Raw genomic sequence first — 72,089 nt, 5'->3', positions numbered from 1 at the left:
AAATTTTCTTTCGAGCGAATGCTTTGGAATATTCCATTCTTTGTAGTACCACCGCTTCTGATCAGCAAAGCTCCTCTGCAATTTCGGCCCCATAATTGCGGGTGTGCCATGGGGAATATTTCGCGATAATGGAATGCACGCATTAATAATCTATGATGATCTTAGTAAGCGAGGCGGTGGCATATCGACAAATGTCATTATTATTACGCCGATCACGGCCCGTGAGGCTTTCGAGCGATATTTTCTATTTACATTCCGTCTCTTAGAAAGAGCCGCTAAGCGATCGGACTAGCAGTGCGGGTAAGCTTGACCGCCTTACCGTCATTGAAACAAGCAATTTCGAGACGTATCGGCCTATATTCCAACCAATGTGATCTCCATTCGATGGACAAATCTGCTCGAAAGAGCTCTTTTATCGCGAATTAGACCGCGCTATTAAGCGCCGGCTTATACATCGATACCGCGTCGGAGTCTGCTACGCCGCTCTTGAAAATTATGAAACAAGTCGCGGTAGTTCAAAATGGAATTGGCACAATATCGCGAAGTAGCGCCCTTGCTCAATTTGGGTCGGACTTGATCGCGACTAGGGCATTACTCAATAGGTGCAAGGCTTACGTAGTACGAACAACCCAATATGCACCACTTCCAATTGAAAAACAAATTCTAGTCATTTATTTATGCTGCAATGGATTCTGTGATCGAATGCCACTAGACGAGAATCTTCAATATGAGAAGAGCCATTCCAAATAGTGTAAAACCAGAATTACTACAATCCCTTTTAGAAAAGGGTGGGTTAACTAACGAAAGAAAGATGGAACCAGATGCATTTTTAAAAGAAAGCGCTTTAATGAAAAAGCAGATCCTCGCTTTTATTTACAGCTTATTTTAAATCGTTTTCTAGGATCAGGAAAGAAACATATGATGACCACGGGGAAATATTGTTCTTTTGCAATATTTTTTTAGGTATCTTTCTGTTTGTCTTTATAGTTTCCGCTTGAAAAAGGGTTTAGACTTGTCCTTATTGTGTATATACTTCTTTTTTCATCTCCTATTTTACTATTTTCCTACGCGATCTATGCGCTTGACCTGCTTTAGTCTTTATTTTACTTCTATCTTTTCTGGTTTGGTTTTGTGCGTGGGGGGTAAGCGCTTCCTCTTCCGGCCGTCTCTCCGGCCCATCGAGCCCGCCCTCGTGGGACGGGGTTTCTGCAGTCTTATTGGAGCCTTTTTCCAAAGCGGAAATGGAGAACGCACGTCGTAGGTAATTCTTGATCGCTAGAGCGACGCGCGATGTAGCTTCTCACCAAGCGTACCCAGAACCTTAGTCTCGAATCCTCTATCAAAGGCGGGATAAAAATCCTGCGAAATCATTCGAGCCCCTACTCGAACTACAAGAGGCGACTATTGGGCGAAATTGAGCGGCCGGCAAGCTCCCTCTCAGGAGTATAACCCGATTACAGTTCGAGAATAGGGATCTCGGATCAGAAGCTGAAGCATTCGTGTTTTCTTTTTTTCAAACTCTGCTTCGAGAATCCCCTTGATGAAGAGGCCTCCTCCAATCCTCGGGAAGCCCTTATCGACTTCTTTGGCGAGAAGCGGGACGATTGGACACCCACCTAGAGTGGAGCACGTCGGAAAGGGCGAGGAACTCCTTGAGCATGTTGAGCAAGATCTCGAGAAGGAGGGCCCCCTCTCTATATATAAAATTCTTGGGATATAAAAGTGGCGGGCTTGAAATTGCAATCTAAAAAGCGATTCCGCAGGAGGCGGACAATTTCCCTCTTGAGTAATGAGAAATGGAAGCGGGCTAGTCCTCGAAAATGCGTCACAAGTTGGGTCACCGTGACTATGATGCGTCGCGGACGCGTCGATCAATCTATCACACGCCGCCCGCAATGTGTTTTTTTGACGTTTTCTAGGATGTAAGGCAGCTATAATGACCCCTCGGTATTTCATTCTCTTGATCTTATCTCTGATTGCTTTTTATGAAGTCATAACCGAGCTAGTGCTTGCTATCTAAGAATTGCTCCATGGATCTCATCGGAAATGTTTGATGCTTCTTGGGGCTTCTTTGGCGGCCAGTAGAATCACCGAAGAATGGGTCGATGGGTCAGATCCACGGACCTGGCTGCTTTCATCACGGCGTCTCACGGACTTCGACTCGCCTACCCACCGGGGCACTATAGCATGTCGGGAATAAGGGGACATACTGGGACGTAACCACTCCCTTGGTTGGGGGCTGGCATGCCGCTTTCGATCGATACAGTTGAGTAGGCGATCCGGCGCTACGGGTGTGGGAGCGATCCGGTCGGAAGGCTAAACGGCGCGCCCCATATGGGTAGCAAAGAGCGCTTATGTGCCCGACGTGAGGCCTTGCGGGAAGGGCCCAGATAGGGACAAGACACGCCACTTGCTGCGCATCTGTACACTGAATCACTCTAAGAGTCTAGTCGGTGGAACCGTGAACCACGCGAGCTGGTTGAATCCGTGGGGCAGAGAGGGCTCGTAGTACCCCCTTTTCTTGATCCAGCTTTTCTTCCTTCGGTAGTGAATCACCTACTAAAAAAGAGCAGGCCCTGTGCGCCTATGTTGAGACTACTAAAGGCGGACTCTTCATTAGGGAAGGGAAGAAGGGGCCAAGAGAATGCCGCACATGAGTGGCAAGGAAAGCGAGATCGTACCAGTTTTCCAGGCGGACATATGGTTCCCGCGGAAGATCAAGTTGGTGAGCCGGTGTGATGGGAAACCTCCCGCAGTTCGGAGGCGAATTAGAATGAGAGGTTCACCACCACATCATTGCATGCAGGAGGCTCGCTCGATTCGCAAATTAATTGGTCCGACTTCGTAATTCCTTGACCCCGTGTTCGATGCAGCCCGCCGTAGTGATGTTAATTGTGGTTACATTCATAAGTGTATTGGTACCTTTATTCCATATCATATATGTCCGAGGATCCGCATAGCCCTCGATTTATGTATTATTTATCCATTCTTACTTTTTTTATGCCAATGTTGGTATTTGGAGATAACTCTCTTCAATTATTCCAGGATGGGAGGGAGTAGGTCTTGCTTCATATTTGTTAATTCATTTACTGGTTTACGACTTGAGGGATAAAGCAGCTACAAAAGCTATGCTGTCAATCGAGTAGGTGATTTTGGATTAGCTCACAGGATTTCGGGCCGTTTTACTCTCTTTTCAAACAGTAGCTTTTCAACCATTTTTGCTCGTGCTAGTGCCCCAGAAATTCTTGGATTTCTTGCAATATGATTTAATGCCATAACTCTTATTTGTATTTTACTTTTTATTAGTGCTGTTGGGAAATAAGCACAGATAGGATATACTTGGTCACCCGATGATGGAGGTCCCACTCGATATCCCCGATTCATGCATACTATGGTAAACATTTTCATGATAGTGAGTGCTCCCCTTTATTTGAATACCCACCTACGGCTTTTTGATTACTTCTGCCGGGAGCTACGCGTCATTCCTAGCGGCAACCAGCTTTGGAATATTACGAGAGCGATCTAAAGAGGTCATAGCTTATTCAACTTGCAGTCAATTGGCTATATGATCTTTACTTGCGGCATCTCTAACTATTCTTATTAGCGTCTTTCACTTAATGAATCACGCGTTTTCAAAGCATTACTATTCTGAGTGCAGGTTCGGTGATTCATGCCATATCGGATGAGCAAGATATGCGGAAGATGGGGGCTTGCCTCCTCGTTCCTTTACCTATGCCATGATGCTCATGGGGCAGCTTATCCTCTACTTTTCCTTTTCTAACTGGATTTTATTCAAAGATGTGATCTTAGAGCTAAACACACTAAGTATACCATCGGTGGGAACTTTGCTTTCGGTTGGGAAGTGTCTACTGTCCTTTTCACTTCTTATTACTCTTTTCGTTTACTTTTTAACATTTCTAGTACCAACTAATTCATTCGGGCGAGACATCTTACGATGTCATGATCGCCCATTCTATGGCCATTCCTTCAATACTTCCTAGGCTCCGGAAGTCTCTTTGTAGGATACTTGGCCAAAGCGTGACCCGATTAGCCCATAAGTAAGTCTTGTGTGAAAGCGGCTTTGCTCACCAAACCACGATCGTCGAGGTCACAATTCACCCAACACGATCATCCGGGGTGAACAAGTGGGGATCGGATGCGGCAGAATTCCCGCCAATGGTGAGATGTTCACGACTCCTTCCTTTGTGAAATCCGACTTTCACGAGTGAGCAGAAAGGGGAGGAAGAAGAGGCCCTGGCGAACCGTCATAATTAGTGAACAAGTGTAGCTTAGCTTCGCTGCCCGCGTAGATCTGACCAAACCGAGGGACAGGCCAGGACGGGAACGAACGCAGCGGAATCAATGTGTTCCACCTGGCCTTGCACCGACCATCCAATGGACCATGGACTAAGCGGCCTGCCTGAAAACTATGTCCGAGGACGCCGCCTCACAAGGTACATCTCGCGCCTATGGGCGCTATAACTATCGAAGACACTCGAAACTGGAAGGATAAACAAACCCACCCGGTGGACTGCCGCTACAAGTCCCACGACACAGGAGCGGATTCTCTAAAAAGCCAAGGTCGCGGGTGGCCAAGGGCCCGCAGGACTTGGGATCTCATCACGAAGGTTGCTTAAAGCCGACCGCGATAGGCGAAGAAATCAACTAGTTTTGTTACGTCTGGTACTTATAATAGGAATACTCTAACCCTAGGAACCGGGGCCTGGCCATCCCGCTTTGCGATCGCGTTTTGGTTTGTCCGTCGAAGCTCGAAGTCAGTTTCGAATGTTTCTGGTTCGATTCATGGTCGCATCTGCAAATGGTTTCCCGTGGGGTGGCGCCCCAAGTCCGAACATTGCTCTATCACTCGGAAACGATATAAAGTACTTACCTTCTCCTTGGTGAGTCGAAGTGGGGTTCCGTCCTCCCTTGCCTGCGACCTAGGTATTCCGTTTCCGTTTCCCATACTTTTTGTAAAAGGCGGCCCAGTCTTAGCTTTGATCTTTTAAGAAACTCTGCTCGAGCTCCTCGGCTAACTCTGGTTCTTTGAAGAAGACCTTGATTGAAAAGAAATCAACACCTTGCTTGATCATTGAATGATCAAACAATTTTTCTTTGAATACTCAAGGAGTTTGGAGGAACTGCGAGGATCGCATAAATCTCACGAATTAATTCAAGAGTAAGCGTGTGCGGTGGCTCCTCTCTCTCCTACATCGATAGCACGCAGGTGCGTCTGGTCATTTTCTTAATAGCAAGGCGGAGGGTACCATTTCTTTTCTCTGCTCGCTTCTCAGGGCTTGATGTACAGCTCTTTTCTTGCATTTATGTTGATTTGCCTATTGTCACAGTGTGCTGTGCTTTGTGACACGTGTAAGCCCTCCTTCACTTCAGATGAAGCGGCTAAAGCGCGAGTCTCTTGCTCCGCTTCAGGATTGAGAGGTAGCGGAAATGGGGTCTCCGCGAGTCCTCTAGTTCCGGCCCTCCTACTTAGTTCCTACTCGCGTTAGAAGTGATCTTTTTTTCTTTTGTGGATATGACTACTATTTAGCTGTGCTTGATTAGTCTCGATGACTTCTTCACACCGATTTCAACTGATTCACGACCTTATTCTATTGGCCGGATATCAATACCGTCTACTGATCATGGAAGCTAGTGTGGCCAATGCGTCAGCAAACTTATTCTTCGTCCTCGACATATAATTGAAGGTAATCCGTCTGAACTTTAGGCTGATATCTTCCAGATACTGATGGTAGGGAATGAGCTTCTGATCTTTGGTTTTCCAATCACCAGTTGTCTGAAAGATGATAAGTGACGAATCTCCATATACATCAATCTCCTTGATTCAACTCCGAGGGCTCGAAGCGCCTGTGATACACGCAGAATATTCTGCGATATTGTTTGTTTGTGCAAAAGAATCTCAACTTGACAGCTATGGGAATATGGGCTGGGCTCCTTTTGGCGAGCTTTAAGATAGCAAGCATGTAGAAAGGGGCTGCTTCCAACTCCATTTCCGTTCGATTGCATCAGACCACAAAGAACATTTGCCAATCATGAGGAGTTTTCGCTTTCTTCTTCTCTACCGCAGAATAGGAATAGCCTCGCCTGAAATTAGTCCCCTTACTAAAAATCGCTTATAGTCGTGCACGGATGGGATGATCCGCAGTGGTCCGCTATTGCTCGCTTCTTGCCTTTCTATTTAGGGCTTCCGGTGACGTATACAATATAGAACTCGAGAGTAACATCCGCCACCTTGTCAGACGTCTGCGGAGGGTCTGGCTTTTCAAAGAGATATTTCAATGCGGTCCACCCTGCAATCAGCATGGTCAGATAGTTCAACATGTAGTGGCGAGGCGCTATGGAGGTGTGTAAGAGCACAACAAGTTTTTTTCTAGAATCAGATACCTTGTCTCATAATCGCGAACTTTGCCGAGATAGTATACGCTCTTCCTTCCTACCTCGTACGACTCAAGGACACAACTCATGGATGCTTCCATTATCGGCGTATACATCGTGAGAGGTCGACAGGCTACAGCCTCGATGGGAGGATTGAGTAGATATTTCTTAACTTTGTCAAACGCCTGGCAATCCTCGCCTTGTGTCTATCTTTCCAAAGGCGGTATTCTTTTTCCGAGCAATTTAAAGATCTGCCTCACAATGGGTGTGAGTCGGCAATGAACTCACGATGTATTGTAGCTCGCCCCAAAAAAGCCCCGATTTCTTTCTCTCATTTTGGTACCGTGCATGTCGATAATTGCTTTGGTTTTGCAAATGACTGATTTCTTTCACTACAATGAACCCGGTAGCTTATCTACAAAGCACCAAACCTCCCGCTGAATGAAGACGTAAGACCAGATTTCAAATCAGTCAAACACTTTCTTCAAATTCACCGTCTTCTTAAGCCCAAGACTTGGCGATCATGTCATCGACATAGACCTCCATTTCCTTGTGAATCATATCATGAAACAGCGCAGTAGCCATGGCTCGCCGCCGCCTCGATTCTTTTAGACCAAACGGCATCACCTTGTAACAGAACGTGCCCTCCTATCCGATATTGTGATAAACGCTCTGTCTTCCTCGGCCATCTTGATCTGGTTATATCAAGAGAAAGCATCCATAAAGGACAGCATCCTATGTCCACGGGCGCGGTCCACCGTAACATCGATGTGAGGAAGAGGAAAAAGATTTTCGCTTGCTTGCTTTGACTCACTAACCAGCTTCGAGGGAAAACCGCTTTTAAAAGCTGACCATCCAGCTTGAATCTGCATTCTCCCGGGCGCTACCACTTTCCATTATTATGGAGCGGCCGCAAGCAAGTGAATGTGACCGCCCATCACTGCAGTGAGAGTCGCCCTTATAGCTCTACACCGCCGCCCCGGCCACTTTCGCTCCTCTACCATATGATTCATTCTTTGGAAGTTAGGCACGTGACTCGATAGCGCAGGCACAAGACCTTTGAATGCAAACAAAGAATAGCGAGACCGCATATAGTTTGGAACCCAAGCTTACCTTATTATTATGAAAAGGGGAAGGTTTGATAAAGGAGCTTTTTAGCCCTTTTGCTGAGGTCCGCGGCCCCGCCCTGAATAAGGAGAGGCCTATTGATGACCGAGCCACTCTTATACTACTCCTTACCTCACCCCCCCCCTTGTCACTTAAAGGGCGAAGTCGCTGAAGTGAGTCTAAAGGCCAAAGAGTGATCTTTGAACGCTACTACGCATCCTTACTAATAGTATAGTGTAAGGTAGGTTTGCGTATAGCAGGACTTGAACCTGCGACCATTAGGTTAAAAGCCCAATGCTCTACCAACTGAGCTATACACCCAAAAAAGATATAGTAGTAAATAAGGATTGGTGCGGAAAAAAAAGAGGGCGGTCCCTCTTATTCTCATCATATTAAAGGGGCGCGCTCAGATGAGGCTCAGACTCCGCAGCAGAGTAAGCGAAGAAAACGGCGGGCGCTACAGCTAGGCCGTTTTCTTGCGTGAGTGCTAACGCGCCTTATTGAAAACTCAAGGAAAGCCTTGATCGATATGAGAAACATGCGCTCAAGCACCCAACCTATACAAGGGGCTTGGGCGCCGGTCTTACTCAACAAGCACCTTTATTAGTAAGGTTGCTTGTTTCCACTCATTGAAGATTCTATCTGCAAAAGAAGGTCAACGGGGGATACTAAAGTTGCTCTCACTAACACCATCTACGAGAAGGTGAGGTCGTCTTTCTTTCCAGCCGCCATACAGTTCGCCTTAAAGCCTTAAAGACGGAGAAGGGGAGGAGCGGTTATCTATGTAATTACGGTCTTTGTTGGCCGCGGTCGAGCACTCTCTTTTCTTTGTCCAATTCCGTCTTACCAAACAAGACTGACTTCTGACCAACCCCAAAGGGGGCAGCCTGCGGTCGAACTCTAATTCTGGAAAAAAGTCGGGGCCCTTTTACCAAGTCTACCGGATAGAAGATGATAGAGGGCCATATCGTTGCGTTGGACAAGACAGTGCCGTCTCACTTCGAGTTCCTTCCTTCGTAGTAAAATCAGATGATACGCTTCGGCGATGTTACCTACCAAAAAAAGGCCTGCTAGGTGATCGAAATCGCTCAGGTCAGTGAGGACTCACTCACTCACCCGCCTACTCCTTATCTATCTAATAGTTTCTTCTATCTACTGAATTCAAAAGGCGACCGGCCGCGCCGGGCTATAAGATACAGTTGTTGTACTACTTTACTGGTAATAAAAAGCTTACGTAAAAACGGAAGACTCTTGTATGTACGGTAACCCTCTCTTCCGCTACTGGTGGACTGTTGCACAGAAAGGCCGACAGAAGCAACGTTTCTTAGCGCGCTTTTCAAGCGCTTAGCTTCGGGCGGGCGGCAAGGCCATAAAGTAAGTTCAGTTGGAAGCCTAAGCCAAGAAAAGCTACGGGCCCCTTTAGAGATAGGGGAGCGGCTTTCCTGTGGTAGTAATTGCGAACATCTCTCCGCGTGCACAGTTTGCTTGCATGCCGCTTTAGGCACATCTCTCTTTCTTAGTTTCACGCTGGCCTAATGAATGAAAGTCAGTCTTTTAGTAAGCGTATATAAACAGCTGTTTAGTGTATAAGCAATTCTTTAGTGGCCGCACCGAAAGTTACGTACGGTGGAGGTTGGTTGAAGATGATGTTACGCGGCGTTCAGAACCAGCCTTGAAGTGAATGAATTAGAAAGAACGAAGAAGTAAGGAAATGAGACGACTCTTTCTTGAACTATATCATAAACAGATCTTCCCCTCCACACCAATCACGAGTTTTTCTCCATTCCTCTCGTATATCGTCGTAACGCCCTTAATGCTAGGTTTTGAAAAAGACTTTTCATGTCATTCCCATTTAGGTCCGATTCGGATCCCTCCGTTGTTTCCTTTTCCTCCCGCACCTTTTTCTCGAAATGAGAAAGAAGATGGTACACTCGAATTGTATTATTTAAGTGCTTATTGCTTGCCAAAGATCCTACTTCTACAATTGGTAGGTCACCGGGTTATTCAAATAAGTTGTGTTTTCTGTGGTTTTCCCATGTTACAACTTCCGTACCAATTCAGTCGATCCGAATGGATCGGTTAAACATTCTATTAGGGAGCCCGGTCTTGACTCTTCTGTGTGGTATTCATTCTCGTTCGGCTCTTGGAATCACATCCAGCAGTGGTTGGAACAGCTCGCAAAATCCAACCACTTTACCTACTTCATTGCCCCCAACCGCTTTCTCATTGAAACAGAATGGTTTCATGTTCCTTCATCGATTGGTTATTCCTCTCCGTTCGTATCTCTTTTTCCAATTTCTTGGTCTCGATTAGTTTACAAGATTGAATGGCCAATTCTCCTCCGGACCGCTCGATTGTTTTCCAAGAATGCTGCCGAGGCCTGGTATGTAAGCCTATGTATCTGGGAGGAACTAAAAAGAAGAGCTTTCGGTTTTTTGCACCCGTCTTGCAGCTATTTAAAAAAGAAATTTTTTATTATTTTTTTATAAGAAAGATTATATATATGTCCAATCTCTAGTGGTTGGTCTCCATATATGTTCTCTGCCCTATGGAGTAATAAGGGGGGCAAGACTCTCTTTCTCTATTTTTCTCTCTCTCTTTTAGTGCTTTCGTGGTTGTTTGATTATCTTCTTATTGATATCATCATTGAGGTAGATTCACGAATCCCAAGGCAGATCTAAGCCCAGATTCTTGCGTCTACATTCTGGCGCCGCCCTTGTTTAGTGTTAAACGGGGATTTCGATTTGCCATGTACTTTCGTCACCTTCTCGTCGTCTTCTTCGATCTCTCTGTTTCAACGTGGATATTTCTGGCTGAAACTTGCCACGATGGGTTTTCAATGGTCGAAAAGCTTTTCCCTTGTCATGACCAACCTCCTTCGTCACTTTCGCTCACAGTAATGGTGCACCACCGGCATGGCTGCTGCTACAAACGGGATCGCTAGAAGAGCGTCAGCGGAACCCCTTTTGCTCGCCCAGATCTGATAATTCGGCTCTCATCCGAGCAACCTGCACTTCAAACCTCTAATGTCAGTAAGAGGAAGGATTTAATTCCCTTATTCGACCGTGGCTTTTGTTCACGCGGTTCACGATTCTCTTAAGAGTTGAGTTGAGTAATAGCAGATGAGGCGGAAAAGAAGAACGCCGGGGCCGCCAGCAGCCTTTCTTGACTAAGCCCTTGTTTGGGATTAATTACTATTTATAAATGGACCAATCGTGACACTTAATGAATTTCTCTTCCCGACTAAACCACAGCAACAAATGCGAAGACTCGGGTTGAGAGGCCAGGCCAATTGGACTTAGACCAATGGCATCTCTTCATGTGGATTCAGGGGTTGACCCAATCTTCGGGAAGCGGATACTAAAATAAGGCTGTATTGTATGCGACACCGCCCTAGCATAAAGGGGTGTAGAAAGAGAGGTTGTTTGCTGGGTCAATCAATGGGGGTTCCGCTTTCTTTCTTGTTCTAAATATGCTTTTTCTCCTCTCCCTTTGGTCGAGCTAGTTTAATCTTCCTCTAAGATTTTAGTTTGATTTTAGAATCTAGATTGGGTTGGTTTGAAGTGTGACACCTCGTACTTTATGGGTGGGTTGGCCAAGGACTTTCCTGTAGTGTAGTAAGCCAAGGCAAGGCTTCCTCTGTTGTTTGCTCAGATCCGTACCGTAGCGATGGCTTTTGAACTTCAATAGGCATTGTTGAAGCGATATGACTGGCTCTTTGCTAGTGTTTAGTAGTCAGAGATAGGGCGCGAATCCTCCGTTTGCTTCAAAATGACTATTGTTGTTAAAGCGGTGAGTGACCTGCCCCGGCATTCAGCTGCAAATCCGTCGAGGTAAAAACATGATGCATCTCATCGTCAAAACCAGCTGCAGCTACCAGTCCGGTTTGGAGACAGCGTGGTAACTTCTGCCACGGAGGAAGTACTCTTAGCCCTTCGTCTGGTCAATTGGTTGAATCGCTTTGATCGATAAGCATTGGTCCGAGTTCCTAGCTTACTTCTTCTAACAACCGATGTTACAACATCTGTTTGATATAAGATCCGCCGTCTCATGCAGCTATTCGGTAGAGTGGAACGAATTGGACAGAACAACCTGAGTACTTTACAAAGGCCGGTCCCGGTTGCCGCGCCCCTGAAAGCTCTGTAAGAAAGCACGGCTTAGTGTCAAATGTTGCGGGGAAGCAAATAGCAGGGGATATCAAGTTTTTTTATGTTGGCACTCTCAAAGTAGAATATGCATTTCATGAACCACTCCAGTTCGAGCACTTTGAAGCTACATCAAGTACAGTCCTACTTTCTTAACTTAAAGGGCAGTCTCATATACTATAGTATACTATAGTGGATGCGAAGCTAGATAGATGGATGTTTTATGGTTCTTTGGTGGCTGTTTGATGATGGGGCTTGTCTTGTCGGTAGTAGGTCAGGTCCGCCCTTTACTTGGATCTGGATCTCATCCCTAGCTCGTAAAGCTTGATTCCATTCCGGTGTAGTCAGGGTGGTGCTTTTGGCCTTTACGCTCTGGTTGGTAATCGCGGTTGCTGCCCCTAGCCACTGACTATTCTTATTTAAGTAAGCCTACAGTTTAATCCCCCTCTCCCTCTCCCTCTCCTATGGTCGAGTGAGTCCCTACCTATGGTCGAGCAAGTTTCACTCCTCTGCAGTTAGTTTCTCACAAATACAATCTACAATTCGATTCTTTTGCCATCACCTTCTATTACTTCCTTGGTCGAGCATCTATCAACACCGACGATGAGGAGGAATATTACGCCTCAAAAGGCAAGCCACAGTGAAGTCTCCTACTAAATGCTTATTACTGATCCAACGATTCTCTGTGAAAGGGTTTTTGATCGATTTCCACTCCTAGCCCAGAAGAGAAGGGGCTGCAGATAATTCTATGCTAATTAAGTAGTTTGTTATATCCAATTCTTAAAGAAAAGTATGTATTTGGGTAAGATCTTCCCTCTTGTGAAAGAGAGGAAGGCACTAAGACCCGCTAGAAGGACTCTAAGGGAAGAAAGAAAGCCGTCCTAGTGAGGTGCAATGCTGAAACGTGATCGGTAAACAAACCCTACAGAAGTCGGAATGGGATACTTCACTAAGGAAGTACCGGCGCGTTAACTATACTAATCATAGGCATTCTGAGTTGCGTTTGGGTATGGAATGGATAGGCCCCAAGTGGCTGCCTCTCCTACTACCAATGTGTGTGGGCGGATCATCGCCCCTTCATTCTGGTTCTACTTCATTCGCTATTAACAAGGCGGCACACGCAAGACAAAAGATGTCAAATCAGGCCCTTGAAAGGTGTAGATGAAGCCTTTTCCTTTTCTGCCGGAAAACACTTGAAGGATACGAGGCATAAGACTATGGATCGAACTTCTTAAGAGGGAACCGCTACTGCAGCCAATCCATTGAAAGGTGAAGGCAATGCTAAATGCAGGTGCTGAGCCGATTGGGTTCTCCCTTTTGCTAGTGATGTTACCAGGTTTTTCGCGAATGTGAGGTTCAAGTACTGCCATCCTTTGTTGGTCGAGTTCGCTGTGTAATTTCAACAATGCCATTCGAAACCGAAAAGGCCGTAGCTGCATCTTTCGAGAAAAATAAATAATAGGTGTCACGCCGAGTGATTAGGAGAAGTTATGGCTTAGGGAAGGGCGCCGGATCTATGATTGATCTAGAATTCCCAGGGCGAGACGAGACGAATGTCGATTCTCCGATAAATGTCAATGACTTAAACATGTTTCCGAGACTTCAACATACATGTTTGGCAGCGGCAAGGAGTTTTTTTTTACTTCCTAACACGGATACCAAGGACAAATTGTGGCAAAGGAGGAATATTACATATTGCCTTTCAGGGCAAGTGTGGTACAATCCCTACTTCGCTCCGGCTCGTTCCGTTCCGTGTACTATACTTTCTATTCCTATCCCGCAGGTTCGCTGATGGGTTAAGGACCTATAGTATAGAGGATCTGGGATTCGGTATAATAACTCCTCGTAATTCAAAGCAGTGGAGGAAAGTGAAGTTGACTGTTGGAGGAAAATAGGCGAGCCCTACTAGTACAATAGTCTACGGAACTAAAGGAACTACTCGGCTATTAAGAGACAAAATAGATTCGGCTCGTTGGCTCTATAGACTCACTCTCTTCACAACGAGAGGAGTTTACTACACGTATGGCCTCGTTTAGCCTTGTCTTAAACGGTGGCTCCGTGGTCCCAAGTGCTCGTCTTTAACTAACTTCTCCTGGAACTTGATCCCTTCCGCTCCGTCTCGCTAGAACTTGCGAGCGAGTTTTGGCATGTCAAGTCTCTTTTCTTTCAACTCCGCTCGGTGATCGCTCATGGCTAATATAGGTAGGTCCAGAGCTAGCTAGTGTTCAGAAGTCACTTAAGAGATTGAATTGAATATGGGTCCTATTAGAATAGGCTATAAAAGAGATAGAGATTCGCATTCGGGAAGGGAACCATAGCAGTGATAAAGGCTCTTGGTGGAGCCGGAGAAGAACGGGGATAAGGGTGGTAAGCCTAAAGGCTCTGGAGGCTGCCTTCGCCGAAGGAATCGGAATCTCGCTACTTCCCCTAAGCGTCCTAGAGCAGGAGAGAGTGAATCTACAAGCGGGGAATAAAAAGAATAGGCGCCTCTATAGTCTTCCTTTTTTGCGGCTCGCTTCGGACATAGGATATATTAGATTAGAGGAATGAATGAGGTATTGCGACGGTAAGAGAGATCTTCCTAATTACACCAAAGAAATGAGTAAGTGGATTGGCGCTACGTTATCAGATCCAGACGAGCTCAGAGCCATAGCCTATGCGAGCCTTACCGGATCTCTTGTACATTTTTTCAGTTTACTTTACCTATGAGAGAGGCGGCATATTCTTACTAACTAAACAAAGGAGGGCTTAGTGATTTACAACCTCCGGAAAGGAAGTCGTCTTTCAAGTCAAAAAGTAATAAAGGTGCCGAAGGCGAAAGGAGAATCCGCGTCTTTTTCTCTTTGTTTGGAAGGATTAGTAGAGTAGTGTGCTTAGGTCGTGGTCTAGAGTACTTCCTTCCGCGCCTTGGTTAGCCGAAGAGAAGTGTGCATGAAATGGTGGAGCTCCTATGGGTCAACACAAGTTGCGTAGAACTTCAGACCCACTTTGCTTTCACGATTTTACCTTGGCATTCCATCAATGAATTCATCTTCCGCTTTGCACTGGCCCCATTCCTAAAGTTCGTATTCTTCGATCATAAAGGTGAATCAAAGTCTAACTAAAGCAGAAAGAGGATAAAAGGGAGCTGTCAATCCTAAGAATGTGGTCTCAATCCTTGTTCGGGCAGAAGTGGGATTTGTAACAAGCCCCCTGATCGCATGTGTTAAGCATATAGTCTCAGTTTAGACTTCTTTCTCGATAGAGCGGAACTAGGACTCTAAAAGAGAACAGATTGTACTACAGGCTGAGACCTCGTGAGGTGGAATGAGAACCTACCCCACATTTCCATTTTATATAAGATAGATTGCGGGATAGAGCAATGGAGAGAGATGTGATATCAAGGACTTCGGCAAGGAGACATATAGCTTAGCTTACAGGAGGAAAGAATGACAAAATTCGGAAGGGTGGATGCAATAGAATCCGCTCTCATTAGCAGGAATTCTCTTAAAAAAAATAAGAAGACTCGCTCTGTACTAAAAAGACTCTTTGATTCGTTTTATATTGACTATCTAACGGAAAAGAGTTAATAGGATTATTGTCTGAACTAAATATGGAACTGAATTCCGCTTAAAAGACTGTTTGACTTCTCTTCTTTGTTAGTTTAGATCCCCTCGGACTCGTTCCGGTGAGTAGAAGCGAGAATAGAAAACGTAGGAAAGTTTGTTTATTAGCGTGGCGGTTCTACTTACTTGTGAACATGAAGCCTTCCTTTCGAAATGAAGAGAATGCCTCGGGATGTAATGTAGCCTGATCAACACTGACATACTTTGAAAAAGTACAAGTAAGCTCCAACCCGTTACATATTCATAAATTTATAACAAAAATCTTTCTTCGATCGGAAAAAAAAGACAAAAGAATGGTTTAGCCAATGATAGACTGAGCACTAACCCAATCTTGAAAACCTCCCCGATTTCCACAGTCTGATGACTCACTTAAGGCGGCGTTAGGCGAAGATATTTCCTATGACTTAACGGAAAGAGGTCTTCCTTCTCATCATAGTGAGCCTCATCTTCAAGAAAGATCGACAGAATGAAGAGAGGATTCACTCACTTCATCTTAGATATTATGCCTTTATTTTTGAAGTCTTCTCTTGGTTGTCTTGCTAAATAACAGAGCAGACCTTCATCTCCTAAAGGGAATTGTAGTGTAGTCGAGTATCAAATCTTGAATTCATAAAATAGAATAAGTCCCTACTCGCCTGAACACGGGAAAGGTTAGGCATCTATCTTTAGTGCGTTAAGTGAAATAAGGGTCGTATTCTAAGTTTCTTCCGCTTTACATTGTAGGATTCGAGAAAGTCTTTTTGGTTCCATAACCTCCATGGTTATGTAGCTCCTATGGGATGATTCAACCCATGATACGTATGTTGATTTAGCAAGCCAATGCCTTAAGCCTTATCCCAGGCTCGGTAGTAGAGCGGTCAGCTATTCACCACTGATTCGTCGTAGTTCAAATCCTACCTGGGATCTTATTCTCTATCTATCCATTCAAAGTGGACAAGAAAGAAAGCATAGTACCCAGCGGATTTAGAAATACCAGTGTATTAAAGTCAGTGGTGATACATTAAAGAAAGCTGAAGTGCTAGTGCCTTTGTACAAAAGAGAGAGGTTGTACACAAGTCTTTAGTTTTTCTTTAAGGGGTTAAGGCCCCTTTCGAGCTTTACTAATAGATAGGGGTGGCAAGCTTTAGAGAGTAGGGGCTAGGTCACCATACTCTCTCCATGCTTCTATTTGCATAGTCAATGCGGCTCTGCATTTTGACCGGGCCTACTTTGGCCGTGGGTCGGGCTTCCATGACCTGCTGAGACAGGAAGTTGAGTTATGAGTTAAGGGGGGGGGAAAGGTAATTTGAATTAAACTACGATTTTGTTACTAGTCTGAAATCTGCTACTTCACGCTCTATGCTGCTTTCATTAGTGAACTTTGAATCCGCTTACCGGTCCTCGGTCTATTTTTCCCTTACACGCAGCCTAAGCTAAACAGTCTAAACTCGGTAGCCTCACGGCTATTTCTCTGCCCTAACTAGGGTTTCTTTCAAGCGAGCCCATTCTTTCTTTCTTTCAGCTTTGTTTCATTCTCCCATTCAAAAAGTTCAATAAGAGATAGAACGGTTCGATTCTTACTCTTTTCTTTGACCTCCCCTAACTCGAGACCTTGACTCTTCGGGGCTTACCAATCATGATTGTTTGACGAAAAATGCTCTGATCCCAGTTTGGGACTTCCTCCTCATGTCATGTCACGAAACGCATTCGAGACTTTTCACTTGAATATATATGTATAAGAGAGAGAAAGAAAAATTGTGATCTTCACAACTGGGGAAGAGGAGTCGCCTACACGGAAGGATCATAGATCTCAATAAGTGGATCATGAGTCAAGATCACGTCAACAATCAGAAAAATCTCCATATAGCACATTTACCAATCCAATCTAAGGATTGTTTGTCAGGTCTTTCCAATGCCGGGTAAAGGATCAGCAGCAAACCACCTTTTTTTACAAATGATTGTGATTGTATTGTGGAATTGAGGCAGGGGACGGTGCTAGACGACTCAGCGATTCTACCCTTCTTTTTTTCCGGATTGTAGCCTTACTTGCTTGACGAGAACAACCTACCACTGACTTTTTTTGAAAGTACCCTCTCATTACACCAAACGAGTCTGTCTTTTACGATAGGGCTTGAGATCGGTCCACCACTAAGGATCTATGGTAGATCAAAGAGCGCAGAGAAGATTGCCCACCACTAGTTCTTGTACGCGCTATAATATAAGATATAGGCTTTCTATGAAAGCTCGTAGGATCCGCCGACAAGAGAAAGGGATTCGGACTCGCCTGGTTCATGTCTATCGAAGAGGGATCTCAAATTGCGCTTGACCGCCGACTCGTAGCATGGGTGATAATTCTTCCTTCTGTTTTTCCGCCTCTTCTTTCTGCCGAAAAGGAAAGACAAAGGCGAGGGAGTCCTCGGATGGGGAAACCCGCGATTGAGAGGTCAGATCACACCATCCTCATTGATCCAACTCGGGTTGGTATGCTCACAAAGAGAGACCAATCCACATGTGTTTAAGTTTGAGACCACCTTGTTCTCTATGGGTCGAATCCCCCGACCAAGACCTTGTCGTGGATGGAGTTGCCCGATGATAATATGACTTCACATGTTTATGTTATGGCTCCGTTCTGTCGACAATACGGGAATTCCGGGCTGTCCTTGACAAGTGATCAATCCAAGAACTCCGATCGATGGAAGAAAGCGAGCACTCAACCTCACCTAGATCTTCCTTTGTTGCACCTAATGGAGAAAGAAGACTGGTAATAGGTTTCTTTTGGAAAAATAGATCTAAGTTTAGCCTGTTTTCTTTTGATTCATCCAATTGTGGAGAGTGAGTCTAGTATCATACTTCCAATTCCTCTAAAGGAGTTGACCCGAATCAGTAAGAGGGATGATATATTGAGACTTATCCTCTGGACCATTTCTCGCCTACTTTCTTATCTGGCCCTACCCCTACTTGTGAATGAAAGCACTACATGCCAAGTCTTTTTTTATTATTCCGGCTCGCGGGACTACTTGACCAAGTGGAACCACTCCATTTGATTACTAATTATTCATTAAGCCCGTCTTTAATTCATACTAATTTATTTAGTTTAGCAGGCTCGACTCAAATTGGAAAAAAAGAACCAAAGGCCTCACTCCTCATGACAAAGTGGTCACACTAAATCAACCTGGGATTCCCAGACTTTTCAAGGCAAGGGTTTTTTCAATCTGTAAGAGGAAGAAGCTAAGAGTCACCAATACAAATGATCGCCCGCTGCACCTTTCTTCTCTTATCTTATGGGTGGGCAAGTTTTCTCTGCCGAAGTTCAAGCAAACCTAGGTTGATGTTGACAATGTGTGGGAAGGATCCGTTGAGCTTAGTAGCTCAGGTTGCATCTTCTCCAACAAGGTGCTCATGCGATAAATGACTATGTTCACTGTATTCCGGTTTGAGGCATGGTCAAAAATTAGAATTTGATTTGGCTTCTCAGACGCCCAATGGGAGACAGGGCTTTACGCAATCCCGAGGACAAAAGTAAATCAGAATAGGCTTAGAGGGAGAAGGAATCCCCAGCTATTGATTCAGCTACTATTGAATCCAATCCTAGGGCATTAGCGGAATAAAATAAGAGCAGTGGGACTTGAGCTAGTGGGATTAAAGTATGAAAAGAGAAGTACAACAACTACATCAAAAACCTCTATTCCTGGACGTGAACTCTAGTCGCTCTCTATGTTCATTTTTCTTTAGCAAGAAGCCGCTATCTCATTCATATAAGATAATAGGGGATAGTATACCGGAATAAGTTTTGAGATGCAAGAAAGCAAAAGAGGTAATAGGCGCAATCGAAGCAGCTGATTAAGCGACTTCTGTCTTCAAGATATGCCTTTTATATATAATACTATTATTATTATACAGGTGAGTAAGGTTCCTTCTGGGAACTCCCGCCTTTGTTTGGATGGACCATAGGCCTGATGCTAGGAAGCAAGAAGCTAGAATAGTGTAGTGTAGTTCGAGCATTAAAAGGCAGCTAAGGCAAGAAATCATGTACACGAATCCCCGGCATTTAGAAAGATATGCCCGCCCCCTCTCTTAACTTTAATACACTGTGACTAAGAGACTCTCTTCAAGTGGAGTGAAGCCAGCGCTTTAGGGGCTGAGGGGGGAGAACAAATGAAGCCCCTATACTTTTCTTTTCCTTAAGGCTTTCCCCCTTCAAAAGCTAGTCTAATCACGGAATAACCTGTCGTATTGGACTTATGATGTACTTTCCTTTATTGAGTAGCTAATTCATACCTATCATAACAGAAAAAAGTTATATTACCTTTTCCTTTAACACTAGACTTGTGTAATAGGATCTTTCCGAAGGTGGAGTTAAGGCAACAAGCATAGGTGCTTGATTTCGTATCGTAATCCGGTATGTGTAAATAAAATCCGTCCTGGTAGGCGCGATAGATCAAGCAAAGCATGACGGTCTTCAGTCTAGCATTCCTGTAGTTCAAGAGTGAATAAGGAAGTGCAAGGCTAGGACAGTATCAGATGAGTTCATCGCTCTCTATGGTCATATTTTTCTTTCATTTAAGCTTCGGCCAGTTAAAAAGGAGCCTCGAGCATTAGGCACGAATCGTATCAGTTAATTGCCTCTCTATTGGAATCAGGCCTCTTCAATCGATCTTCTATTTCTATATAGGCTAATGATTCCATTTTTTGATAAACATGTGATTCGCATCTTGCTTTCAAAACATTTGCATACTGGTAGTAAATTTTGATAGCGATTTGTGATAAGATGGAATATGCAGAAAATGTAAATTTTAATGTATTGAAAGAAAAAAAAAGAAACAAAAAAGTTTAGCCACAGTGGGATGACTAGGCAGGAAGCTAGAGATGCAGCTCGCCGCATTGGCGATACGTGTTTGCTGGATTATGAAATCAATGAACAACGTAATTGTTGGAGGTTACATTGTCCGTCGTGGTGTGAACCCATTAACTAGTGTTTTAGAATACTCAATCAAGGAGCTTGGGAATGGTGTTCAGGTTGATGAGGCGGAACCTGAAATGGTTTCCTACACGAAAGATTGCCTTGCCTGCTTACTGATGTGGCCTACTTGTATACTAGTGTTCTATGGGGCTACCCGGAATCTATAGTGGCATGTGATATATGTGAAATATGGCATCACAGTCGCTGAAGTGGCATTGAGGATGCGGAAGCTCCGCCACCTGTTTGTTCACACAGGCGATTTGGGCCTTTGCTTCGAAAGGGGCGTAGCGGAAAGAAAGCGGAATCGGGCGATTTGCCACACACCGAAGAATTCCTTCTTAGGCGGATCTAACTCTTTTGACAAATGCCCAGAAGCCGTCTGTATACTAGTTCAGTTGAGAACAAGGTGTCGAACTAGCGATAGCGATCGCTCTATCGATCGCCTCTTTAAAGGCGGATGCCGAGAATCTCTCTCTATCTACGAAGAGAGCAGGCATGTGTGGGACTTTAGGACAAGACTCTGCAAGACCTTTCGTTTAATATGCCTTATACAGTATAACCGCAAGAACGCCTTCTTATAGAAGAAGGCTGCGATGAAGCGAATCTCTCATCTGGAACCCTCTCATTGCGGCACGGCTTGATCTGCATTACCTTCCTCACCTTCCCTTTCTTTGTCCCTTAACTGCGACAAGCATTCCCTGGAGCTAGTAATCTGCCAAAGAATATAAAAGAGAAGTTGCATCCTAATCCGCTCCTGGTGGAAGGGTTGAAGGAGGAATTGCACAATGTGCTATCAAATCCCTGCATCGAATGCCCTGTTTGGCTCTTTGATCGAAGGAGCTGTTAGGGGAATGGGATTGATGGAAGAATTGGACAAATAAATACTGCTTTGCGACATTTAATACGCGCTAGTCTTTTGGATGCGGGATTTCCGCTCTTAGGGGAAGATCCGCTCTTTTAGCCCACTTTTTTAGACATCTATTAGACCGTAGGGCACGAACGGAGTGGTTTAACACTTTTGTCCAATTCCTCATCTGCAGAGGGCATTCTTCCAAACAGGGTTTATCCCGCAGCCCAACTTGCTCCTATGTTATGTACTTGGCTTAAATCGGGCTAAGCCCATTTCCTCCAACAGTACCGCGATTCGATTCCTTGTATTCTCTAACAGCTCCCTTCTACCCATGAATCCGATTTCTATCTTAAGTATGTCAATTGTTTGTCTTCTTTCCTAGGATCCCATATCTGATTCACGTCGAAAAGAAGCCCGGCCCTTCGGATTCACTTTCTAAGAGGTCATTCTTTGTCCCTCTCTTGGATTAACTGGGATGAGATAAATGCTCTTTCTACTAATTTAATATCTGTCTACTGCCGAATCCTTAGCTTAGCCTGCCTTGTCAAGGTAAAGGATTACTACTAACAGGGCATTTGATGCATCAACTATGTCAGTTCCGTTCCTTGCTGGAGAAAAGTGTTCTCTTGCTCTGAGAATGGAATGCTAGCACTCCTAAAAAAGCGGCTGTTCTACTATATAAGATATAAGAAAATCCTATCTTTGCCATCTTCTTGCTGTGAACAAATCGTCTGTTATCAAATGCCACATCTGACCTAGAAGGCGTCGACATGGTCAACAACTAGACAAAGTCAAGCAGGAAAGGCAGCAGTCCCATCGGCCCGTAATATAGCATACCCTCCGATCAAGAAGTTCCTTGCCTTACAGCGTCGAAGAAAAGTTCGAACTGAGCTCATCGCCTTCATTAAGGAAAGGTAATCCGGTTGCTTGAAGCTCTCTTCCCGTGTCGATGAAGGGCTATTCCCACTACGCGCTAACTAGAAAAGGAGGAAATGAAAGAGAGTGGGGGCTGATTCTCTAGCACTCCCCTGGCGCTATTTAGCCCTTCTTTCCCAAGCGATTCTCTTGTGTGCCTTTAACTATTGAAAGGACAGGATCACTATGACCTCTGGCTCAAGGACTGGCCTTCTCTTCTTTTAATGCCTACAGAGAGGCCTGCAAGAGCCCTTTTAAGGCATGGATTCCTAAAGGTTCTAAGGCCTATTACTTGGACTGAAAGAGTACTCATATTATGGGGGCCTCCCGGACCCTATCTCGCTTTTTCATTTCCGTTGTCCTCAACAAATAACATAAGTGAAGTGAAGTAGCGCCATCCTGCGACACCTCCGCCGCCTATGACAGAGAGGCCCTTCCCCTTTGAAATGCGGAAGCTCGCTTATCGACAACGACTTTAGAAAAGGATGAACGGGTCATTCGTCGCGGGCCTTTCCTGTTCTGTTGTTGGAAGGCGGGTGAGTTGATTGGCAAGCCAGCTAACGGGGCCACGAAGGGCCCAACGGATTGAGGGCTCGAAATTCTATACTTAACACAGTGAGTTCAAGTCCTCATTCACCACCAACATGCTTCAATCCGGGCAGAACCCGATCATCGAGAGAGCATGAAGCTTGCTGGCGACATCGGTGTCGGAGTGTTTCGCAAACCTCCCAGCCTCACCCTAGCCCTAGGGTTGGCTCCGAGATAGGGAAAGTGGAACCCTAATTCTATATAGATCTCTCCTTGTAGATCCTTTATAAACAGGGCAGCTATCCAGATCTCCGCTTTCACTTTCATACTCTCCTTTATGTTATGTCGCGTGTTTCGCTCGCTAAGGCGAGCTCCACTCCCATGCTTTCCGTTGGTCAACAACCAACAAAAGTTATCTATAGTTCTTCACTACTCCTACAGCTTGACGGAGTTAAGGTCTGGAGGGAATTTTTTTATCAAAGAACGCATGCCCTTTTTTCATTTTAAAAAATGGTTCATTTGCTTGCGAGGGCAACCAGCGTTGAGCAATTCGAACCCAATCTTCAACTTTATTGGGAGGAGGTAGGCTTCCAAATGCCCGGTCCGGATCCTACCGACTCGCCACAACAGTGACTCTCTAAGTGTTCGGCGATTCTTGAGCACTATTATACCTTTTATAAAGTTCTGTTCCAGAGCCACACACCTGGCTGGAACTAGCGAACAACCTTGCTGGAGCGACTCCCGGTGCTCAACAACTACTTTTGGAATTACACAATCCATCAAGTGAGATCTACCTAGAGGGAGTGAGAATCTTACTTGCATGGAGCAGTGGCGTTCATGATTCCTTTTTCTTTTTTTCCATGCTTTCCGTTGGTCAACAACCAACCACACTCTCTATAGTTCTTCACTACTCGTGCAGGAAGGTAAGAACCACTTTTTTTTCTGGAAGGAAGCGCACCCTTCCCGACAGCACCTTTTACAAGTACATCGAATCGTTAGCGCTGGATAAGGCGAGGTTGGATTTTGTAAAGCTCGCTAGGAGAGTGGAGTCGCCAATGAGCACTACAATAATGGCGAGCATATTCCTTTTCATTCACAAGTTCCAGGGAGAAAAATCGATTGTACTCCCTTATGTGGGAATATGCTCGCGAGGAATAGAAAGGGGGGGGACAGGTTGGTTCGAGGACTCGTTGGTCAAAGGAAAGATGGAAACAGGGGAGTTGGTGATAAAGATGGACGTAACGATCGCGTAATATCAATTTATCGGCCTCGTCATTGAAAGCGGCTTCCAATTGCTCGGAAATTCTAAGCTATATGGGGGGCTTGGATGGTGAGCAAAAACAATTGATCAAGAAGTTGGTCAACTTTCGCATGAAAGAAGGTAAAAGAACGAGAGTTCGTGCTATTGTTTATCAAACTTTTCATCGCCTAGCTCAAACCGAACGCGATGTAATCAAACTTATGGTTGACGCCGTAGAGAATATAAAGCCCATATGCGAAGTGGAAAAGGTAGGAGTAGCAGGTACTATTTATGATGTCCCTGGGATTGTAGCCAGGGATCGTCAACAAACCTTAGCTATTCGTTGGATCCTTGAAGCAGCTTTCAAACGACGTATAAGCTACAGGATAAGCTTAGAGAAATGTTCATTTGCTGAGATCTGGATGCTTACCGAAAGAGGGGAATTGCACGTAAGAAAAGAGAGAATCTTCATAGACTGGCTTCCACCAATCGAAGTTTCGCGCATTTCAGATGGTGGTAAAGTGAGACCACATAAAGAGCTCTTCCTCATTCAGTCTGATTATTCAGTAAGATATGGTTTGACCCTTTTTCTTTTTGTTTGAATCTTCATATAGAAAGCCGGCCTTCCTCATACTCCTCCCTTCATTCATTGAGTTGGAGGAATCCATAGGGGCCCGCCCGTTATGCATTCCATGAAATAACCCTTCTTTGTATGACTTCTCTTTTGCCTCAGGTCGAATGAATACGAAAGGGAGATCAATCAAAAAAGAGGCCATGAATGAAGAAGTAGTGGGCCTTTCACCCTCTTTCTAGTGACTCGGGGAGCTGATCTGATAAATGCACTTCAAAGGGAGGGAAGCTAGGTTTCCCATGTTGGTATGGCCGGGCATAAAAGATTTTGAAGTTAGGTCAAAAAGAAGAGGTAGAGAGAGAGAACAGAACGGAACCGATAGCCCCGAATTATGTCAGGGCAAGAGAAAGAAAAGAAAAGTAAGGACTCTCGTTTTCCGCATACGCATATAGGCTGTGAAAAAGAAGTCCACTTTTCCAATAGAGAAAGAGAGTGATTCGTCTACTTTGTTAATAAGGTAACGGAACGAACTTCAAGTACTTCGTAGGACGCCGCCGTTTGCTAAGATGTGCTTCCACATCGTGAGCTTTAGTGCACAAGTCGTCGAATCCCTTAAAGGTTTGGGGGGGGCGACAAGTCGTGCCTGTTGTTCATGCACATCTTGAGGAGCTCTTGCGGAGTAAACTGGGACAGGCAAAAGTAGGGGCTCGCCACCTGCAATGAACTCCGTGACAGGTTCATGCTTGGTCTTGAGTTGTTCGGGCACTCCAACCCTTCTTTGTGTGTTGCTGAATCGCTTCACGAACTCCGAGACCCTTGCTTCCCAAGTCGGGATCGACTCTTGAGAGAGGTGGGCGTACCGTGTAAAGCGGGCCTCCAATGATTGTATGAAAAGCCTAAGGCACATTGCCCCATTCTGCGCTACCGCCCACATCTTACCGGAAATGCGCTAGATCTTTGGTGCGGTCTCCCGTTCCGTCGAACTTTAGTCTGGCGAGAGAACCCTGGCGTATACGGCACGGAATCTATCCAAGCCGGATAAGGTTTGGTGATCATGTGGTTATCCTCCTCCTTTTCCTTGGCCTCTTTTACTCTTTTCTTGACCAACTGATTCATTGTTGCGAGGAGGGTTGTCAAGCTTGTATAAAAAAAGACGTATAATAAATCGTTGATTGCTATTCTTGAACCTCTTCACCATGCTAATAAGATTCAGGAATTCTCCAACAGAATGGGTTTCCACTTTTCATTGGCAAATCAAGAGGCAGATGATAAAATATGGCTCTGTTGGAATCATGAAGTGAATGTAGTGCTTGTCGACGCGTTTGAACAGTGTATCACAATCGACCTTAATTCTGATCTGGTAAGGCTTACCATTGTTTATGCAAAGTGCTCCATTCAGGAGAGACGGCTTCTTTGGGAAAAACTTCAATTACTGTCCTAAGACATACAAGGTCCATGGATGGTTGCGGGTGATTTTAACGCAATTTCATATGTGTCAAAACCTTGGTGGCGAACCTCCAAATCTTTATCTTTAGAGGAATTCAAATGAAAAATTCACGGACTCGCCATTTCTGTGAGAGATCCGATCCCAGTTGGTTTCAACTTTTTCTTCCCTCTCAATTCCATCCCCTTCAATCTGAATGATCTGGAATTCATTTCCAATTCCTTATATCAACTAATGGGGATACCGGGAGGGAGGAGAGAAAGCACCCCGCTAACTTTTTCTTTCTTCTACCAATGATCAGTAGATTGAGCACTAACGGAATATCGAGAAAGAAAGAGCGGAGCAACTACATCAAAAAAGTGGGAAGTAGTGCTTTCTACGGCTACTTTCTCTCTTATATTATGATATTTCGAGTTAGAGGCGTGATCTATTATATCAACTAAGTGAACGAGGTACAGAGAAAGCGAATGTTACGAGCCTGTTGACGTTTTCTATATTTTTCATTCCGGTGGGACAAAGGTATTCCTATTTTATTTAATTTAAAGATAAGTTACACGATCTAATCTACTAAAAAGCCTGGGTGAAATAGAGGTCATAGGTTAAGTACAAGACAGAGAGGAATTTGGTGTTGCAGGATTGATGACCGGAAAAGGGTTAATAATTTGTTGATTAGTTTTAGCAGGTATATTGGTATGAATGAACATATTATAAATATAGAATATAGAAGAATCTCGCCATACGGCACGAGCAGTTGAGTACTATCATGCCTTTGTTCTGTGAAAGAAACTAAAAACTTGCGCACGCACCTCAATTACCCTGCCTGTGTGAATTGAACGCGACAAGTACAACCAGCTTGCTTAAGCTGGGTTTCCACCTATTTGTGAGTTTCGCCATTTGAAGCAAAGTCTAAAGGACGTATTCGTTGCCGATTTGGGGTTCTGATGGAAGATACTGCTGAGGTTATACACAAAGTACACACGTGATTCTCGCTCTGGAAAAACTCCCTGTGGTCCAGAGAGAGATGAAGTTTATAGTCAACCTCTGCCTCTCAGATAGCTTTCTTTTCCAACACTTCTATGTAGAGATGGGTGTAATATTAATATGATTAATAGTTTAAGTTTACTTGCAGTTTTTCAAAGTCTCAAATTTAGGGCTTGGTTCTGGCCTTGTTTCGTAGTGAATTTATGGATTTGAATAATTATAACACTGAATTCTAATTTGAAAATTCAACTTGACTTGTACCCGGAACAGGGAATAAGGATATCCAATTTAAATCCGGGTTCTTTTTTCTATTTTGCGCTTAGATGTGCTCGGCAGATGCTAAAGAAAAAGAGCGTGATGGCAAAGAGTTGATCGAGCGAATAATCACAGTTCTCAACTATCACGACTACTGGCGGAATTTCACTCAATTAAATAAACTATACCCTCATAAAACGAAGTAGTACTCCCCTTAACACAATTTTAATGTCATTCTCGACTCTATCCCTGACTGGGTGTTTGATTTGTGCCCTTTAGGAGGTATCGATTGGTTAATGTCAGCCCGGCTTGCATGGACTTCCGGTGGTTCTTAGTTGACAACTGCATTGCAATTTTAAATAAAAAGTAAAAAGATGCTTGTACGCACATTAGATTTGCTAACTCAATTGATCCTACTGTGTCTAGATCAGGGTTCCCGTTTAAGAAAGTGTTAGCTTTGTATTGGCTCCCATCTTACTTAACGGGGGCCCTAGTTGAATACCGATCAAAATTGTGTGAAATTTTTTAACTTTTCTAATAGAGAATTATTAGTTATGTAAAATACCCCGAAAAGTCCTCATTTACCCGGCAGGTAAGCTCCGCTTGTGAAAGGAATGAAATCCTCTGCTGCGGTCGTGAAAGGTGATCAAATCAGTTTACCTTCTAAGAAGCTATTGGCTATATGCTTAACACATGCAAGAAAAAATAGAATAGATAAACTTTCTTTGTTAGGTCAGGAAGCAGTAAGATCAGTAATGGTCCAAAAAGAGGAATAGCGGCCTTATAACTGTTCTTCTCTTTCTTTCTAAAAGGTGATAGATAGAAGGACTACTAGTACTTTACTAAGAAAGCTATCCGTAGATGCCTTATTCAGTCTTAGAGCTAAGAGTTAAGCGCTTAAATCAATTCAAGCCGTTTGGTTGCTAAATGCAAAAAAAAATTTATCAAAAAGATTTTTTCATTACTACTACATAAAGCACTACATTACATAAACAACCACATATGCCTTTAATAGAGCTTTAAAAGCATTATGCTAACTACATTAATTATTTAAAAAACATAAAGAAGTCAAAGGATAGGCCTTAACAAGTAGACAGAAGATAAAGTCACGACTTTTTTGAATTTCTTCTAGTGGTTTTCCCGGTCACCGAGGGTGACAGCCCGCACAATGAGTGCTTGCTGCAAGTTTTGCAAATTAGGGTCTTATCATTGCTTTTTAAAGTAAAAACTTCCAAACAAGATCAATTATTTTAATGCTTTGAGTTTATAGTAAAGAACAAGAGACTTTTTCATAGATTTACGTTCAATAATCCCAGGGGCTTTCACTTCGACACGTCTTCGCTCGTGATCGCTTAGAAGGATTGAGCTGCGCGAAAGCCATTGCGTGTTAGCGCATCCGTTTTCTTGCGACCTGGTTGGTCCGTCCAAGCTTATACTCTAGCACCATATCAATCAAACTTGGCAAGTTTGTCTTGTCGCTCGTCGCTTACCGACAACATGAGCTCCAGAACACATAGTATCAAAGTAAGAATGGACCTTGGAGGAGTTAAGTTGTGTCATTATCCTTGTAAACACAACTAAAAATCTTGTAATCTAAGAGAAAACTTGTAAACTTTCTACTTTTATACTTGTTTTTCTTGACTTTTAATCCTAACAATGTACTACAAAATTCATGGCCATGTTAGGAAAAGAATACAAATTTATAATACTTCTAGGATGTCTACGAACGTATAACCATATAACATAGAGTTCAACAATTAATATAGTTCTTATTTTATAAATTGATTTTACACATGCAATTGGATATGCAGTAAGGTATACAATTGAATTGTTCTTTTCAACCAATTACATAAACAAAACTCGAGGTGAAAAAATTTGATGGATAAAGACTTTGAAGCTCTCAAATAAATGTTGATGTGTATTCACCAATTCTATGAAACAAAAGAAACAAAAATTAAAACTACCAACCTTAATTGATTTTTAAAAACTAAGCATAAGATACAGAGGAATTAACCACAACTAGCCATCATAATTCATATAAATAAAACCAACAACTCATAATGAAATTGAGTAAACCTACAATGAGGTGACATATCGGAAAAAAAAAAGGTGTCTCTAAAACAGTTCTCATAAAAAAAGAGTCTAAAATGGTAACTTTAAATTTATAAAAGTAAACAAATGTCATTGTGAAATTCATAAGCATGTCATTGTGAGTCAAATAGAATAAACTCAATTGAAAAATAACACGTCAAATCATATGCCAATTGCCAAACAAGAAGGCCTTAATCGCACGACCATTATGCAATTGCATTTACATTAAATATTAATAAAAAGTAAAAACTGGACAACTTGTGTAACCGGTAACCAATTATTGAAAAAAAAAAAAAAAAAAAGACCCATCAGTGCACCTAGTGCACTATAGACGTTGCCGTCCCCACCGGTCAAGTTTAGACTAGTGCTTGTACACCAGAAAAAATAAGATTCCCACTCAAACGGTCTTACATCAGAAAGAAAGAAATTTACACAGCACGAGACTGAGAAAGAAAGAAGCCCACACAAACAGTCGAACACATTACAGAAACAAAGAGTTGTTGAGGCATCTTCTCCACCATGACTGAAGTGGATTCGGTTCCAAGCCAGAGGTAACAAACTCCTCCCTCTCTTTCTTTTATACAGTCCAGCCGTCTACTGTTGTGGATCTCAAGTGTTTATATTTGTTTATTTTTGGTGTTCAATCTGGAACTGTTGCTTTTATTGTTAAACTGATTTGGTTTTCCTCAGAGAATCTGTTATCCGGATTTTCGGGTACTGAATCTAACTGTGCAAATCACTTGGTTGGGTTTACCTCTGTGATTCTACCCGTTTGATTTAGTCTTTGGTGTGCCTAAGATTGAGTATGTTTCTGGAAGTTGAACTGAGATTGAATGGGGTTTTACTTGCCCTGCTCTTGCTTGGGCTGGCTGTTTTTATAGTAGTAAGCATCTGGTGAGCATGTTTCTCATTTCAGTTAATGGATTATCTTTTCTGGGTTTGTAAGTTGTATTCATGTGTCGGCTTATCTGGGTTGCTAAATTTTCTATCACAGTTTTGTCAAAATTTTAAAATTTTATGTTAGTTGTGTGAGAAGAAAAATGAAATATATGGATAACGCTTACCCTACAAATTGAGTCCGCAATATATTTCTCCAAAAGAGAACAAACAAATACTGCAAATGGTCTTGGGCTTTGAAATGACGACAAAAAAAGGAAAGGAAGTTACATATGGCAATCAATTTGAACTGTTTGCTTAAACTTCAGAGGCTTTATACCATTTGCATTATCTGTTTGCTTCCTGAAAAGTACAATTTTGCCCGATCGACTCAATTGAAACTTCCCATTATATAATAGATGTGACTTTTTTCATGGATGTCTTGTAAATGACTAACCTATTCAGATAATCTGTTTCCTCAGGACAGCCAAATTGGTGTTAGAGATCAAATAGTAGATTGTCATCTCTCAAAATAATTGTGTTTTTATGTGCAAGGGCGAGCACGTGTAGCACAGAATTCTGGAATTTTTTAAAGCCACCATTCCCAATCTCATATCAGAGAAGTAAATGCATTCCATTTTCTTATAGATATTCAATTGCTTTTTCTTCTGCTCAGGTTAGCAGGGAAAGTGGCATTGGTGACTGGTGGAGCCACCGGTATTGGAGAAAGCATTGTGCGCCTATTCCACAAACATGGTGCAAAAGTTTGTTTAGTTGATGTGCAGGACAACCTATCCTTGCAAGTCTGCGAATCCCTCGGTGGTGACCCAAATGTTAGTTATTTCCATTGTGATGTCACAATAGAGGATGATGTCAGCCGTGCAGTTGATTTCACAGTCAATAAATATGGCTCACTTGATATCATCATCAACAATGCTGGGGTGTCAGGCTCACCTTGTCCCGACATCCGCAATGCAGACATATCTGAGTTTGAGAAGGTATTTGATATTAATGTGAAGGGAGTCTTCCTTGGAATGAAACACGCAGCTAGGATAATGATCCCACTAAAAAAGGGCAGTATAATTTCTCTTTCCAGTGTTTCAAGTGCTTTAGGAGGCTTAGGACCACATGCATACACAGGGTCCAAGCATGCTGTATTGGGGCTCACCAAGAACGTTGCTGCCGAGCTTGGAATTCATGGGATTCGTGTTAACTGTGTTTCTCCTTATTCAGTTGCGACAAATTTGGCTTTGGCTCACTTGCCCGAGGAGGAAAGAACTGAAGATGCTTGGGCAGGTTTCCGTTCGTTTGTAGGGGGAAATGCCAACTTGCAAGGAGTAGAATTGACAGTTGATGATGTAGCTAATGCTGTGCTCTTCTTAGCAAGTGATGAGTCCAAGTATATAAGTGGGGATAATCTCATGATTGATGGGGGCATCACTTGTGTGAATCACTCACTAGGAGTATTTAGATGATGGGGTAAAGTTAATCGGATCGGTGCCTTGTTTCTGGTGGCAGCTTGGAGCATGTTCTGTTAGGCTCACATAAATTTAGTTATTGGCTAAGTAGTGTCCTTGGATAAGAATGGACATGGATCGAGATTGCCGGACGTCGGAAAGTTTAGAAGTCAATTAATTATTGCTCTTGGTATTTATAAATGTAAACTAGATTGCTTTTTAACTGTATTGTGAACAGGATTTGAATCATCACAGAGCATGAGTCTGCTTATGAAGAAAGTGTTCATGCAGTGATTCAACAATCATCCAAATAAACAATCATTCATTGTCCCACGGGCACCATATTTCTCCAAATTCGTTACCACAAAAGCTCAAATCAGGAAGAATGAGAAATGATTACCGGTCTTTTCATGAGAATACAAAGAGATGAAAGGACAGGACTCTTATGACAATAAACAAACGGTAACAACCATGACTCTGGTGACAACCATCGGTAACAGCGATCCCCCAAGACCAAATTTTGAGAGGAATTTAGAGAGGTTCCTCAAGTTCACGAAGAATGCGATAATGTAAGAGTTTTTAATAACAAAACGTTCCTCATGTTCACGAAACTATCAACTATAGTTTCTTATTATTATTTTCTCTATGTGGGGGGTTAACAAGGACGATCTTAATTAGAAAAATAGAAGATAAAGGACTATGCAAAATGGGACAAAAGCGCACACTCAAAATTAATGTTACAGAACTATAGTCAAAACACTTCTGAATAATCCATAGTCCTAGAATTTAGCTCAAGTGTCGAGGAGTATTGTCAATGAGAGGAATTTGAGGGGTCTTTTAACTCAGTATTTACCTCCGCATCCGAGGTCGTAAGTTTCATTCCCCCTCTTAAACTACGCTTTTATAAGAAAATAAAAAAAAGAAACTTGAATTTGGGAACATTTCAACACTAGAATACCATTAAATCCGAGCCCAAACTTTGAGTTGACTGTGGACCGTAAAGATATCAGGATATGACCTCTACTCCACCTCCATAGTAGGAAAGGTTCTTCGGTTCAAATAGAACCAATATAGATATAACTGAAAAACCAGAACCCCGTTTGAGTTCCTCCATGGCCACAAACCCTTTTCCAACCTCAGAAACACCCTCTTGCAAAGCACACTGACTTACTGACTTACACTCTGCAAACCCTAATGGCTTCTCTTCAACCTTCATGGCTCTCTTCCCTCAACACCATCTCTTCCACAACAAAACCCACACTTTTCCCCTCCACAAACCTTAACAAGCCCCACCCTTTAAAACCATTCAAACTCTCCTTCTCTCTCAACCCACCTAATGCTGAATCTTCACAACCCAACTCACCGAATTCACCCGAAACAACGCCGGAAGCCGAGCCTGGGCCAACGGACCCTGTCAAGCTCGCACTGGAGAACGCCAAGGCGTATAAGAAGTCAGTGCAAATGAACAAGAAATTGAAAATTGAGAAAAACCCAGTGAAGGATGGTGATGGGATTGCTGGAAATGGTGAGTCGGGCCCCGATGGAGCTGGCGGTGGGAAGAAGGAAGTGCCTGCTGCGGTTAAGATTGCAATGGAGAAAGCTAAAGAGTATGAGAAGAGTAAGGGCATTGTGGGTGGTGACATTAATGCTGGGGAGAGTGACCAAATTTCAGGTAATTTTGAAAAGAAAAAAATATATTTGAAATTAGAGTTGAAGAGTGACAGTTTCCATGTTCTATTGAAGTGAAACAGGTACTTGTGTTAGACTTGCATAAATTTAGGTGTTTGTTTATTTGCTTCTTCATCAATGGTAGAAGGTTTAATAATCTATAAGTTCTGTTTTGATTTTTGTTTTTCTAAGTTTGCTTTTCCATTATTTTTCGAAGCAATGCACTGGAGTTTTCTAAGGTGATAGCAAACACAAAATACCTTTGGAGGTTCTGCTCAAGAATGAATTATGTAATTTAAAATGTGGGATAAAATTTGTATTTGAATTGTCTTATAGGTTTGGAGGAAAGTACTGGGGGAAACTTGGGGAATGAGATAGTAGACAAGAAGGGAAAATTGTCAGTTTCAAGTATTGATTTTGTGGGACTTGGCTTTGCTGATAAGAAGGAGGGTAGAGGACTGCCAGCTGGGTTGGTTCCAATAGCAGACTATTTTCCAGAAGGGAACTCACCTGACGTTGAGATTATAGTCGGGGACGCTAGAAATTTTGATGCAGTGGCACGGAAGCCAGAGCAGACTGAAGGAGACAACTCAGATGTTTACAAGCCAAAAGTTTCTTCATGGGGTGTATTTCCTAGACCGAACGACATTTCAAAAACGGTATGACAGTTAATGTCACAGTTAGTGTTACATTAGCGTGTTTGATACATCCATATAACATTATGCATTAATAGGGGCATTCATTTTTAAACGGATATTTGAAGACATGCCCAGGAATCATATGCAATCAATCCTAAGAACGAAATAGATGGGTTGCATTTCACAGCTATAGGTTATTTTTAAATGCCTTCAGATATTGTAAATCTTCATTGAAGAGTTTGGCTCCCTCACAGACTGCTCTATCAAATTAAAGATGGAAACAAGAGCTTAATTTCATCTTATGTGAATTCCTCAGTTGACTCTGGAAGTAGCTGATGGGTTGTTCTTAGTACATATCATGTAGGGAAGATGTTCACTTATATTTTGTTTGATCATGTTTCAAGTTTCCACTGGTAGTATGTATTCTAGTTACTCTTTGGTGTTTAAAACTATCGAAGAAATAGGTGCAAAAATCTTTTATGAACTAATTTGACCATAGATTGATGTTGTTTATCTGACTTGATGGCAACAAGACAATTGGTTTATATCCTTAAACTTTGCACTGGTAAATGTTATCACTGTAAATGGATTCACAACTTTGTACTGTGAGATGACCATTTATAGAGTGAAGTTTTTGAATTGGGAATATTACTGTGATATTGATACAGCTGCTGTATTTCTGTATTTAGGGGAAGGGATTGAAAACGTGATTGATCTAACTGAGTTTCTTTATTTGTTCAGTTTGGTGGTGGAAGAGTTATACACCCTGGGGAAGTGCTGGAAACAGCTGAAGAAAAAGCTGCTAAAGAAGCACGCACAAGACAATTAGTTGCTGCTTACAAGAGTAAAATGGGCATGAACATTGATCCAAAGCTAAGATCTGAATGTGAGAAGGTTTGCTTCAATTGAAATTTTTCGTTGTCTGCTTGTATGCCAAAAATTTTTCTTCCCCTGAAAACCCTTTTCCCTTGCTTCCTATTGTCATTTCTTAATTTACTCTATTCATTTGTTTGTTTCATAGAAGTCGAATTTCAGATAATGTCATTGCAGAATATGTTTCCTTCTCTATTTGCAATTAACAGGAATAGTCTACTTGGTTTATTCATATCTGAACTAGTTGTTATTTTTATTTTTATATAATGCTCAGAGAGCATTCCCATATAGGAGTTTGAAATGTTTCTAAAATTCTTTTGTTATTTGCAGGTTTTGAGATGTTTTACCGAGTAGGGATCATGGTGAATAATAATATTGTGATAGGTCAATCAAATTCTTCTGGGTACTGGAAATGGATTTAAAATTAGGTTAAATGTATAAAGTCAAATTCTAGTGGCATCAGGTTGGTGTTTTGGGTGTTGCCACTGGTCTAGATCTTAACTAAACTAGATGTTTTTGGAGTTATCCATGAACGCAGTAAATTTGTTATAAGAAAAAACAAAAACCAAATTATATGATCCCTTATAAATCCTAAACTAAAATTTGCTAGTTCTCTATAAAAGGAAAATAGATATTGGGTTTCCGTTTTAAATACTTCCAGATTTTGACTATGGTTGACTGATGTAATAAGACCGGAAGAAAAATATATAGCAATGTTACTGATTGTGCTATTGATGTTTTCTGTAGAGAAGTGAAGAACATAGCATTACACTAGTAGGATTCTTGGAATCCCCTAGAGACCTTGGGCATCACACTTAGGCTGCATTGCATCATAGAATCCTAAAGAGAAGCATATGCTACTGAGACAATTCTGTGAATTATTTCATAAGCCAAAATAAGTGAATACAGTAGAGTCTTGTAATGACCTTACGCTTCTGTGATTTTCAGACACAGTATTAGACAAAATTGGAAACTGAAACTCTTGAACATGTAAATCTTATAACAAAATCTTGAGTATTATGGTTTTGTATTGACATCTTGCCCTTCACCATCATCTCATCTTAAAGAATCCAATAAAATTATACAACATTATCATTTCTAAAATTTGTAATTTTATATGCAGGCACTAAAGGATGGTGACACATTGATGGATGTTGGAGAGCTTAAGGAAGCATTAATCTACTATGAGCAGGTTATGGATAAGTTACCATTTAAGGTAATGTTGCTGTAAATTATCTGAACTGCTTGCACATATAAAACAATAAATAAATTTTGCTACAAACATATTTGGACAATGGGTATTTTTTACTATGACGAAATGATACCTCTCTGATTTGCCACAAGTTCAATAATTTACATACCAATTAGTGTTCCTTGTAGGAGTATTGTTGTAAATTGTAAGACTCGATAAGATTGTAAGTTGACTGATATCGTTTATGTTGTCAGCTTATACCATCGCAAACAAGTATTTTATTGGGAGAAGTATTGAGGACTTGTCATGCGTTGGTCCTTGCTAACCCTGGTTAAGCAAAATGATTGACCACATCTTCATAATCTTTCGCAGGCACAATCTTTGGTTCAAAATATCTGAATCCAAAATTTTCATTTCCTGGTATCTAATATTAGTGACAGTGACTTAGCAATTACTGTCGATCATACCCTGTTAATACGTGACTGGATTTAGAAATTCAGTGCAACTGATATACATTGATTGAATCTATTAGTTGAATCCAGATCTGTTAATTGATGGGGTGCTCTCTTGTAAATTGTAATTGGCTGTGATAGCATTACAATTTACAGAGAACTAGTGGAAGCTCAAAATAGGTTTGTGGGAGGGAAGCACTTGTGACCTGTGAAAGTACTCTGACTTAATCAGGTGATTGGTTGTCCTATAAGGTCCATTTAACAACAGATTCTGGAGAGGGGGAAAATCATCTGAGAAGCAAAAATGCATCTTATTGGAGAAGCTCATTATGAGAGTTTCTCCAGAAAGACTCTTCAAGAGAACCTCTCTGTGAATTTTATTTTTTTATTTTAGTTTTTGGACAAGTTCTGCCAAATGGGCCCTAAGCTAATACAGGTAATCAAGCATTATGATTTTTCTGCAGTTGTGTGCTTTATTTAAATCTGTTACTTTTGTTCGCTCTCTCTATTATATCACTGGGCTACTAAGTACTGACATTACTTCTGACCTTTTCATGATATGCATGGTACAGCTATCTGTCTAAAAAAATCACTGGGCTACTAAATAAGACTCTCTCAGGAACTACTCCACTCAATTAATAGAGGACTGCTCGATTTTTATCACTGTTTCTTTTAAGCCAAGCCCTTTATTAATTGAGCGGCTTGCTATTTTCCCAGCATATGGCGAATATTCAAAATTCATGTTCATGTACGATGGCCATTTTTCCTGCACAGTCTTCCTCTTTTTGGGCTGAGAAATGACTGTCAAAAATTGAAATACTATGATCTAATGATCCGGTATATAGAAACCATGATCCTTAACTTATCAAAAACAAAAAACCATGATCCTAAATCTACTATTGAACATCTTTTAGTTTTAGCTAGTGATGTGATGCAGTTGATATTTGAGAGATGAATTTTTCATGAATCAGTTTTCAGCACTTCTTTCTTTATCCCTTTTGTTTTTTTTTTCTTTTTTTTTCCTTTCTGTTTTTTGTTTTTTGTTTCTGGGTAAAAGGGTAACATCTGATTTTTCTTTACATCCGTACATTTTCAAATTTGTTTCATGTGAAAATTGTTTTTACAGAGTGAGCTTCATGGGTTGGCTGCTTTACAATGGTCTATTTGTCAAGACTCCCTCAGTAGGTATATATCTAATCATCTCATGAGACTTTGTTACTTATGTTTCACATGGAATTTGAAATAAGATGGTTGCCTTTCATGTGATGATAAATACATCAATCCAAGCAAAACTTTAGTTTTGTTTCGAAGTTCGGCAACATCCCATTTCAACATGACGACACAACTGTGCACATTTACTTGCCAAAATTTCATGTGAATTGAAAAAAAAAACAATAACAATTTTTGTCATCCTGTATAAAGTTTTAAGGCATTTGTGGATCAAAATGATTAGCCTGCATCTTAAGCCATGTTCAGGAAAGAAGAAAAGGCATATTTTTTGTCATCCCGTAAGATTCAGCTATTTCAGGTGGGCACATGACTTCTCTTATCATTCTATCAGAAGCCATGTTCTCTGTCATATTATTGATAAACAAGTCCTTCCCACATAACGGAGACCATGTTTTGTGTTGTCATTGTATGTTTTTGGGTTTGAATGCGGCACATCCTCAATAGAGATGGGCTGTTTCTGACTATTATTATCTTTTCTTGGTCTACAATACCTTCAGATTTTAAATATTAGTGATGGTTGATAGGTCGCAGGAAGCTCAAGTCATGTATGAGAAGCTTCAATCCCACCCAACTGCTAAAGTAAGCAAGAAGGCGAGGCAATTTGTGTTCAGCTTTCAGGTAACTACTAGTTGGATCTATACATAAACTAGCATCTGTATGCAAGGCACCAAGGTGCTCTATATTCAAATGTAGCATGCAATCCTAAAAACAAAACAAACTGTGACTGTGAATTGACACCGGAAATGATACATATATCTTAGGCATGCATTTCGTTTGTTTGTAACGATTGTATTTCATGTCCTAAGATCCAAATACCATTTGGAAATAGTAGGCTATATCTTATGGGGGCTTCCTGCAAGTAGTTTTTCACATTTCAAAGTGGATATATATATTTTTTTCAAGTGCATATTTTCAGGCAGTTTCTTTCATTTCCATCTTAAATGATATGGATCTTATGCATCTGGCAGGCCATGGAAATGATGAAGATTACAAGGAGTTCGCCTTGGAAGAACACTGGCTTTCAAAATTATTTTGAAGCTTTCATTGAAAATAAATCCGACTATGTGCTAAAAGAGGCTGAAGGTGAAGTAGGTAGACTGAGTCAGACTCTTCCATATATTATTTTTCTTGTTTCTCCCATTTTCATAGTGCTACTTATTGCTTTACAAAAGAGAATATAAAGTGAGTATAGCGAGACAAAATCAAACAATTTTGTCATTCTTATTGTATATATCCAATATATTATTTTAACATTTGACTGACATTTATATGAAGAAATAATGTTGGCTTCTTTGATTGTATTTTAGTTTCCATGTACATATATTTTTATATATAATGAGAGGAAGGAAAAAAATAGTTTGTGGACAGTGCGTACTGAGAAAGGTCTAATACAAAGTGCACTGTGAATACAATTGGGTCATTTACTATGTAACCTGGAATAGTAACTAGAGCTGGGTGACATGACTCGAGTTTTTCATAAAATAACCTATTTACATGGGACTCATGACAAACTAATAATTTTTTCTAATTTTTTTTTACTGAAAGAACTAAAAATAGTGTTTTATGTGTAAGAGATTTGTAACTTAAGTGAACCGCGATATATGTTTTTTTCAAATTACCAATATTGTAAACTACTCTAATATACAGAAAGAGGAAACAAAATCGAATGTAAGGAAGCTGAGATATAGGTTGAAATATTAGATTATGACATGGTTATGTTTTTAGTAATGTGGAGGTGGCGGGCCAAAGCCAAACCAAAAAAAAACTTGCATTAAAAAAAATATAAGCTTCATTTTTTTTATAGGGCCTACATAAGCTTCATGTAGAGGAGAAATGATAGAATAGTACGATATCATCACGTCAGCTGATGATATTTCTACTCAAAATATGTCAACTCACATTTTATTTTACAGTTGGAATTGGAACCTAATTTTTACCATTTAAAATAAAATTAAGAAAATAAAAAAAATCAGAAAAAACAAGAGACAAGCAATTTCCCACCCCAACCCAATTGCCTACTCCCGTGTCGCTTTCCCTGGTCACTCTCTCTCTCTCTCTCTCTCTCTCTCTCTCTCTCCAACTGCTAAATCATAGCCAGATTTGCTTCTCAACCTTTCAGTGGCTACGCCAAGATCCATCTTTATTTTCTCATTGATGAAGGTCTCACTGGTTTGTTGACTTCTAAACTACATATTTTCATTAGATGTGAAGAAGGTTGTAATGGGAGGTGGGTGTATCACATACAAGTTTGACCAACAGGAAATTGATATTGAAAAGGTTGATTGGGTTGGGTATTATGCTGGTTCTCGAATGTGGATCTAATAAGCCTCATCAGATATTAAGATTATATAATTTTTTTACTCATTGACAATGATGATGAAGTTTCCTGGTTGCAACAATTTATTGGGCTATGGGGATTTGGCTTACTTGTGACTAATGATTGTTGGGTTGCTGGCACATTTTTTTTCTTTCTAATTTTATTTCAGTGGATATAGACAAAGTCGAGCTTTAAAAAGAATATTTATTTTCTTTCTAAAATGACACATGATATTTTTTGCGTGAAAGTATCACAAGTTGACGTGGTGATATCGTACTACTTTATAATTTCTCCATGTGGAAAGCTAGTAATGTATTAAACAAATGAGAAAAGAAAAACCCAAAAAGGAAAAGGAGTAGAATGGTGGGGGTAACAACCACATCGAGTACATGGGTTTTGTGTTTTTTTGTTTTGATTTAAATTTTGTTAATTTTAAATGATAATTCTCTTACCATTATACCCTCATGATAATTGTGGTCTCTAGCACTTTATAGTTTATCAAAAATATTTTCTCAATGTTTTAATGTTTCACCATTTGATGTATTGTAATACGGAAAAACAAAAAGCAGAGAATAGGGGAGAGAGAATGAGAAGCGACAGACAAAGGAATGGACAAAAAATTGATTTATTTTTATTTTGACACATGGCACCTAGGTGCTGTACGGCAGCTCTGTTTTTTATATATAAATAAATCTCAGATTTTTAATTTTTTTTTAAATAAAAACAATATAGCCAGGCGACTTTACTGGGGTTTTTGTTTTAATTTCTTTTAATAAATGTGTATATTGGGATCCTTTTTTCTTTTAAATTTTTTCCCCGATTTTCATTTATTGATAAGAGTATTTTATAATATTATCCATTACTATTAGACCATTACCCGAGCTTCCCCTTTTAATTTTTTTTATTTTCCATTATTACCCGTACAAACAATTGAGTACTTTCATGTTTAATACTCTATGATACATGCACGTACGTATTTTTCAATAATACATCCGTATTTTGTACATGTCTTAGAGACTGGGTTAAATTCACGTTTAAAAAAAAATAAATTGTACAATACTCGTATTGTACATCTACGTACATATTTTTCATGTTTAATACATGTATTTTTTTACAAAAATTTTAATAAAACACACAAAATTCACGTATTATACAAATAATTCTCACATAATATTGAATAAAAATAAAAATAATACATGTTAAAATATTATACAGTGGGTGATCAATATCTACTTTGGATATGTTGAAACTAGCAAATTAATATCTCTAAAGTCTAAACTAATGCAACAAGGAGTGTGCTTTTTGCTTAATTTTTTTATTGATTAAATAGTATACCCGCACGGCTGTACTACTATTTTTTTCAATAAAAAGGAAACCCTCCATCAATTAGGCGCCACGTGTCAACAAAAGTATCTCCGATTGGCTGTACTATATTTTTTTTTAAACGTAGTATAGCCGCTCGGATATACTATTTAAATACATTATATTCAAACGGTCTAGCCGCACGGCTATACTATTTTAAAAAAACAATTAAAAAAATTGTGTATAGCCGCGTGACGATACTGTTTACTTTAAAAAAAAAAAACAAAGCAGCCGCACAGTGCCTAGGTGCCCATTTTATAAATAGTATAGCTGTGTGGCTATACTGTTTTATCAAAAATTAAGAAGCCGAGTATAGCCGCACGGCTATACGGTTTTAAAATATAAAAAAGAGGACCCCCACCAATTAGGCGCCACGTGTCAACACATGTCTAAATTACAAACATTAAAAACACGGAGTATAGCTGTGCGGCCATACGTTTTTTTTTAATTATTTTATAAAAGAATAATACTAGTCTTACCACATTTTTATACCACAATTTCATACCACATGATGTGACAGCTGATGTGTACATACCACATCATGTAAAATACTAGTTTCTGTTTTTCTAATTTTATTTATTAAAATAAACTTCATTCATTTAATTGATGTGGCATATGATATGTACATGCCACATCATGTGGTATAGAAATGTGGGATAAAATGTGGTAAGTGTAGCATTACTCTTTATAAAAAGGCTTTTTTTTAATATCACAGATGGTCCTTCAGGTTTACAAAATTATCACAAATCATCCTTCAGGTTTTTTTTTGTGACATTAATAGTCCTTCAGGTTATCATCTACCCATCAAAATGGTCCTTCCAATTAATTTCCATCAAAACTAACGTTAAAAAAATCACTGCCCATTCGACCAAACCCAACCCTCAAAACTCTTTCCCTCCATTTCCTCCTGGGTCCTTTCATTTTGGCGCCCTTGTAGTATATAACCAATCTTGAAAAGTAAATTCTAAATAAATTGGAACAATCCGAGCTCAAGAGAAAGACCAACAATGGAGAACTCTAGAGAAAGACTAAACTCATGCTCATGGATCAATATGAAATATAGAAGAAGTCCTGCAAATTCATTATCAATGGCACATCAAATACAGAGTCCTCAATAGTGTTTTGAGTATTGATGTGGTTCAATAGTTTTTCAACATCCAGTACGGAATAGAGGATGATTAAGACTTCATTTATAGCTGCAAATCTCAATGTGGCTGGCAATTTATCCACACCTAATTATGGTTACCCTTCAGTACCAAGCTAAGCTTTTGTAGAGTGTATAAAAACACGCACAGGGCATATGGGCCACGCTTTATATTTTTGGTTTATATTTAAAAAAAAGAAGAAAAGAATCTCGTATAGCCGGCCGGCTATACTATTTATATAGGTGTATAAAGACACTCACAGGGCATATGGCCACGTATACTACCTTTGGTTTCAATTGTTTTTGAAAAAGGAAAAGAAGTATAGCCGTGCGGCTATACTATTTCTTCTTGAAAAAATTAAAAAAATCTAGTATCGCTGGCCGGATATTCTATTTATATAGGTACATAAAGACACGCACAGGACATATGGGCCACGTATACTATTTTTGGTTTCATTTTTTTTTTAAAAGGAGTGTCGCCGTGCGGCTATACTATTTCTTTTTGAAAAAATAGAAAAGAATGTAGTATAGCCGGCTGGCTATACTATTTATATAGGTGTATAAAGACACGCACAGGGCATATGGGCCACGTATACTATTTTTGGTTTCAATTTCTTTGGAAAAAAAGGAGTATAGCCGCACGCGATACTATTGTTAAATAAAAACTGAGTATCGCAATGCGGCTATACTTTCTTAAAAATATGTACATCATTTTAATTCAATAGTATGTGAGAATTATGTGTACAATACGTGAATTTTAAAGATGAGAAATACGTGTGTACACATATCATTCATTATTAAACACAAAAGTGCTAGAATCTTTATACGGGTGATAACTCTAGAAAACTAAAAATTGAAAAAGGGACAATAGATGCTCGAGTAATGGCCTAATAGTAATGGATAGGGCTCTTGGGCCATGGAGAAATTTAATCAGGACAACCAAACGATTTCACAAAAGATTTAGTAAATTAGAAATGAGTTATTTTATGGACTATTTCTATAATTTTTTATAATTACTAATTAAAGTAATTCAAAAAGGCATAGATGTTACTTAATTACATGTATTAAATAAAATAAGTAGGCCAATAAACAAAAGTAAAGAAACCAATTATATGTTCTTTAAATTTAAAAAAGGATAAACAATTGAATTTTATCCTTTAAAAGAGTATAGCCGGGCAGCTATACTATTCATATATTAAAACAAGGGCCCCCAGAGCATAGGTGCCACGTGTCGGAAAGGAAAAGCCGGAAGGCCACACTTTTTTTTTAGAAAAAAGGGAAAGAATCGTGCGGCTATACTATTTCATTTTTTTTTTAAAAAGAAAAAGAATCACGTATAGCCGGCCGGCTATACTATTTATATAGGTGTAAAAAGACGCACAGGGCATATGGGCTAAGTATACTATTTTTGGTTTATTATTTTTTTTTTATAAAAAGGAGTATAGCCGTGCGGCTATACGATTTCTTTTAAAAAAATATAAAAGAATCTAGTATAGCCGGCCAGCGATACTATTTATATAGGTGCGTAAAGACACGCACAGGGAAAATGGGCCACGTATACTATTTTTGGTTTCAATTTTTTTGAAAAAATGAGTATAGCCGTGCGGCGATACTATTTCTTTTTGGAAAAATATAAAAGAATCTAGCATAGCCGGCCGGCTATAATATTTATATGGGTGTATAAAGACACGCACAGGGTATATGGGCCACGTATACTACTGTAGGTTTCAATTTTTTTGAAAAAAGGAGCACAGCCGTGCGGCTATACTATTTCTTTTTGAAAAAAATAGAAAAGAATCTTCTATAGCCGGTGGGCTATACTATTTATATAGGTGTATAAAGACACTCACAGGGCACACGGGCCACGAATACTATTTTTAATTTCAATTTCTTTGTACAAAAAGGAGTATAGCGGTGCGGCCATACTATTTCTTTTTGGAAAAAATAGAAAAGAATCTAGCATAGCCGGCCGGCTATAATATTTATATGGGTGTATAAAGACACGCACAGGGCATATGGGCCACGTATACTATTTTTGGTTTATATTTTTTTGAAAAAAGGAGTATGTCAAATTGAGTATAGCCGTGCGGCTATACGCTCTTAAAAATATGTGCATTATTCTAATTCAATAGTATATGAGAATTATGTGTAAAAGACATGAATTTTGTGAGTCATATTGAAATTCTTGTGAAAAATAGGTGTTTTAAAGATTGGAATACGTGCATACGCATATAATACATTATTAAACACAAATGTGCTCGAATATTTATACGGGTGATAACTCTGGAAAACTAAAAATAGAAAAAGGGACAATATATGCTTGAGTATTTGCCTAATAGTAATGGATAGGGCTCTAGGGCCATGGAGAAATATAATTAGGACACCCAAACGATTTCACAAAAGACTTAGTAAAATAGAAATGAATTATTTTATGGACTTTTTCTATAATTTTTATAATTATTAATTAAAGTAATTCAAAAAGGCTTAGATGTTACTTAATTACATGTATTAAATTAAATAAGTAGGCCAATAAAAAAAAGTAAAGAAATTGATTATATGTTTTTTCAATTTAAAAAAGGAAATACAATTGAATTTTATTTTTTAAAAGAGTATAGCCGGACCGGACGGCTATACTCTTTATATATTAAAACAAGGGCCCCCAGCACATAGGCGCCACGTGTCGAAAGGAAAAGCCTGGAGGCCACACTTTTTTAAGGGCAAAAATCGAGTATAGCCGCTCGGCTATACTATTTCTTTTTGGAAAAATAGAAAAGAATCTTATAGATGTAGAAAGACACGCACAGCGCATATGGGCCACGGATACTATTTTTGGTTTTAATTTATTTAAATAAAAAAAACAGTATTGCAGAGCGGCTATACTATTTCTTTTGGAAAATAGAAAATAATCTAGTAAGCCAGCCGGCTATACGATTTATATAGGTGTATAAAGACACGCACAGGGCATATGGGCCACGTATACTATTTTTGGTTTCAATTTTTTTAAAAAAAAAACGAGTATAGCCGTGCGACTGTACTATTTCTTGCTCAAAAAATAGAAAAGAATCTTGTATAGCCGGTTTATATAGGTGTATAAAGACACGCACTGGGCATATGGGCCAAGTATACTTCTTTTGGTTTCAATTTCTTTGAAAAAAGGAGTATAGAAATGCGTGAGGTTGAGATGTTGCAATTGCGTGAGGTTTCCAAACGAACTTGGAATTTGACCGACCAAATTACAGTAATGGAGACTGAGGTATCTTAGATTGGTTAGAGAACCAATGAAATCTGGAATTTGGCTCCCATTGAAATCAATTGCTACACGGTCCAAATATTGTAAATGTTGCAACTCAATCAATTTAGGACTAATCATCTTACCTTGGAAAGAATATCCAAAATCAGGTTGAAACATCTCATCAGGGAAAGAATATCCAAGATCAAGTTGAATCACATGGCCAGTTTGGTTGCTACAATGGACTCCTTCCCATCTGCAACAATCTCGTTTTTCGGCTTCTGAACCCCAAGAAGAGAGATGATTGAACTCATCCACCAGGCCACGTTTGAATGTAAGTAGTGCTTGCCTTTCCCTCTCTATGCACCTCACTGTCACTTTAGCATCTCTGAGGCTGTGGCTATGGCTGTGGCCAACTTCTCCTCCTTTTACGTTTTGTAGGAAAAGGATCGATAATGCAAGAAAGAGTTTCAAGCACCTTCCGTCGCCCTTCATGTTAATTGATCAAAAGCACATGCAAAAACACTGCAAGTATATATTGAGATATGGTTGTCTCCGTGTTTCTCCATATATGCTAGCTTGCATCAGATATATATATATAGGAGAAAAGGAAGAACGCATTACTATTTTTAAAATTTTGGTTAATTTTTTAATATAAAAAGAATTGTGTACGTTCACATGGCATACTGTTTTGCTGTATAGTGACATAGCTCAATGATGCTCTCATACCATGCCATGTGGACAACCACCCTGTATATGTAGATTCAATTTTAAATACATTTGAATGTATCATTCAGAAAGGAAAAATATTTCTTGTAACAGGAATAATACTATTTTGCTACCTCCACGATAATGCTTGAAAAAATTATCCTAGGTGGTTTGAAACATTTACTAGTATACCTTGTGATTAGTGTGGCAAACATGTTTAAGAGGAAACGTCTCAAGAGGGAGTAACATTTTTTTTAGGGTTAAATAAATTTTCTTTAGATGCAAAGGAAATTACTAAGACAATCAATGCGGGATCTATGGAAACACATATTTCACCGGTCAATAAAAAAATAACACGTGAAAAAGAGGAATTCCTTAAATCAACTAATTATCCTAATTAAATCATATTGAGCATTGGTCCATCTTAGTAATTTGTAACGTTGGGCAAGGAGCTTTCAAGTGGACAGCTATCTTCAGTTGGGCTAACGGAGGGGGCAAATTGTAGGTTTTCCGTGACGTTGCGTATGTACTCGTAAATGTCCCTAGAATCGGGTATGAACTCGTAAATGACCCTATAGGTTGGGGGGTTTACTGTATTTTACCCTTATATAAAATACGTTATAAAAAAAAATAGAAACATTACTATTGAAATTAGTTCTATAAAATAAATAGGTACATTATTTATGAAAAAATAGGCACGTTATTTATAAAATTTAAAAAGGGTACCAAGTTTTCATTATGGCTCTACAAATGTTTGTAATATCCAAGAGACAGCAGTGATTGGCATGCAGGCCTTGATGGAATTGCATATGTTGGAGCCTTTATGCTACACAATACTATATATCTGCGAGTAATGGGCAAGAACTTGAACATTTCTACAAATTGAAAAGAGAGAAAATGCTTGTGATTGCTTTTCCAGGAAGCTTGTACTCCACACACAAGATTTTGTACACATTTTATACATAAACTTTGGTACAAGGCATTTTAGCTCACAAGTAATCTTAAAATCCACAAAATAGGGCATTGCAAACCTGACCAAATACAAAAAGTCTGTTTACAAAAAGGCATCTTCTACCATGAGCCCATAACAAGATGTTGAATTATGAAAGGAAAGAATGACCAAAACAGAGCCACACATTTACAAGGAGAAGCTGACCAACAATTTACAAGGAGAAGATGTTGCAAATAGATGACCAAAACAGAGCCACACATTGTAATTTGAAATCATGTCCGCTTTGGCTTTGGCTTAGTTAATTAAAATAAGACTATAGCTGGAATTAATACATTAATCGGAGTGAGCTTGGATTAAAATGTCAGTGGAGTTTTGCTCATTGTTCTTGCTTAAATTGTATTGTCTTGCTTATTTGTATGGTTTATTGTTTGCAAGAACCGTCCTTTGGGGCTGTGTTCTTCATATATAATTACAATTGCCTTTGTTATGATTGGATTTGAATGGATCTGTTTATTTCTCTCAATAAAATAAAAAACATAAATCGGAGAACTCCGAATTAATTGTTCTGACAAGTAATTAAGACCAACATAAATCATATTTATTCCTACTAAACACTCCAAATTAACTTGTAAACTCTTCTCCAGATACTTGTGCGTGCGCTTACTGGCAATCTTCCACACTTGAACTGAAAGGAGGCATTCAGCTACAGCTACTTTTCTCCTAATTTAGATGCTGCAGCTAAATATCAAAGTAAACAAATTAATACCCGTCAGTTTGGATAAATGAAAAATTGCAATAAGAAAATAATTATAAAACGAAATTAATGATGAGAGAGAGATTACCTCCGCGAGCTTATCCATTAAGCATATGCTAGCTTTAGTTGCCGCTTGATCAAAGCTGTCCTCACATAAAGCCAATCATTTAAATCATTCAAGAACTTGAAGTATGCGTATCTCCATGGCCTGTTGAATATCAAAGTGCCGCAAACTCCCCAAAATCCAGCAACAAACCCAATCCCCATACTGATGTAAAATCCCAGTGTTATAAACTCATCCTTATCCTCTTCATTGCTCAAGTCAGTTGGCTCATTTTGATCAGCACACATCTTTTTAAGTGGAGGTCCACAGAGTAGAGGATTTTCAGCATAATCAAGGGGATCAAAGCTTTGGAGCTGAGTGCCTGTTGGTATTTTGCCAGACAAGTTGTTATATGACAAGTCCAAGGAACTAAGACGATCTATCCGAGCAAGGCTTGTCGGAATTCTTCCATCTATCTGGTTTCTTGACAAATCAAGAGAATCCAATGACTGCAAGTTTCCAATCTCTGGAGTTATTTGACCTGTTAACTTGTTTCTTGAAAGGTTTAAAGAAACCAACTCAACAAGATGAGTGATTTCACTTGGAATCTCCCCTGTTAATCTATTGCTTGAGAGATCAATTCTCTTCACAAGGCCCAAAGTGCTTTTGTATGTCCGCATTATTCCTTTCCATATGAAGCTTGCATCATCCTCATAATTAAAATTTTCTTGATAACTAGGCCTATGTGTAAATCTAAAATAAGTATGTGTGCTGGATAGAATTGAATTTCCTTTTTGAGCCAGAGTAGTCAAATTGTTGAGGCATTTGGGTATGCTTCCAGAGATGTTGTTCATGGAGAAATCCATAATTTGAATGTGTGTTAGATGGCATAATTGTGAGGGCATGCTTCCATTGAAGTGATTAGTGGAAAGCATCAGGATAGCCAAATTCTTGAAGCTCTCACCTAACCATTTAGGTATTGGTCCTGATAATTTATTATATCCCACATCAATAACTTCTAAACTTGTGCAGTTCTTCAACGATGAAGGCAATTCTCCAACAAATCGGTTGCTTCTCAATTTCAAAGTTTGCATTTGAAATAAAGAGCCTATGGTCATGGGAATTTTTCCGGAAATAGAGTTGTTACTCAAATCAAGCATGACTAGAGTATCCAAATCGCTCCAGCAATCTGGAAGTTCTCCAGAAAAACTGTTGCTTGAAAGATTAACATATGTTAAAATCATATATTGACAGTCACATAGGAAAGAAAGTGACCCTGAAATGTTATTATTAGAGAGATCCAGATGTGAGGCTTGTGGTCGAGTTAAGGGATAATTTGGATCTAACGCTAGCTCTGTAAACTTCACTACCAAATTTGAAAATGTTCCTCTGATTAGGTTCTGTGAGAGATTAATAACGTATGCGCGACGAAAATTTCTCCAAAACCAACTTGGAAGGACATCAGAAATTCCAGCATTTGAAATATCAAGCTGGGAAGAGTCATTTTGAGTTCGAAGCCATTTTGGGAAAAGAGGACCGACCTTGCAGGATGCCAAATTTATGTCAGACAACTGGAAGGGAGGAACCCAATCAGAATGGAAATTTAAAACTAGTGAGTTAGAGGATAAATCCAAATATTTTAATTTGGACAGTTTTGAGAAATGAGTTTCTGAAACCACCCCTTCCAAAGAGTTTATGCTGAAATCGATGTCCTCCAGTTGCGACATTTGCCCAATACTTTCAGGTATTTTTCCACTTAATTGATTGGCATTAAGATACAAGACTTTCAAAGATGAGAAGCTTGTAAGATTGTTTAATGACCCCGCAAGAACATTCTCATTGAGGTACAATTCCTCTAATGAGTTTTGAGCACATCTAGGCAATAGTTGAGATAATTGTCCACTCAGATGATTTGTTTGAAGCCACAATGTTCGCAAATTACACAGCCTTGTAAACGAATTTGGATTCGCTCCTTCAATCTGGTTGTCAGAGAGATCCAGATGCACAAGAGAGCTCATGTTTCCAATGAAATCGGGAATGAAACCAGTTAGATTATTGTAGGAGAGGTCAAGAAAAACAAGGCTTGTACTGTAGTTGGACAACCAAAGAAATATTGACGAAGTGAGATGGTTATCAGAGAGATAAACATTTTCAAGAGATGTAGAAGAATTTGTTTTGTAAAGAGTAGTGGAAAGAATTGGAGTAGGAGGAGGAGGAAGACTGCAGTTCACCAATCTCAATTCTACTAGTTTAGGGAGCTTATTAAGTACTGCTTCTGGCCAATCGAAAACAGTCTGAGATTGGCTCCGCTTAGGAACAAATGCGTTAAAGAAGAAAGAGCAGCGAGCCAATTGAGATTTTCTGGTTGAAGCTGATAATTATAGCTGAGGTCGAGATATTGCAATTGAGTGAGGTTTCCAAACGAACTTGGAATTTGACCAACCAAATTACAGGAACTGAGACTGAGGTTTCTTAGATTGGTTAGAGAACCAATGAAATCTGGAATTTGGCTCCCATTGAAATCAATTGCTACAAGGTCCAAATATTGTAAATGCTGCAACTCAATCAGTTTAGGACTAATCATCTTACCTTGGAAAGAATATCCAAGATCAAGTTGAATCACATGGCCAGTTTGGTTGCTACAATAGACTCCTTCCCATCTGCAACAATCTTGTTTTTCGGCTTCTGAACCCCAAGAAGAGAGATGATTGAACTCATCCACCAGGCCACGTTTGAATGCAAGTAGTGCTTGCCTTTCCCTCTCTATGCACCTCACTGTCACTTTAGCATCTCTGAGGCTGTGGCTATGGCTGTGGCCAACTTCTCCTCCTTTTACGTTTTGTAGGAAAAGGATCGATAATGCAAGAAAGAGTTTCAAGCACCTTCCGTCGTCCTTCATGTTAATTGATCAAAAGCACATGCAAAAACACTGCAAGTGTATATTGATATATGCTAGCTTGCATCAGATATATATAGGAAAAAAGGAAGAAAGCTTTTACAAAGAAAAACACGGTTTAGCTAAAATAGTGCCACACATTCATGGCGCATTGATGCACCTGGAGCACTGTAGAATTTTCAAAGACTTTTAAGTCTCCACAGCTATATGTAACTCACACGTCAAGTAGGTGTTGGCTGTCCGATTAGACTAGTTATAAATGATGAAGAGTTTGCAGAGAAAGATCTACTAAGATTTCTTTTGCTGGAAAAAGGAGGATAATAGATGTAGTGTTCATACTACTATTTTTTAATTTCAATAAAATAAAAATACTATTTTTAAAATTTTGGTTAATTTTTTAATATAAAAAGAATTGTGTACGCTCGGTGACACAACATACTGTTTTGCTGAATAGTGACATAGCTCAATGATGCTCTCATACCATGCCATGTGGACAACCACCCTGTATATGTAGGTTCAATTTCATATACATATGAATGTATCATTCAAAAGGAAAAATAATTTTTTGTCACGGGAATAGCACTATATTGCTATCTCTACAATAATGCTTGAAAAAATTAGAGATATTTACCCATTCTTAACACTAAAATTATAAATAAACCCCACACCATTTAATTTTTATAAATAAACCCAAAAAATGACAGTCGGATCTATTGAATTTAATTTTGATTATTAAATTACTTTGCTTTTTTATGAGGTTTTTGGATTGGATTTGTTTTAAGAAATCAATGACAGTGTTGTAATTTAAAAGAAGTTAAAAGCCTTTTTGTTATGTTGTAAATGGGCTTTGGGTATGTTCTAAAATCCATTTCATATAGGTTTTTTTATAATTTGAGCTCTTATATTAGGTATAATAGTTAATCTCCCAAAAAATTATCCTAGGTGGTTTGAAACGTTTACTAGTATACCTTGTGATTAGTGTGGCAAACAAGTTTAAGGGGAAACATTTCAAGATGGAGTAATATTTTTTTTTCAGGGTTAAATAATTTTTTTTCAGATGCAAAGGAAATTACTAAGACAATCAATGCAGGATCTGCGGATACACATATTTCTCTGGTCAATAAAAAATGACACGTGAAAAAGAGATATTCCTTAAATCAACTAATTATCCTAATTAAATTTTATTGAGCATTTGTCCATCTTAGTAATTTATAACGTTGGGCAGGGAGCTTGCTGTGGACGGCTATCATCAAGTAGACTTTGAAGTCTTCGTATGCAAACTCATGATGACTGACTCACACAAAAAGACTATAAAGTCTTTTCAATTTTTTGGTTCCACAAAAAGACTGTTAAGTCTACATACTTGAGTGTAAACTAGACTTTTAAGTCTTTGCACATCCGCATTTAACTCAAACGTCAACAAACGGTAATTTCTTTTTTTTCCTTTTCCTTTTTTAATTGCTCAATTACTTTATTTTACCATTTTTATGTTTTTTCTTTCTTTGAAAAGCCAACTGGTCGTAGAGACAAAGCTCCAGAAAATTGTTTTTCCACTTGCTAATTTCCTCGCACTCGAAAGGCCAATAAGCTGCTTGGGAATCTCTTTGGAAAGTGTGCAATTGTGTGTTTTCAAATGAAAGACTGAACAGTGAATATGAAGGACGCGTGCTCCAACTAACTTGCAGGTATTGACTTGAGAGACTGAAAAGTGAACAAAAGGAAGAGAGACTCACCACTTTAATTCATGTCCCTACGTGGAAAAAGATAAATGAAGACTTGTGACTTAGACTTGATATGGTGATTTGCCCTTCAATGCGTGCTCCAACTAACTTGCAGGTATTGACTTGACTTGACTTGGTAAGGTGCCTTCCCGTGTCCACTCAATCAATGGCTTTGCATCCCATCCCTTGGGCACAAGTTACAAATATTTTCTTGCAAATGTGAACTTGACTTAAGTGAAACATATGGAAATATCTCTACTCAACCTAATATTAATATAATACCTGTATATTTATTGATACTAATACATGAATATTGGGTTTTTATTCAACAACTATAATATGAGAGTTTGGTTATTGACAAAGTCTATGTTGAAATGCCCCTATAATTTAGGTTAAACATGGGGTCTTACAATTACACACGAAAGTTTCTCTTATTATAGTGATGATCACGAAACACTTAAGTATATTTAGTGTTGAATATCTGATTATAGAGTTTCAGAGCAGCTTCCTTCATTTTGCATTCGGATTCTTTGATTTGATTTGTTTTGTTGCTCGTTAAGTGATTAGTATATGAATTACTCGATCCCGTTCTTCTGGACTCCTGTGGTCCAAGGAATTTGTGGTTACCCACCCTTGGATATAAATGATAATATAATGGTTATTATAAAACACAACTTTAAAAATTAAACAACAACTAAAATGACCAAAAAAAAAAAAAAACTAAAGAACAAAACACGGTCCCAGTGATGAAAGAGAGCTAGGGTGGTGAGATGCATATTGATTGGTTGAGGGGCAATTCTCAGTCAGAATAGGGGCGAGATTCTGAAGACGATGAGCAATTCTCAATCAGGGTAAATTATCTATATATAAAATACGTAAATATTTTTAAAGAAAAAAGGTACATTAATTATAAGAAAATAGGTACATTATTTCTATATTTTAAAAAAAACGTTACTATTGAATTAGTTCTATAAAATAAATAGGTACATTAGTTATGAAAAAATAGGCACGTTATTTATAAAATTAAAAAAGGGTACCAATTTACCTATATTTTGTAGGTATAAGAATTTGCCGAGATTGTACAGGTAGATTAATTATCCATAATTAATTTTTTTTAATCTAAAAAAAGTACAATAAATCAGATTTTTAAGTTTAATTAGGTAAATTGATGAGTCAAATCCAATCATTGGGTTTTACTTATAAAAATTGGGTTTTATTTATAAATAAAATAAAATAATGGGTTGTAGGTAAGACATAATTAGTTTGAACGGCAAAAGTCATATATATTGACTATAAAAGGAAAGTAATATAGTAGTTTAGATTTAGAGTAGTTTGGACTATATCATTGTATTTGTATACATCTGCAAATGTGGGTTAGGCTAATTGGATAGGACGGTGAGCTTACCCCTTACACCGAAGTTCAAATCCCTTTCTGTGTAAATTACATTAGTTTAATGAGTTCAGAGACTATCACTTGTATACCCAAAAAAGAAATAGTAGCTTTGGTTCTTGTTCCCCTCATTTTATACTTTTTCCTTTTCTTTTTTTTTTTCCCTAAATAATGTAGGGGAGGGGGAGGGGGGCTTCCAAAGTGTAGATCTTTCACCTTCAGTATGCAGGGTGTGCGCTTGTGTGCTGTAACATTCAATGAGGAGTTAATCTTACGAAATCCTCTAGTTATAGAACGTACTCCAGACTCTTTCTCAGTCAATACACCAGTCTGTGGGAAAAAACAATTAAAGGAAAAAAAAACCCTCTTCATGATGGAAGTAGACAAGTGATGACTTAATTGTTTTAGTCAAATATGGGCTCGTCTTTTTCTTGTCTCAAATACACTACAAAGAAAAGTAGACTTACAAGTCAAAAGAAGAGAAGGTGAAATTGGTATTTAGGTGAATTGGGTAATTTAAAATCTCAACAGACGTATCTAAGACAATAATGATTAATTGTTCCTGGAAAGAAAAAACACTGCAAGTACATATTGAGATATGGTTGTCTCCGTGTTTCTCCATATATGCTAGCTTGCATCAGATATATATAGGAGAAAAGGAAGAACGCATTACTATTTTTAAAATTTTGGTTAATTTTTTAATATAAAAAGAATTGTGTACGTTCACATGGCATACTGTTTTGCTGTATAGTGACATAGCTCAATGATGCTCTCATACCATGCCATGTGGACAACCACCCGTATATGTAGATTCAATTTTAAATACATTTGAATGTATCATTCAGAAAGGAAAAATATTTCTTGTAACAGGAATAATACTATTTTGCTACCTCCACAATAATGCTTGAAAAAATTATCCTAGGTGGTTTGAAACATTTACTAGTATACCTTGTGATTAGTGTGGCAAACATGTTTAAGAGGAAACGTCTCAAGAGGGACATTTTTTTTAGGGTTAAATAAATTTTCTTTAGATGCAAAGGAAATTACTAAGACAATCAATGCGGGATCTATGGAAACACATATTTCACCGGTCAATAAAAAAATAACACGTGAAAAAGAGGTATTCCTTAAATCAACTAATTATCCTAATTAAATCATATTGAGCATTGGTCCATCTTAGTAATTTGCAACGTTGGGCAAGGAGCTTGCTGTGGACAGCTATCTTCAAGTAGACTTTGAAGTCTTCGTATGCAAACTCATGATGACTTACTCAAACAAAAAGACTGTAAGTCTTAGCACATCCACATATAACTCAAACATCAAGAAACGGTAAATTTTTTTTTTATCCTTTTGCTTTTTTAATTGCTCAATTACTTTATTTTGCCATTTTTATGGTTTTTCTTTGAAAGGAGCTGGTTTTTCTTGGAAAGGAGCTCTTAGATATAGGTTCAATTTCACTTATGTCATCAAAATTGGACTATACCAAATTTTCTAAAAAGAAGAAGAAAAAAACTGTACAACGTACAACCGACTCTTATTCATGTCACTATGTGGAAAAAGATAATTGAAGAAAAATTTGTCAGTGGTCCAAGTAAACAAGTAATAAATCAATGAATATTAGGGAAATTAATGGATGAGAGCGAAGACTTGTGACTTAGACTTGATATGGTGATTTGCCTTTTAACACAACCATTGACTTAGACTTAATATGGTGATTTGTCTTCCAAAGCATGCCCCAACTTGCAGGTATTAACTCGGCTTGACTTGGTAAGGTGCCTTCCCGTGTCCACTCAACCATTGGCTTTGCGTCCCATCCCCCTAGACACAAGTTACAAATATCTTCTTACAAATGTGGACTTGACTTTTAGTGAAATATATGGAAATATCTCTATCCAATATTAATATAATACCTATATATTTATTGATACTAATAAATGAAAATTGGGTTTTTATTCAACAACTATAATACAAGAGTGTTTCAAAACACTTTGGTTATTGACCAAGTCTACTTTGAAATGCTCCTATAATTTAGGTTAATATTACATGGGGTCTTACAACACATGAAAGTTTCTCGTTGGAAATTTGATCATAGAGTTTCGGAGCAACTTCCTTCATTTTGCATTCGGATTCTTTGATTTGATTTGTTTTGTTGCTCGTTAAATGATTAGTATATGAATTACTCAGTCCCGTTCTTCTGGATTCCTGTGGTCCAAGGAAATTATGGTCACCCACCATTGGATATAAATTATAATTTAAGGGTTATTAAAAAAACAAGTTTAAAAATTAAACAACAACTAAAATGAAAAAACTAAAAATAAGGAGCAAAACACTCTCCCACTGAAGCAAGAGAGCTTGGGTGGTGAGGTCCATATGGATTGGTTGATGAGCAATTCTCAGTCGGAATAGGGGCGAGATGCTAAAGACGATGACCAATTCTCAGTCAGGTTGGGTAGTGAGATGCATCTGGATTTTTTTTGTCACCTTACCCAACCCATATGAGAGAGAGGGAGAGAAGATAGAGAGATGGGCACAAAAAGGGGGAAGCGGAGGTGCATCAAAGACCCATGACAGGGGAGATTGGGGGTGGACTGGGTATTTTATTTTTATTTTTAATTATAATGGCTTGGATGAAATGAATGATGATCACAATACTTAAATTAATATTCCACTACTTTAATTCTCAACAGCAACCAAATTGATTTTTAACAATTGTATCATGTTTTTTTTTTGTTTCCCCAATGTTATGGAAATCACACTGAGACTAAAATGTCAAGGCATAACTCTAAGTTCTTACAAATAAGAATACAAATCACTTGCTAAAGAAAATTCTTAATACTTTGGATTCGAATCTCTTTATTATGGAGGTAATCAGAACTTACAGAAACCAAATTAATTATGATGCACGAGCTAAAAAGTAAGATGCAGGAATAACAATTACCGAAACCAAATTAATTATGATGGCATGGATGAAATGAATGATGATCACAATACTTAAATTAATATTCCACTACTTTAATTCACAACAGCAACCAAATTGATTTTTGTCAATTGTATGCATGTGTTTTTTTGGTTCCCATTGTTCGTTCTTTGAAGGGTTTTGCTTCTTATCTCCCTGTTATTTTGATTTTTGATTTATTTATTATTCATAAATGTTATACAAAGTTTAGGTTTTCTACTTAAGAGTCGAGGGTGGGTTCAACAAAAAATAAGAATCTAGGGTGGCATCTTGTAACCTATAATGAGGAGAACTCTCTAGTTATAATTTACAAAAAGGAGCTCTTAGATATAGGTTCAATTTCACTTATGTCATCAGAATTGGACTATACCAAATTTTCTAAAAAGACGAAGAAAAAAACTGTACAACGTTCAAACTACTCTTATTCATGTCACTATGTGGAAAAAGATAATTGAAGAAAGCGGTCCATGTAAACAAGTAATAAATCAATGAATATTGGGGAAATTAATGGATGAGATCGAAGACTTGTGACTTAGACTTGATATAGTGATTTGCCTTTCAATGCAACTATTGACTTAGACTTAATATGGTGATTTGAATTCTAACGCGTGGCCCAACTAACTTGCAGGTACTCGGCTTAACTTGGTAAGGTGCCTTCCCGTGTCCACTCAACCATTGGCTTTGCATCCCATCCCCCCAGGCACAAGCTACAAATATCATCTTGCAAATGTGGACTTGACTTTTTTTTTTTCCTTAAAAAGGGGGACAGCTGGTGGCAAGCCACGGCCATCCACCCCTTCCGGGACCCGGAGAGGCTATAGGGAATTTCACCCCGTCCCTGGCCCTCATCGCTTGATTCACCAACGGCAGGAATCGAACCCAGGATCTCCAGTTTACATAGGGCCTGGGAAACGCCCTTACCACTGGGCCAACCCGTGAGGGTTAATGTGGACTTGACTTTAAGTGAAACATATGGAAACATCTCTACCCAATATTAATATAATACCTATATATTTATTGATAATAATAAATGAAAATTGGGTTTTTATTCAACAACTATAGTACGGGAGTTTTTCAAAACACTTTGGTTATTGACCAAGTCTATTTTGAAATGCCCCTATAATTTAGGTTAATATTATATGGGGGTCTTATGATTACACACTAAAGTTTCTCGTATTATAGTGATGTTCACGAAACATTTAAGTATATTTATCTGATCATAGAGTTTTGGAGTAGCTTCCTTCATTTTGCATTCGGATTCTTTGATTTGATTTGTTTTGTTGCTCATTAAATGATTAGTGTATGAATTACGTACTCAGTCCTATTCTTCTGGACTCTTATGGTCCAAGGAAATTGTGTCCCTTGGATATAAATTATAATATAAGGGTTATTAATAAATAAAAAATAAAAAAATAAACAACAACTAAAATGAAAAATAAATAAATAAATAAATAACCTAAAGAGCAAAACACGCTCCCAGTGAAGCAAGAGAGCTTGGGTGGTGGGATGCATATGGATTGGTTGATGAGCAATTCTCAGCCGGAATAGGGGCGAGATTCTGAAGACGATGACCAATTCTCAGTTGGGTTGGGTAGTGAGATGCATTCAGATTTTTTTTTCTCACCATGCCCAACCCAGATGAGAGAGAGGGAGAGAAGACAGAGAGACAGGCATACAAAGAGGGGGAAGGGGATGTGCGTCAGAGACATGGGATAGGGGGGATTGGGGGTGGGTTGGGTATTTTATTTTTTTATTTTTTTGCAAAGATTTTTTTAAAAGATTATGTTTAGATTTTCAAAGGTGGATGTGGAGTTGGTCGTCCATATCAGTCTTGATTTCTCCATTCTATGAAAGAGCAGAGGTGGTGGAGTAATTCTGTCTTTCTTTAGGTTTTTTCTACTTAAGAGTCGATGTTGGGTCCAACAAAAAATAAGAATCTAGGGTGGCATCTTGTAACCTGTAATGAGGAGAACTCTCTAGTTATAATTTACAAAAAAGAGCTCTTAGATATAGGTCCAATGTCACTTATGTGATCAGAAGTGGACTATACCAAATTTTCTAAAAAGAAGAAGAAAAAAACTATACAACGTACGCATTAGGTTTAATTCATGGCGCATCGATACACCTTGCGCACTGTAGAATTTTCGAAGACGTTTAGGGCTCCACAACCATATGTAACTCACACATCAAATAGGTGTTGGCTGTCCGATTAGACTTATTAGAAATGATGAAGAGTTTGCAAAGAAAGATCAACTAAGATTTCTTTTGCTGGAAAAAGGAGGATCATAGATGTAGTGTTCATACTACTATTTTTTAATTTCGATAAATAAATAAAAAGTACTATTTTTTAAATTTTGGGTTAGTTTTTTTAATATAAAAAGAATTGTGTACGTTCAGTGACATAGCATACTGTTTTGCTGAACAATGACATAGCTCAATGATGCTCTCATACCATACCATGTGGACAACCACCCCGTATATGTAGTTCAATTTCAAATACATTTGAATGTATTATTTACAAAGAGAAAACATTTCCTGTAATAGGAATAACACTATTTTGCTATCTCCACAATAATGCTTGTAAAAATTATCCTAGGTGGCTTGAAACATTTACTAGTATACCTTGTGATTAGTGTGGCAAACAAGTTTAAGGGGAAACGTTTCAAGATGGAGTAATATTTTTTTTTAGGGTTAAAATAAATTTTTTTTAGATGCAAATAAAATTACTAAGACAATAAATACGGGATCTGTGAAAACACATATTTCATTGATCAATAAAAAAATGACATGTGAAAAAGAGATATTCCTTAAATTAACTAATTATCCTAATTAAATCCTATTGAACATTCTTCCATCTTAGTAATTTGTAACGTTGGGCAAGGAGCTTGCTGTGGACAGCTATCTTCAAGTAGACTTTGAAGTCTTCGTATGCAAACTCATGATGACTTACTCAAACAAAAAGACTGTAAGTCTTAGCACATCCACATATAACTCATGATGTGGTGATTTGCCTTCCAACGCGTGCTCCTACTAACTTGCAGGTATTGATTCAACTTGACTTGGTAAGGTGGCTCTTCCCATGTCCACTCAACCATTGGCTTTGCATCTCATCCCCCCTGGGAGTTACAAATATCTTCTTGTAAATGTGGACTTGACTTAAGTGAAACATATGGAAATATCTCTACTCAACCCAATATTAATATAATACCTATATATTTATTGATACTAATAAATGAAAATTGGGTTTTAATTCAACCACTATAATACGAGAGCTTTTCAAAACACTTGGGTTATTGACCAAGTCTATTTTGAAATGCCCCTATAATTTAGGTTAATATTACATGGGGTCTTACGATTACATACAAAAGTGGATTATACCAAATTTTCTAAAAAGAAGAAAAAAATTATACAACATACAACCGACTCTTATTCATATCACTATGTGGAAAAAGATAATTGAAGACAAATTTCGGTGGTCCAAGTAAACAAGTGATAAATCAATGAATATTGGGGAAATTAATGGATGAGATCTAAGACTTGTGACTTAGACTTGATATGGACCATATGGTGATTTGCCTTTCCACGCAACTATTGACTTAGACTTGATATGGTGATTTGTCTTCCAACGCGTACCCCAACTGACTTACAGGTATTGACTCGGCTTGACATGGTAAGGTGCCTTCCCGTGTCCACTCAAACATTGGCTTTGCATCCCATCTCCCCGGGCACAAGCTACAAATATCTTCTTGCAAATGTGGACTTGACTTAAGTGAAACATATGGAAATATCTCTACCCAACCCAATATTAATATAATATCTATATATTTATTGATAATAATAAATGAAATTTGGGTTTTTATTCAACAACTATAATACGAGAGTTTTTTCAAAACACTTTGGTTATTGACCAAGTCTATTTTGAAATGCCCCTATAATTTAGGTTAATATTATATGAGGTCTTACGATTACACACTAAAGTTTCTCATATTATAGTGTTGATCACAAAACACTTAATTATCTTTAGTATTGGATATCTGATCAGAGTTTCGAAGTAGCTTCCTCCATTTTGCATTCGGATTCTTTGATTTGATTTGTTTTGTTGCTCGTTAAATGATTAGTATATGAATTACTCAATTCCATTTTTCTGGACTCCTGTGGTCCAAGGAAATTGTAGCCACCCACCATTGGGAATGTGGATGGGATTGGTATCCTTGCCTCACCCTCTTCTCAGTTCCATCATTGCCATGTTAAATATTTTATTATAAAGTATAAGATTTCAAGTATTTTAGCTTTAAAATTAACTTAGATGGTGCTGCTCGTGGTTATCCTCGTGATTTTGGTAGCCATTGTATTTGTATGCTACATCGACGTATTTGTTATAAAATGTAGGTTCACGTTATAGGCCCTTGCAATTCAAAAACTCTAGACCATACCATCAATAAGAAAACCTTTAAATAAAACTCAATTTTAAAATGTGTCAATATAATTTGATTTATTTACCAATTAATGCATTGGATTACTCTTTAATTGTTGACAGTTTTTAACTCCCTAATTTTATGCAATGGAATAATGAGCTACAATCCAAAAATATAGACTAGGTACGCTATTTTTAACTCCTCTGCTAGTTGCTCATTTTCAATGCTATTTTCACGATTGTCATAGCTTTTTCCACATCGTAAAGTCCGAACAAAGTTGCAATCTTCACGTCCATTTGGATTATGAATTGTTTGACTAGGAAATTTGCCTTCTTCTCTGTCTGAAATATGTGCAACTAGCTGTCCAAATTGTTGCTCCAAACTTTTAATTGATGCTTCAACATTTTGAAATCTTTGATTGTTGCTCTCGATGAATGATTGAGTTGTTGCTGCCAATTTAGTAAGTTGATCATCCAGAGATGGTTTGGAGGGAACAAAAGGTGTTTGTGCATGCTGGAATGGTTTTGCATTATTTTGATTGTTACCCCATTTGAAATTAGGATGATCCCTTCATCCTGGATTGTAATGATTGGCATATGCATCATTCATAGGCCTTTGATAGCTGTTCATCATATTGACATATTGCTCAACAAGCTCCGGGTAGGATTCTCTATGCGGGCAGCCCATTATGTCATGTGTAGCCATGCTGCAGATAGTGCAAACTATTGTTGCATGTGGCTGCTGTGGAGAACTTGTTATATGTTGTAGAAGTATATCAAACTTTGCATCAATTTTATTCTCCATTTTTTCCATTTGTGCAGACATGTTGGGAGAACTTGCTGAGAACTCAAAAATGCCTCTTTTCTGTGAATGTTCTGCTACCCATTGCTAAGATTCTGTAGCCATCATATCAAATAATTCAAATGCTTCCCTTGCAGATTTATTTGACAACGATCCTCCAGCTGATGCATTAACATGGCTCTTAGATGTCGGATTAAGCCCGTCAAAAAAAATATTCATCTGTGTATCTGAATCAATCTTAACATGTGGACACTTTATGTACATCTCTATATATCTCTCCCATGCTTCATGAAACTCTTCATTAGGCTTCTGTGTGAATGTTAAAATCTCCCTCTTGTAATTCAATGTCTTGGATGCTAGATAATATTTGTTCAAGACTTTTGTGTGTAACTGCTGCCAAGTAGTAATGTTATTGGCTGGTAGAGTGAATAACTAAGTTTCTGCCTTGTCCTTCAAAGGGAAAGGGAAAAGACGTAACTTAATAGCTTCAATAGAAAAACCCCTAATCAAAATATTCTTGCAACCCACAACAAATTTTGCAATATGTATGTTCGCATCTTCATTAGGCAGCCCCCGAAAAGTGGGTAGAATTTCAAGCATATGGTGCTTGATCTTGAACGAATCACCCTCTTCTTGGTCGGGGTACATAATGCAATTGGGAACATTTGTGGCACGAGCTGCTAATGACTCTCTGAGTGGTATGCCTGCTGCAGGTATTGCTAACGCCATGGTACCCTCGGCTGCAAACAAAATCTGCAGAACCTGTGCAAACAGAAACGAAATTGTTCAGTTTTTTTTTTTAATTTACGAAATTAATAATATAAATTAAATTAAATTAAAATTAATCAGAAACAGTTTAAAAAAAAATTGTCTAAAACAATCCCCGGTAGCGGCTCCAATTTCTTGATAGGATTTTTAGTACCTGTGCAAACAGGGTTAAAACCACGTAAAATACTTGCAAGAATACAAGGCTATTGTAGTATAGATGCTCATGCAAGGTCGTTTTCCACAAGGACTATTTAGCAATTTATGTGAAAACAATTTCTAATTAACTACCTAAAATTAAAAGTAGAGAAAGGTGAATATGAAGTTGGTTGATTCTAAAAACAGATATTAAACAAAAACAAATACGATTGAAGGAAGAAGTTTTGAATATCAATTTATAAAAGCACTAGGGTTTCGCCATCACCTAGCAATCCTATGAATTTTTACCAATTACTTATGATTTGCACATGCCACTTTGAAGGTTAGGTTTTCCTAATTTATATTATACTTGGAACCTCCAACATAGAATGTATATCTAACATGCAACCCGTCCGGACGTTCGGATCAAATCTGAACATGAAAGACAAATTAAGTTTTGTGAAAACCCTTTGAAAAACCAGGCAACCCTTAAGACGTGGTGTTCATCTTAAGTGGAATTACAATTATTAATCACAAGAAGCTAGCATCAATTTCAGGGAAACTTCTGACCAAAATTGCATCTAATTACGTTTCTAAAGGTCCTAATGGTGATCAGGCATTAAGACAATCAAATAGTTTAAAACAGTGATTAACAATTCAAAGCATGCATGCACTCAATCATAAGCAATTAAATAAAAATCACATATTTATGCTAAGGCTCAAGACTTCATAATTGAAATCCAAGAAAATATCATTAAGAAGAATAAGAACGAAAATACCTGAAAGTCGCAAAAATCCAAAACCCTAGCAATTGCTCCAAAAGCCAAAAAAAAGTAAAAAAGGAAGTGCCAAAATTGTTGTGAAAACCAACTTAAATACTTCCTAAAACCTAGCTGCCAATGTACAGCTTTTCTATCCCTACAAGGAAATTAACTAAAATAAAATAATATTAGGAAATAAAGTCCAAATTGGATTAGGAGAATCTGCCCACAATCTGTCCAGCCACGTTTTGGCCTCAAATCTTCTCCAAATCTGGCCCAAGATAGCTTGTTTTAAAGATAAAAATATTCCGAACACTTCTCCAGAAGGCCACGAACCCATCCGAGGTCATCTTGGGCTCCAAAAGAGCAATAAAATCCCAAAACGTCACTATTCCAGCACCGCGCACTGCTCCTTTATTTTATCGCCAGAAAATAATCGCTTGGTAGAAAAGTCTGAAATTTTGATACAATCAAGCTAAGTGGCTCACGAACATCCCCCAACTAGAATTACTCCAAAATTCGTCCATTTGATTACGTTTTGCCCTAGAGGAAGTCGAAAGTCCTATATCGGAAATATAAGTCAAAGTATCAAAATTCTTTCAAAATATTAACCAAAATATACTAAGAATGAAGTTAAATATATAATATAAAATCGACTCATCAATTAATCCAGTACCCAAGTAACATTATTAACACAGTCATGAGTTCTCAAAGTTAAGGCACTAATCATATAACAAATTAACAATAATATGATCTAAAATAGGGTATTATCCGTTACCAAGACAAGCAAAACCAGCTGCTGAGGAAGCCAATCCAGCAGCAGTAGGAAAATTGTTGTATGAAGCAATTGTACATTCAACTTTTCCCAATCCTTCTTAGTAATCTTGATTCCCTTTTCCTTATCATGAACATCGGTAGCTCGACTACGAATTTCCCTTAAACAGCTCTGGAATCTGCCTCCAGAAAGAGATATTTCCCAAAACGATCATGGTATTTGTAAAAGCAAATTATTAAACCTCCGAGAATTCTGTGGCAAAATTAATAGTGCCAATTTTTAAGTTTTAGTTCCAACTTATAACCCAATTTGTACAAATTTATGATTTTTAAAACTCAAGAACCAACATTTATGATCAAATTGAATGATTCGGTCGAATTGACCCAAAATTGTGTCCACCCCTAAAGAGACATAATGTACGCCATGCAGTTCATAAAATGAAAAATATAAATAATTTTATGCAAACTTTAGCATCAAAAAGTAAGTTTTTGGCTTATGTGTGGCTTTCTTCATGGTCATCTGTCATACTTTTCTTATTCTTTTTAATAAAAGTACGGATAAAAAGTATGAATGGAAAGATCCAAGATCATTTGCCACTAACAAAAGCATGGATAAAACATCCCCACGCATAATGCATGCTTAATTAAGTTGCTTTTTTTCGTTTTGTTGTTTCTCAATGGGACTTGCCTTTCTCATTTTTAACATTTTGTGTTAGCTTGTTGTATTTCCAGTAATATAAGGAACATGAGACGCAATCAAATGAAAAACACACTCAAGGTACATCAATAAAAAAAAATATAGAAAAGTATCACACACTCGAAAAAAGATTGGGGCTCTTGGAACTTTTTCGATTTTGTTTTCTCTAACTTTATCTCTTTTGTTACATGATAAGTCATTTAAATAAATAAATGTTTTTTTTTTTACACAAGCAATATTGGAAAAAGTGGGAATCAAATCTAAGACATTGGCTGCAAAATTCAGAGTTTCACTTTAGTCCATACAATTCTTGCCATTTACATTTTGTAATTCAATAGTTATTGTAATTTGAGGGTAAAGACTTAATCTTGTTATCTTTTACCGTTAAGAATGGACACTTACTATATTTCGAATGGTAATGTCTCAATATTTTGACATCTCTTCTAAAAAAGAAATTAAAAGGAGAAGAATCAAATCTTATTATCCCCAAAAAATAAGGCCAATACAAATAATTAAAAATCCTTTCAATAAATGTTTAATTTTTTTTTAAAAACCTATATCGTATCAAATAGGTATTCATACTATACTGACTTTCTAACAAAAAAAACCTAAAGCCTTTTTTGTAAAGTCGTCGAAGGAGTTTCCAAGTTTTGAATTACCCAGTAAAAAAACAAGATATAAAAATTTTAGTAAATTTAAGTTTTAGCCATAAAAAAACTTTCAATTTTGGAAAAAGCCAAAGCTTTTTCAAAAAAGACAGAAAAACCTCTCAACTTTCAAATCAAAGACATGCAAATGTAAAGGATTCCTTAGGAAATCCAAAAATAAATAAGGGCAATTTTGTCCATTTTGGCTTCTTTTACAAAATTTCTCTCTCCTTTGTGTTTTTCCAAAGTCTCCCAATTTTATGCAGTAAAAGATAAACAATAGAAAAGCTATGAACTCAGCAGTTCCATATGTTGTTAAGGGTGAAAAGAACTAGAGATGATTTCCATTTAAGAGAAGGGGAGGAAAATAATCAAACTTTTAGCCAAGTATATAAATAAAGTAGTCTATACTGTATAACGAGTCCAAATTTGAGGACAAAAGTATGGCGTTACATGTAGAGCATGTCTCGTCCACTTGGACTGAACTTTCCAGGGTTGACAAGAGTTTGTAGCAATTTTATATTAAAATTACATGACCCATTTTGTGTAATATTAGTTTTCTTTTGTCTTACTCTTATTTTGTGTGTTGTTTTCCACAGTAGTACTAGAGATACACCAACTTTTAAGTGTCAACTAATATATGACAGTATCTTATTTGTTATGAATAAATAAGTTCTAAAATTAAAACACTGCCACATTAGTTGATATATCTTAAAATTAGTTTCTCTAGTACTATTTCTCAAAACTATACACACAATTTCTAAAAGCTCAAGAGTTGCAATATTATTTACCAGGAATCTACCCTGAGTGTTGGTAAGGTGAGGCAAACAAAATCAGCTCCAATAAAAATAGACACCAATATATCAAAACTGTGGTCACCCTCTCACCCTACAAATTTAGAAATGAGCTAACATCAAAAAACGTTTGGGGTCATTCTCAATATGGGCAATCGGACTCACCCACTAACTAATCGGTTCCTAAAAAAATTTATATAAAATGATAAAATTAAATAAAATTAAAAAAAAATACCTTAAAAAATCCCAGACCCTCCTCAGCCCAACAAACCCAGCACCCTTGTTCACCCCCAACTCGGACCCACACCAACCCCATCCCTCTCTCTCAAGGCCACTCGTCAGTGAAACACCAAAACCCAATTCCTGTAAGAAAAAAGAAAAAGAAGGAAGATTTTTTGAGAGTAACAAAGCAACACACAATTCAAATTTCAAATTTCATTATCGAAATAAATAAAAAATAAAGGAAGGAAACTTTTTGAGAATAACAAAGCAAACCTCACTGGAAAATCAAAGCAGCATGATTAGCGGCGACTACAGAACTAAAAAAACAGAGAAGCGTGATTTCAACTTGCGTCAGCTCGTGGTCCGAATGTGTTCGTGATAGCGGCGCACCTGCCTCTTCCCCACAGCACTCTCCCTCTCTTCGTCCCCCCCTCTCTCTCTCCGGCCCACTCTCCTCCCAGCTCCCCATCCCTATCAATATATACAAATTGTGCTTGGAGGGAGGTTTGGGGGGAGAGTACAGGTGAGAGAGTTGTGCTTGGAGGCTCGTTTTCTCGCAGAACGATTAGTAGCCTCGAGGAGCACAGAGCCCAATTGGAGAGAGCGATCGATGAGCTAGGTCTGATCGGCATCGCAGGGCCTGGAGTCGAGAAGCCTCTCGAGAAGATGGGATGGGGGGAGAGAGAGAGAGAGAAAGGACGAAGAAAGGGAGGGGATCGGGTGGTGCGATGCGTCGGTGAGAGGGGTGGGAAGGGAAGGCTATGCGTCCTTTTTATTTATTTATATATATATAGGCTTAATTATGTACATGCCCCCTGTGCTTTCCAACTTATCTCAGATTACCACCTGTGGTGGAAAACGTCTCAAAGTACCCCCCAACGTGCAAAAAACTGTCTCACGTTACCCTTTCCGTCAGTTTTTTTGAAGTTCCGTTATGAATGTTACTGTTCATCTCCCCCAAAATTCCAGAACAGTAGCCCCTCCCCTTTGTTACTGTTCATCGCTTATTTACCCTCCAAAACTCAGAAATTTCTCCTAACCAACACAACTAGCAGCAAGAACAACTCGAGATGTTGAAAAATCATACCTGGATCGAAGAAAATGGTGCTCGGAATCGCCCGAACGAGCAATGGAGATTTTGGGTAAAAACCGGCCAATTTCTTGCTTTTTTCGGTGATCCAGACGACGGTTGGCAGCGGCTGAGATGTGAGGGTGGTAGAGGACAACGTGCTGGTTCTTTTGATATCCATGTCGTCGCTTGGGGTGGCGGAGGAGGCGATGGTAGCCCAAAAACTGGTGCGATGAACAGTAAAAAATGGGAGGAGCTGCTGTTCGAATTTTGGGAGATGAACGATAACGTTAGAACGGAACTTCAAAAAACTGACGGAAAGGGTAACGTGAGACAGTTTTTTGCACGTTGGGGTACTTTGAGACGTTTTCCACCACAGTGTGGTAATCGAGATAAGTTGGAAAGCACAGAGGGCATGTACATAATTAAGCCATATATATATTATATATTTAGTTTTTGGTTCATTACGTGTTATTTTATAATTGGGGATTGATAAGTGGCTGTGTCTCACAGTAGACGCGTTAGCAGTTAACGTTTGATCAAATGGTGAATTTAACAGATAGACTTAAATTGAGCAAATTTAAAAACTATGGGGGTAAAATGATGAAATTGAAATATGAGGGTCCATATGGAGAATGATCCCATACTTTTAAGGGTCTTTTGATGTTAGCCCTTTAGAAATCACTTTCTCACTCTTCAACTTAATTTTCACTATGAAAGATCTAACATTGTGAGACATTATTGAAGAGTATGTTACTGCAATTTTTTTTCCAAGTACTGCCAATATTTTATTTGGTAAACAAGTACTACTCTCAAGTGTAGACACTCTTGAAACGGAGAAGCAGAAATGAAGCAAGAAATCTTGTTTCTCAATTCAAAGAATGAGTGAAATCAAATTATTTTGTGATTTTTCTCATTGCATATACATGCGTTGCGTGGTAGATGGTTATTCCAGTTCAAAGTCAACCAAGCTAATAACCCAAAAAAGAAAGAGTCAACCAAGCCACTTTATATGACAAGGCCAAGAGATTAATTAATATATAATTTCCTGTTCAAAGAGATACAGATCATATTACATTGAGTATATTTTTATTTGAATTTTTATTTTTATTTATTTTTTATTAATGGAAGATAGGTTATTCGAACTTGAGACTTCGAACATTGAATAGAAAAATACCACTAGAAGACCAAAACACACCAAACTATATAATGAAAACATTAATAATACGAAATATTATTAATATGAAATATGAAATATTATATATTTCATATTTGTTAGTGTGAAAAATACATATACGACATATGTAGGTTAGTCAAGTTGACTCTAGTAGTGTCTATTTTTCAGTATCCGAGTTTGAATTTCTCTCTATGTAACTTAGAGTAATTTAGAATATCTCGTCTAAAAGAAAAAAGGTATGGGAAGTTGGTGAGAGACAAACTGTATTTGTCCTCAAGTCTATGTTGTTAGCTCATTAGCTTAAGAGGGCCGTAGTTTGCTTGAACGGCGCCCCAGCAAAGCTAACCTAACTTTGTTGCTGACAAAGGTTGACTTTAATGAAAATCGGAGTATCAATTGGGCATTCTTTATTTGGTGGTTTCAGTTTGTGGGGTTTCAACATTTAGGTCCAACAAAAGGTTAAATTTTACATGACTATTGTATAAACACTCTTCTCATGACACGTATAGCTCAAGTGGTTAAAAACAGTTACAAAATAATTCCTTCTTAAACTTTTCATGTGATTTGACTGCTTGAATGTGAAAGAGAAATTTCATATTACCAAGAATTCTATTTACACTTAGTGTTTCAACAGGTTTCTATTTTTATTTTCATCATTCTTTGGACACCCAACTCTTCCCAAAAATACCATTTCTCTACTTCATTAAAATATTTTTCTTTGGACACCTATCTCCATCATTGATTGATTTCATTTTCTTTGTCATCAACCCTAAACCAAGCTCTATTCATACAATGATTGCATACGTGTAAAGGAGGGACGAGATGAGAGAATGATGAAAAATAAATTGATGGAGAGCCAAAGAGTGGGAGGAAAACTGAAGAACTGAAAACGTTTAGACTTTCAGATCCAAAAGAGTTTTGGAATTTCATTATTTTATATAATTATTTTCTAGTTTACGTTGTTGGGTATATATAAAAGTCTGTTAAAAATAAGAAGAATGCAAGCTATCTTCCCATTTGTGCCTTATTTTTCCACCTTCTTCATTCTCAGCTTACAATATGGTTTAATGAACAAAATTTTATATGTTCTTGGTCACCCTTCAAAGGTCATCACAACAAAAGGGTTATATTAGGCCTAAGGTAACATACCTAGAACATACCCTTGGGGCCCTAGTCATTAACAATCAAGTTAAGTGCTCTGTTCAACATTGTCCTAAAGGGTATCTGCTAAAACTGGTGGGCATTACTTTCCCAACCAATTTGGACTCTAATAAGCCACTATCAAGCTGACCAACAAGTTTATGAAAACCAGGTTCATCTGGGTCTAGCCTATCAAGTTTTTTTGTTTGTTTTTTGTTACAAGCGATATTGGGAGGGAATCACATCTAGGACCTCAAGTGTAAGGATAGATGCTCTTAATTGCTTGATCTACAAGCCCTTGCTAGCCTATCAAGTTTAAGCAAATGGTCAATGCGAGTATTTGGGTTTGCCTACCAAGTTTCCATTATGGCTCGACAAATGTTTGTAATATCCAAGAGAAAGCAGTGATTGGCCTGCAGGCCTTGATGTAATTGCATATGATGGAGCCTTTATGCTACACAACACTACATATCTGCAAGTAATGGGCAAGAACTTGAACATTTCTACAAATTGAAAAGAGAGAAAATGCTTGTGATTGCTTTTCCAGGAAGACCTTCAATCTTGTACTCCACACACATTTAGCACACATTTTATACGTAGATTTTGGTACAAGGCATTTTGTAGCTCACAAGTAAGCCTAATACAATCTTAAAATCCACAAAATAGAGCATTGCAAGCCTGACCAAATATAAAAAGTCTGTTTACAAAAAGGCATCTTCTACTATGTGCCCATAACAAGATGTTGAATTATGAAAGGAAAGAATTGGCCACTCTGCTCCCTGTATATAATCATTGAAGAAAATTGGTATGTCACAAGGCAGTACTAATTGAAAACATGAAGAGGTATCATAAGGTGATGCACTTGGAAACTACATCAAGGGAGGTAGTATGTGCCAGTAAATTCTGTCCAATTGGCTACACTAGCTTTCTTACTGAAACTCATTCGAGGAGGGAGTATGTGCAAGTACATTCTGTCCAATTGGTTCATACTTTTTTTTTTCTCTTTAATTTGGAGTAGAAGGATTTACAATTGGGATATTTCAGTTCAAATCTCTCAGTTGAACCACATAATTGAACCCTAAAAGCTCCTTTCAAAACATAAAACAAGAAAACTTGAATGGATTATAAGTTATGTTCTTGAAGCATGTAATTCATAGCTAGCAAGTCAAGAAGCTAATTGTAACCAACATAAGACGTTATGCAGTAGTGCTTGGAAGTGTAAGTGTGAATAAGAACAAGGACAAGAACAAGTATTGTTGACGCAGAAAAATGGTTTAATACTTTCCCGCGTAACTTAGTGATTAGGTCTCTTCGGTATCTGATGTCCTCGGTAGGGTGTGCGATCTGTAAGATAGCAAACACACGGTAATCCTAGGGCACCGGTGTGGTACCGGCCGAAGGCTCTCCGATGCTTAAGTAAGTACGGATTAAGTAAGTTTGAACTACAGATCAATAGGCGATGCCGTAAGTTCGATTGATTACCTTCTAGCTGGGATGGGTGTCCTCTTTATAGGCCTGGGAGGTGTGCAATTTGTTTAGAGTTTCGATGTGGGACTCTGGGCGTCAATTGTGAGACGCCATGCGTCAGAGGGGCGGGTTGCCTAATGTTGCGATCGGTAGGCTTGGTACCGAAGGTGAGTGCCGAAGGCACACGTAGCCCTAGTTTGGTCCACGTGTTTGGTATTCATTGGCTGTTCATTTTGGTATAAACAGGAGTCCCCAAGTCCCCTTGCGAGAGTCTTCGGAAGGGATTTGCAGTTGTCCTCG

General features: G+C 38.7%; 3 protein-coding genes and 2 non-coding genes across 6 annotated transcripts; 3 read left to right on the top strand and 2 right to left on the bottom strand.

The window, feature by feature from the left end:
• Positions 1–7,748: 7,748 nt before the first annotated feature.
• TRNAK-UUU (transfer RNA lysine (anticodon UUU)) lies at positions 7,749–7,821 on the bottom strand. Its single transcript has one exon. It is a non-coding gene; the product is annotated as a tRNA-Lys (tRNA).
• A 21,551-nt stretch (positions 7,822–29,372) lies between these two features.
• On the top strand, positions 29,373–31,730 carry ABA2 (NAD(P)-binding Rossmann-fold superfamily protein). Its single transcript, XM_008247059.3, has 2 exons — positions 29,373–29,615; positions 30,617–31,730. The coding sequence occupies exons 1-2, from the start codon at positions 29,584–29,586 to the stop codon at positions 31,413–31,415; spliced, it is 831 nt and encodes a 276-aa protein (XP_008245281.1). The 5' UTR covers positions 29,373–29,583; the 3' UTR covers positions 31,416–31,730.
• Positions 31,731–32,332: 602 nt separating this feature from the next.
• LOC103343400 (cytochrome C oxidase subunit) lies at positions 32,333–38,741 on the top strand. 2 transcript variants are annotated; one of them, XR_016127029.1, is made up of 8 exons: positions 32,333–33,069; positions 33,402–33,724; positions 34,445–34,597; positions 35,700–35,792; positions 37,347–37,405; positions 37,697–37,748; positions 37,975–38,068; positions 38,419–38,741. XR_016127029.1 is itself a non-coding variant. In XM_008247060.2 (7 exons), the coding sequence occupies exons 1-7, from the start codon at positions 32,592–32,594 to the stop codon at positions 38,629–38,631; spliced, it is 1,413 nt and encodes a 470-aa protein (XP_008245282.2). In that variant the 5' UTR covers positions 32,338–32,591; the 3' UTR covers positions 38,632–38,741. The 2 variants fall into 2 exon arrangements, 1 of the variants encoding a protein (XP_008245282.2); XM_008247060.2 differs by lacking the exon at positions 37,697–37,748 and having other exon boundaries at positions 32,338–33,069.
• Positions 38,742–47,642: 8,901 nt separating this feature from the next.
• Positions 47,643–50,876, bottom strand: LOC103343402 (receptor-like protein EIX1). The gene is given in 3 exon segments (XM_016797040.2): positions 47,643–47,900; positions 48,005–50,255; positions 50,258–50,876. Coding segments are annotated over 2 exon segments (2,835 nt in total). The 5' UTR covers positions 50,859–50,876; the 3' UTR covers positions 47,643–47,900; positions 48,005–48,021.
• An 11,497-nt stretch (positions 50,877–62,373) lies between these two features.
• LOC148916697 (small nucleolar RNA R71) lies at positions 62,374–62,480 on the top strand. The gene has a single exon (XR_016127551.1). It is a non-coding gene; the product is annotated as a small nucleolar RNA R71 (small nucleolar RNA).
• The last annotated feature ends 9,609 nt before the right edge of the window (positions 62,481–72,089 follow it).

The sequence above is a fragment of the Prunus mume genome, linkage group LG5 (assembly GCF_029339155.1).
Source record: "Prunus mume cultivar Tortuosa linkage group LG5, ASM2933915v1, whole genome shotgun sequence".
In the NCBI taxonomy this organism is placed as follows: domain Eukaryota; kingdom Viridiplantae; phylum Streptophyta; class Magnoliopsida; order Rosales; family Rosaceae; genus Prunus; species Prunus mume.
This window is presented reverse-complemented; position numbering and strand designations above follow the sequence as displayed.

Excerpts from the sequence above, each read along its gene's own strand:
- ABA2 (XM_008247059.3), top strand. The coding sequence starts at position 29,584 with ATGACTGAAGTGGATTCGGTTCCAAGCCAGAG. Across the intron at positions 29,616-30,616 it reads GATTCGGTTCCAAGCCAGAG|GTTAGCAGGGAAAGTGGCAT; the intron begins GTAACAAACTCC and ends TCTTCTGCTCAG.
- LOC103343400 (XM_008247060.2), top strand. The coding sequence starts at position 32,592 with ATGGCTTCTCTTCAACCTTCATGGCTCTCTTCCCTCAACACCATCTCT. Across the intron at positions 33,725-34,444 it reads CGAACGACATTTCAAAAACG|TTTGGTGGTGGAAGAGTTAT; the intron begins GTATGACAGTTA and ends TTATTTGTTCAG. Across the intron at positions 38,069-38,418 it reads AATTTGTGTTCAGCTTTCAG|GCCATGGAAATGATGAAGAT; the intron begins GTAACTACTAGT and ends TGCATCTGGCAG.